The sequence below is a fragment of the Anomaloglossus baeobatrachus genome, chromosome 5 (genome assembly GCF_048569485.1).
Source record: "Anomaloglossus baeobatrachus isolate aAnoBae1 chromosome 5, aAnoBae1.hap1, whole genome shotgun sequence".
Lineage (NCBI taxonomy): Eukaryota > Metazoa > Chordata > Amphibia > Anura > Aromobatidae > Anomaloglossus > Anomaloglossus baeobatrachus.
Genome location: NC_134357.1, coordinates 546,526,424 through 546,588,568, shown reverse-complemented (window position 1 = coordinate 546,588,568; position 62,145 = coordinate 546,526,424). Strand labels below are relative to the sequence as shown.

The 62,145-nt window shown below is 46.8% G+C and overlaps 2 protein-coding genes across 2 annotated transcripts; both read left to right on the top strand.

Moving 5' to 3' along the window:
• Positions 1-23,457: 23,457 nt before the first annotated feature.
• LOC142312956 (oocyte zinc finger protein XlCOF29-like) lies at positions 23,458-45,726 on the top strand. The gene is made up of 3 exons (XM_075351944.1): positions 23,458-23,542; positions 45,226-45,372; positions 45,502-45,726. The coding sequence occupies exons 2-3, from the start codon at positions 45,295-45,297 to the stop codon at positions 45,724-45,726; spliced, it is 303 nt and encodes a 100-aa protein (XP_075208059.1). The 5' UTR covers positions 23,458-23,542; positions 45,226-45,294.
• A 42-nt stretch (positions 45,727-45,768) lies between these two features.
• LOC142312280 (uncharacterized) lies at positions 45,769-58,790 on the top strand. Its single transcript, XM_075351214.1, has 5 exons — positions 45,769-45,887; positions 45,971-46,068; positions 46,918-47,008; positions 56,022-56,934; positions 57,272-58,790. Exons 1-5 carry the CDS (start codon positions 45,803-45,805, stop codon positions 57,735-57,737), a joined length of 1,653 nt encoding a protein of 550 aa, XP_075207329.1. The 5' UTR covers positions 45,769-45,802; the 3' UTR covers positions 57,738-58,790.
• Positions 58,791-62,145: the final 3,355 nt, after the last annotated feature.

Here is a 62,145-nt window from a genome sequence, read left to right as displayed (position 1 = left end):
AATAGCCACGTATAGGATGCCACTAGGTACACTGAGTGTTTGCTAGTATAATGGCTTGGTTAGAATGAGTTGTAGTGTGCAATGCAGGCAGACGCGCTCTGCAAATGTCTTTGCACTAGTGGGACTATAGCAAAGTCCAATAGCCACGTATAGGATGCCACTAGGTACACTGAGTGTTTGCTAGTATAATGGCTTGTTTAGAATGAGTTGTAGTGTGCAATGCAGGCAGACGCGCTCTGCAAATGTCTTTGCACTAGTGGGACTATAGCAAAGTCCAATAGCCACGTATAGGATGCCACTAGGTACACTGAGTGTTTGCTAGTATAATGGCTTAGTTATCAGTTGGAGTGTGCAGAGGACAAGAGGGTACAGTGGCAGGATTGTGGTGCTCTGGGTAGAGGAATGGAAGCCTGCCTTTCTATTCCCTCCTAATGGTGAAATGCAGGTAGGAAATCCCTGACCTGGGCTACACAGACGCTGTTGCTGTTTGCAGGACCTGTCACCTATGGCTCTCTGACCCTGCCGGTTGGAGCCCTTAAAAGGACTGCTATAAAGTGCTCTCCCTAAGCTGTCTAACGCTGTGTATGCAGCGCATACAGCTGTATCGGCTATAGGACTCAGGAAGACGGAGCTGCGACAGTGATGTCTGACACCAAAGACGCAGAAGGCAGATAATGCTGCGACAGTGATGTCTGACACCAAAGACGCAGAAGGCAGATAATGGCGTCCGTGAAGAAAATGTCCGGTTTTATAATGCAGGGACATGTGACATGCAGATCCTATCACACATGCCGTTGCTTCTCTGGCTCAAAGTCCACTTAGCTGTGTGTGTGTCTGGGATTGGCTGACATGCTGGCCCGCCCCACAAGACGCGCGCACTTAGGGAAGGAAGACAAGAAAAAAAAAAAAAAAAAATGGCGATCGCCATTATAGAAACAGCAGTGATCTGAAGGCGCTGTTCACGCACACTATACACTGAAATGTGATAATAGTTTGATTCACAGAGTGACTTACACTATTACAGCAGAAACCAAGCTATGATTTAGCTGTTTTTTGGCTGCTAGAACCGTTCTCGAACGTTTCTAGAACTACCGAGCTTTTGCAAAAAGCTCGAGTTCTAGTTCGATCTAGAACATGCCCCAAAATCACTCGAGCCGCGAACTGGAGAACCACGAACCACGAACCGCGCTCAACTCTAGTTGTGAACAAGAAATGCCACATAAGGCAGAATTAGTCCACATGTCCTGCAATCATCTGCTGGGAAAAAGGATTTCTGTAGGATCCGTTTTCTTTAACATGGGAGTCTATGGAGGAAAGATCCGTTAACAGATTTCTATTTATCTTCCATCTGTAACGGATGGGCATCCTGACCTGCAGGGCCGCAAGTCTCCTCCGCAGGAGAACGCAGCTGCTCGTGCCCACGATCAGGGTTCGGTGCGCTGCAAGCTCCTGCTTGTGTTCTCCCTATGCGACTCCACAGCAAATAATTGACATTCTGTGGCCTCGGAAAGCCGCACTGCAGGTCAGTTATTGCTGCGGGCTGTACACGCACAGTGGGCACAGGATTTCTACAAATCCCATCCACTGTGCTTGTACTGTACATTGCAGCATTTTGGACGCAGCTGAAGCAGGCTGCATCCAAAACGCTGCTAACACTGATGGTGGGCTCGCAGCCTTAGGAGATTGTTTATTACAGCCTAGCTATTAGGACAGGGGGCAGCAAACAGTCTCTGATACAAAGGCCTTACAGGTGCTGTATTTTCCTAAAGAGATTCTTTATCACAGCCTGGCTAATAGCAAAGAATCTCCTTAGGAAAATACAGCACCAGTGAGGCCTTTGTATCAGAGGATGTTGGGTGCCCCCTGCCCTAACACACACCTGCTCTAAAGACCGAGGAGCCGCCCGCTGTAAAATACTGAGTTATTATGAATATTTGTTCGATAAAATTCTACATGCATTCTTATAATGTATGTATAGATCACAGGTAGATGAGGCCCCTCATCCCTCAGAGTTTGTAAATGTGAGGTTGAAGAAGCTTCTGGCAAAACATCTGACAAGGTAAATCAAAGCTGGCTGACAACTCAGTGCTATTTTTCTATACACTAGGGGCAAACATCAACAAGCCGAGGTCTGAAATAGCATTGAAGGCCTTCTAAGTATTACATTAGGTCTAAGGTCAACAAGCCTCAAAGAGTTTCTATTCTTTTTTAGGGTCAAGTAGCTGGTTTTAGAAATCTGTACTGCGCATGACACTAAAGGCCGCTTTACACGCTGCGATATCGGTACCGATATCGCTAGCGTGGGTACCCGCCCCCATCTGTTGTGCGACACGGGCAAATCGCTGCCCGTGCCGCACAACATCGCCCAGACCCGTCACACTACTTACCTGCCCGGCGACATCGCTGTGACCGGCGAACCGCCTCCTTTCTTACTGCTGCAGTAACGATTTTTTTTTTAAACACAAATTTTATTGCAGTTTTCAGAATCATTACAATATGTCTAACATTTGAACAAGAATAAATTCACCTTACCAATTTACCCACCCTTGTCTTAACCCACCCTCTTTTATTCCCACTTTATCCCCCCCAACATTTTTAATACACAAAACACCAGGTATAAGTCGCGAAAGAACACACAGCTCCTCTATATTCTGATTCCCGTTTGAAGCCCTCTTTCTCTGAAACCCTCATCTCGCCCTACTGTCGTGTCTCTACTGCGTGTGTATTTTCAGCTTTCCCAATGTGCCTTGCAAGTCTCCCAGTAGATACCATTCCGTAATAGTGAAAGGAGATACCACTTTCCGTATTTCTGCAACTCCATACTGTTGTACTATAAATCTCTTCCATTTTTTAAAAAAGTTTCCCGTTAGTTCGTCCTTATTTCTTTCGGCTTCTAACTGTTCAATATTGAGCAGCTTTTTAATCTGATTGACCACCTCTTCCTCTGATGGAACAGATTCCTCGAGCCATCTGCGTAGTAGGGCCTTTTTCCCTATCATAGCAATATTATGAAAGAGTCTTGGAATCGTGGTCCCCCGGGTATCTCCTCCTCCTTCCTTTTCTTTAGTCCTGTGGTGGAAAATCCATAACAATGGGTCTAGCTCCATTTCCACTTCCCATACTTTTTCTATAAGTGTCCTCATTTTTCCCCAAAATTTCTGACTTTCTAGGCACTGCCAAATCCCGTTTTCGGCTGTTTACATTTGGGGCAATGTTCTATTTTATTCATCGTCTGCTTGGTAGGGATGTTAAAACCATAAATTGCTCTGTGCATTAATCTAAACTGTGTGTCCCTCCAGCCCTCATTAATCACCTCCTTCCTCATCCTCATCCATCCCTGCCGTATCTTTTCCCCTGCCTCTGTATCCTTTAGTTGTCGTGCCCACGCTCACCAGACCTGGTCAGAGTGCAGTGGTACCAGTGCTGTTCTCAGATCTTTGTACAGGGAGGAGATAGTAATCTCCTGTTTATCCTTCATTATAAATTGGTCCATTTCATTCATTACCTGTTCTTTTCTAACATCCCTCAATAGTCCCATTATTCCCTTTTCCACCTGTTTGCATTGTATGATTTGGAATGGAGAAAGCCCGTACCTGTTCACCATCTCCTCAAGGGTCAACCACCTATGTTCCGTTTCATGGAGCAGATCTTTCACCCCACCGATCCCCTTATTTCTCCATTCTAGAAATAGTTTGTTTTCCCTCCCTGCTGGGAATTCTGGAACATTCCAGATATTTAGGTATTTGGAGATTCGCCAGGACAGGTTAAACTTTTTCCTCACTGCTTTCCACGCCATTATCGTATCTCTACATACCAGGGAGTGCTTAATTTTCCTCGGAATATTGGCCAATGACGTGTGTAATATTGCCCCCAAGTCCCATGGTCTACAGTACTCACTTTCCAATTTTATGTTAGAATAGCTATTGGTCTTCCTCAGCCAGTCTATTACGTGCCTCATCAAGCATGCAAGGTTGTAGCCTCTCACATTTGGCATCTTGATTCCTCCCTTTTCCAATGGTAGCATTAGTTTTTCCGCCTTAATTCTTGGTCTTTTTCTCTTCCATAGGAAGCTTGTAAATGCTTTATTCAGTCTATTCACATCCGCATGCTTTAATAATATAGGGATAGTCTGCATTGGGTATAGCAGCTTCGAGAAACTCATCATTTTTAAGAGGTGGTTTCTACCTAGCAGGGATAGCGGCAGCCCCTCCCACATCTTTAGCTCTCGTTCTATTTTCTGTATCAACGGTTTGAAGTTTAATTCATAAATCGAGGCCGGCTGGCGTCCCATCTAGATCCCCAGGTATTTAAGGTGAGTTTTTGCTATCGGTATCCCACATATGTTATCCCCTATTCCATAGGTTTTCAGGGATGACATGGTTCGCTCATTCAGAAACAGTATTTCACATTTTGTCTTGTTCAATTTAAAACCTGCCAAAGACCCAAATCTCTCTATCTGTTGTATTGGTTTTAAAAGGTCATTCTGTGGTATATTCATGAATAATATGATATCGTCCGCGAATAGAGCTGAATGTACTTTTTCCGTTCCAATGTTAATGCCCTCAAAGCAGTCTCCTCCATTGATCAGTTTTGATAATGGCTCAATGGCTAGATTGAACAAGAGAGGAGACAGCGGGCACCCCTGTCTCGTCCCTTTGGTCAAAGAGAAGGGTCGTGACAAAAATTCGCCACTGTTGCCTGAGGGTTTGCATATAGTATACCTATAAATGTTCTGAATGCTCCCCTGAAGCCCATATTATCTAGGACTGTTTCCAGCCATGGCCACTGCACATTATCAAACGCTTTTTCAGCATCCAATGTGATCATGGCTGGAAATTCCCCTCCTTGTAAATCCCTGTGTCTGATGGCGTCCATTACTATCATGGCCTTTCTTACGTTTGTCACGGCTGCTCTCCCCTTTACAAACCCCGATTGTGCGGGAGAAATTAGCCTTGGTAATACCTCTGCCAATCGATTGGCCATCAATTTGGCCACTTGTTTAAGGTCTTGGTTGATTAGTGAGATTGGTCTATAATTCGTTGGATTGTCCAAATTTTTGTCTCCCTTGGGTAAAAGTTTTATATATGCAGTGTTAAGGTGGCTAGACATTCCCGTACCCCCTAACATTTTATTAAACATACGTGTCAGCGTCGGTGATATTTCCTCCTTTAGTACTTTATAGAATTATGTATACTCAGTTCTCCTATTGTTGTTTGCACTTCCTCTATTGTGATGTCCGCGTTCAGTCTAGTCAGTTCGTTCTCGGTTATTTGTGTAACTCCTAATGTCTTTAGCCACTCCCTCCCTCCTCCATTTTCATCCCCCTTACTATATAGTTTGGCATAGTATTCCCCCAATATCTGGTTGATCTCCTGCGGATTCGTCGATTTGGTCCCATCCTGTCTTGTCATATTAGCTATTAACGTCAACGGTCGTCTTCCCTTTGCCAGGTTAGCCAGCAGTTTACCTGCCTTATTGCCAAATCGGTGCAAGTCAACCTCCTGCTGAGACCTTACTAGTTCTTCTCGTTTTCCTACCCACATGTCAAACTCTTGTTTTGCTTCCTTCCACTCTTCTTTTGCTTTTTGGGATTTGTTTTCTAGGTACCTTGTGTATTTCTCTCTCAAACTAGTGCTTGCCTCCTGGTAATGTTTTTGCGTCTGTTTCCTGATTTTGGCTACATGCCCCATCAGTCTCCCCCTTAATACTACTTTCGCTGTTTCCCAGAATAGCATTGCCTCTTCCTTGTGCCTGCTGTTAGTGCCGCAATATTCCTCCCACCCCTCCTTTAATGTTTTAATAAAATCTTTATCTTTGAGTAAGAATGATGGAAATCTCCATATATAATCCGAGCCCCTCTGTATTCTGTCATTTAAGTCTAAGGTCACCGGGCTGTGGTCGGATATAACCATGTTCTCTATTCTATGTCTACATCCTTGACCCTGTGAAACCAAGGAAAAAAATTGTGAAAACATACCCTGCTGTAACTAAATAAAAGCATAGTGCATATAAACATAGGGTACTTAGTAAACACTGTTTTTGATCAAAAAAAGCATAAAGCTATCCCACCAAACGTCAAGGTGTACCCAGTTGGGATAGTACCTACACTCTCTAATATTAAAACCTTACCATGGGTCTAAAATAGGCCTCAATGTGGCTAAGGGCTGAGAGCGACCGGGTCCCAACAAGACACACAGTCAGGGTGATTCACAGAACCATGGTAAGGTTTTAATATTAGAGAGTGTAGGTACTATCCCAACTGGGACACCTTGACGTTTGGTGGGATAGCTTTATGCTTTTTTTGATCAAAAACAGTGTTTTCTAAGTACCCTATGTTTATATGCACTATGCTTTTATTTAGTTACAGCAGGGTATGTTTTCACAATTTTTTTCCTTGGTTTCTCTTTGTCTCATGGCCAGTGTGAACATGGTCTCACAAGTTCCATGTATACCATCTCATACTCCGGTTCACTTTTTTGTTTTTATCCTTGACCCTGTGCCAGAGTCTTTGGTCTACTAACATAAAGTCAATCCTTGACCATGCTTCGTGTGGGTGTGAGTAGTGTGTAAATTCACGTTCATATGGGTGTTGCGTTCTCCAACTGTCCTTCAGATTTGTGTCTTCCAGTAATTTGGCCATCAAACCCTTTGTATTCTTACTCTGCTTACCTTGTTCCTTGCCATACCTCCTATCCTCCTCTTTCGAAACTACTGCATTAAAATCTCCCCCCACTATCTTATTTGGTTCTACATCCACTCCCAATTTGTTGGTGATAAAGTCAAAGAAGGCTTTTTGTTCGGTATTAGGGGCGTATATATTGTGTATACTAAACTCTCCCTGCGGGCTAGTTAATTTGATATGTATGTACCTCCCATCGTCATCACTGTCTTGGGACACTATTTCGTGAGTAAAGTGTTTGTTTATCAAGATCATTACCCCTGCCTTCCTTCCCTGGGATCCCAACCCGACTACCGCCCCCACCCATAATTTTTGCATACGAAAAAAATCCCCTTTTTGCAGGTGGATCTCCTGCAGTAGTGCGATATCTACCTTCAGTCTTTTAAGGTGTCGTAATATCATCATGCGCTTATGTGGAGACTTCAAACCTTTTACGTTCCAAGTGACTAATTTAACCATTATCCCAACATCTCGGGACATTTATGTCGCTGTATGTTCTCACTTGTGTGTGTCTTGGCGCCTTTCCCTGGTCTTTTCCCTGCCTTAACTCCGCTGTGTACTGACAACTATGTATTACCTGGGCGCAACCTTGTGTCCCCTTCTTGGCATTAACTATAAACCTGTTGGCTACCCCCCCAACTGCCCTCAGTTGTCTTTCGGTGTGCTTATAGCGTTGCTTTCCCTGAACCCAATTATTCAACCTAAATCTATTGTCAACTAACAACCCCTCAACTGTTCCCCCCTTTACAATCAATCGTCTCATCACTTCCATTTTTTCTGTGATGCTCCTGGCTCCGCAATCCCCTCTCAGCCTACCGATTCATATTTACATATGGCCTGTCCCCTATTGTTCTATCTAACACACCAGAGCAAGGCCTTCCTGGTCAATAGCCGTGCCAGCATACAATACTCCCTCCCTCATTGCCCATACCTATTATTTGTTGCCTCTGATCTCAATTTCACTTCACCTCCCATCAGTATAAGTGACCTGGCTACCAGAAGAGCGATTTATCAGTAGATATTAAAGAGAGAGAAACCCGGTCCCTCATAGATGTTAGGATCCCCCTACACCCCCGAGGGGGCAGGGCACCTTGGTCCATATAGATTGAAGAGGCGAGGGGAACTGAAGAGAAAAGAAAGGAAAAGCCTACAAGAAGAGAAAAAAAGGAGGAAAAGAAAAAGAAAGCACAAGGGAGATGGGAAATGAAAGTGGAAAAGGAAGTGGGAAATATAAAGGGAAGTGGGAGAGGAAGTAGGAAGTGGAAAAGGAAGTGGTTGAGGAAGTGGAAGAGGAAGTGGAAAAGGAAGTGGAAGAGGAAGTGGGACAGGAAGTGGAAGTAGGAAGTGGAAGTTGGAGGAGGAAGTAGAAGAGGAAGCAGGAAGTGGAAGTAGGAAGAGGAAGTTGGAAGAGGAAGTTGGAAGAGGAATCAGGAAGTGGAAAAGGAAGTGGAAGAGGAAATAGGAAGTGGAAATAGGAAGTTGAAGTGGAAGGTGGAAGTAGAAGTGGGACAGGAAGTGGAAGTAGGAAGTGGAAGTAGGAAGTGGAAGAGGAAGTGGAAGTTGGAGGAGGAAGTAGAAAAGGAAGCAGGAAGTGGAAGTAGGAAGAGGAAGTTGGAAGAGGAAGCAGGAAGTGGAAAAGGAAGTGGAAGAGGAAATAGGAAGTGGAAGAGGAAATAGGAAGAGGAAATAGGAAGTTGAAGTGGAAGGTGGAAGTAGAAGTGGGACAGGAAGTGGAAGTAGGAAGTGGAAGTGGAAGAGGAAATAGGAAGAGGAAATAGGAAGTTGAAGTGGAAGGTGGAAGTAGAAGTGGGACAGGAAGTGGAAGTAGGAAGTGGAAGTAGGAAGTGGAAGTTGGAGGAGGAAGTAGAAGAGGAAGCAGGAAGTGGAAGTAGGAAGAGGAAGTGGGAAGAAGAAGTTGGAAGAGGAAGCAGGAAGTGGAAAAGGAAGTGGAAGAGGAAATAGGAAGTGGAAGAGGAAATAGGAAGAGGAAATAGGAAGTTGAAGTGGAAGGTGGAAGTAGAAGTGGGACAGGAAGTGGAAGTAGGAAGTGGAAGTAGGAGGTGGAAGAGGAAGTAGGAAGTGGAAGAGGAAGTCGGAAGTAGGAATTAGAAGAGGAAGTGGAAAAAGAAGTAGGAAGAGGTAGATGGGGTGGAAGAGGTGTAAGAGAAGTGGAAAAGGCAGTATGAAGTGGCAGAGGAAGTAGGAAGTGAAAGAGGTGGAAGAGAAAGTAAGAAGTGGAAGAAGTAGGAAGTGGCAGAGAAAGTGGAGTAGGAAGTGGAAGAGGAAGTATGAAGTGAAAGAGGTAACGAAAGGGGAAGCAGGAAGCAGAAGGGGAGGCGGAAGAGGAAGTAGGAAGTGGAGGCAGAAAGTAAAAATGCAATAATAAACAGTAGATGTTACTCATCCCCTGCATTCCGTCAGTCCCCTTTCTCTTGGGCCCCTCAGTTCAGTTCAAAATATCGATTCTTCTCCTTGCAGCCTCTCTCATGGCATTCCCTTCTTCTGGTTTCCAGGCCAACGCGACAGCGACCTCCTTGCTTTTGGACTTCCTGCATGTATCTCCTTCCCCTCCATCCAGTCGTTCCGGCCCAATGCCCGGCTCTCCTCCTCTCTTCCTTGCCGAGTAAATTGCCTCTCCGGGAAGTCCTCCGTCTGCTTTCTGTTCTCCATCTCCTCCATCCATCTCTCCGCCTCACTCAAGTCTTTCGTCGCAAAAAGGGATCCATCACGTCTTGTTACTCTCAGTATTGGAGGATAGAGCAGTTGGAATTTTATGCCTTTACGATACAGCGCGGTGCAAATCTTACTAAAGGCTTTCCTCTTGCGTGTAAGCTCCGCCGAGTAGTCCCCGAAGATCAGCACTTTATGCCCTTGTAAAGACAGTGGGGTCCTCCTTCCTATAAACGCTCGCAGTATCTCTTCTTTGTCTTTGTATTCCAAATATTTTATTATCACTTGGCGTGGCCTGGCTGGTCCCGTCACTCCCGTGCTGTCTTCCTTCCCATTTGTTCCTCCTGTGCCTGGACGCTCTCTTACAGGGCCCACTCTGTGCGCTCTTTCCACCCTTGCCTTGGGGAGCTCTGCTTCACATATGTTGTCCAATTGCCGCATGCTTATAGATTCCGGCAGTCCCACCAGCCTTAAATTGCTTCTTCTGGAGCGGTTTTCCAGATCCTCTAGTTTGTCTCTCATGGCCTGGGATCCCTCCACCATCTCCTGCAGCTGCCCCTTTAATGCTGTCACCTCGTCCTCTGTGTCAGAGATTCTTTGCTCCATCTCTGACATCCTGGCTCCCTGCTGTGTGATCTGTTCCTTTAAGGGTGCTAGCACTGCCCCCACCATGGCCTCTAGTGAGTCTTTGATCTTGTCTGCCAGATGCACTGCCACTGCTCCAGCCAGAAGGTCATAATCAATTTGCAGGCCTGGGAACTGGTTGTGCTGCTTGGCTGTCTGTTGCTCGTGCTGCTGGGCTGTCTGTTGCTCGTGCTGCTGGGCTGTCTGTTGCTCGTGCTGCTGGGCTGTCTGTTGCTCGTGCTGCTGGGCTGTCTGTTGCTCGTGCTGCTGGGCTGTCTGCTGCTCGTGCTGCTGGGCTGTCTGCTGCTCGTGCTGCTGGGCTGTCTGCTGCTCGTGCTGCTGGGCTGTCTGCTGCTCGTGCTGCTGGGCTGTCTGCTGCTCGTGCTGCTGGGCTGTCTGCTGCTCGTGCTGCTGGGCTGTCTGCTGCTCATGGTGCTGGGCTGTCTGCTGCTCATGGTGCTGGGCTGTCTGCTGCTCATGGTGCTGGGCTGTCTGCTGCTCGTGCTGCTGGGCTGTCTGCTGCTCGTACTGCTGGGCTGTCTGCTGCTCGTACTGCTGGGCTGTCTGCTGTGCGTGTTGCTGAGCTCTCCGTTGCTCTCTCAGCTGCTCTTCCTCCTCCTCCTCCATCCGTCCCCGCTCACCTCCCTGCATACCGCCGCGGCCCGCGGCCGCCATTATGCGCTCCATGTGCACTGCTCTCTCTGCAGCACCCTGCTCCAGCTGTCTGCCGCTGCTCCAGAGGAGGTACCTCTCCATGCACGGTCACCTCCTGCTCCTCGCCTCCCGTTCTCCGCCTCCTCCCGCGGCCGTGGGGCTCTTGTAGTCGGTGTGTGGGGCTGAGGAATGTGCGGAGCTCTGTCTCCCGCGTCCTCACATCACAGCGCCAGAACCGGAAGTCCTGCAGTAACGATTTTTGAGAATGGACCCCCATGTCACCGATGAGTGATTTTGAACGTTTTTGCAACGATGCAAAATCGCTCATAGGTGTCACACGCAATGGCATCGCTAATGCGGCCGGATGTGCGTCACCAATTCCGTAACCCCAATAAGTTCGCATTAGCGATGTCGTAGCGTGTAAAGCCCCCTTTATTCTGCAGATTTCGGACCACGTGACAATGGCTTAATGCAAGGTTAAAATTGGGAACGAGTTATATTGGGTTCTTGAAAACATGTTTTAAGACCATTTAAAGAGACAAGTGAGTAAAAGAGGGTGTGGTGAATTGTATTGAAGCTTAAATACACTTCATAGGGTAGAATGGGACCATTCTCAGGCCAGATGAACCAGATGGAAGACTGCTTGCCATAATATCACTGCTATGTAAGATAATGGACTCTTTCTCTCTATCTTTTTCTCTCTTAACTCAATTCTAACTAAAGCCAAACATTATTTTTCTGTAATGATTTTTAACCTTTATTGAATAAACCCACATATGGTTTGCGCCTCTATTTTCTCTTCAATCATATATACTGGCTAAGTGGATACGTCAATCCTATTTTTAACACCCGACAAACACACCCCACGGTCTCCGGGCTTTGACTTACTGCGTAGCCGCCAGGCCAGGTCACTTGCCGCCTGCCGCCTTGAATCCTCCGCCACGCTGTGACGCTGCCTGCCTTCTGTGCCTGCGCATGGAAGATTATATTCCTGACTAGCTGTAGTATGCGCACAGCCGCACAGGGCCTAAAAGAGACTCCCGACTCAGTGTATATTGTGACCCGAGATACTGGAGAGAGGTAACTGCACTCAGAAGAGGAGAAGAGCGGCGGTAGGTGAGTATATAATATATTCACACTACATCAATAAAAAAGTGAGTAGGAGGCTTCTGTATATGAATGTATTCGCCTATATGTTCAAATGCAACCACAACACACATCCGGCCATTCTCACACTTGTAATGGAGCTGAAATAACATGAACATATAGGTGAATACAAGGATGTATACAGATAAATATACAGGCATCACACACGTGCATACAAATACATAATATGACACATATACAAACATATGGATGTATGTATGGATAGATAGATAGAGAGATAGAGGGATAGATAGAGGGATAGAGGAATAGAGGGATAGATAATAGATAGAAAATAGAGAGATAGAGGAATAGATAGAGGAATAGATAGATAATAGCTAGATGATAGATAGAGGGATAGATAAATTTAGATAATAGATAATAGAGAGAGATAGAGGAATAGATAGATAATAGATAGAGGGAGAGATAATAGATAGATAGAATCATAGATAGATGGATAGATAGATAGAGGGATAGATAGATAGATAGAATCATAAGCCCGCTTTACACGCTACAATATATCTTACGATGTGTCGGCGGGGTTACGTCGTAAGTGACGCACATTCGGCATCGTTAGGTACATTGCAGTGTGTGACAGGTACATGCGATTGAACATTAAAACGTTCATCGCATGCACGTCGTCCAATTCCTAAAAATTGTACGTCAGATTGTTCATCGTACCCGAGGTAGCACACATTGCAGTGTCTGACACTCCGGGAACGATGAACAAATCTTACCTGCGTCCTGCGGCTCCCGGCCAGCAATGCGGAAGGAAGGAGGTGGGCGGGATGTTTACGCCCCGCTCATCTCCGCCCCTCCGCTTCTATTGGCCGGCTGCCGCGAGACATCGATGTGACGCCGAACGTCCCTCCCACTCCAGGAAGTGGACGTTCGCCGCCCACATCGAGGTCGTATGGACGGGTAAGTGTTACGAGGGGGACCCGGGGAAGCGTGCCAAGATGGTATATGGACAGCTTCCACCGGTCAAGGTCCACTGTGCGGTGTAAGGGACCGCTGCTATGGTGGGAGAAGAGTGAGCGGGTTGCTGCTAGCGATCGTCTGGAATGTCACAGACGATCTGCGTACACCTGTTCGCCCTAACCCGTGAGGGTTGTATGGCACGGGGCTCACAACTCGGTGTACCTGTTGCACGGGGACGCACAGAGGTGCCTACGCACGTGTGCCAGCGGGAGTCACAGGAATATGGCACAAGGGTAGCACAGAGGTGCCCACGCACGTGTGCTTCAGAAACCAGGTGAGTCCGACAGAGATTCAAGGAGCTCACCTGGGACAGGAACACAGCCTGTTAAACGGAATACTGCCAGAGCAGCAAGGCAGGGGCGAGACCTGCAAAATACAATGACGTCTGTACAGTGGCGTGGCAGCACGCTGCCAGACATCCAAACATAGAAGGACGGTCGCGCGCCGCCATGATGGCAGGAGGGGTTTTTAAGGAGATGTAGCTCCAGCCAAGGGCGGGCGCGAGACGGATGTGACCCAATCATGATCTGTGACGTCCTGGCCCGGCCAGTCAGGATTCAGCACATCACCAGCCTCGTTATCTGGCCGTGTGATACCAGTGAGCGAATCAGAAGACGTCACGTGGGGCACATGCTCAACCTCCTGCCTCTGGGTCATAAAGGCGGGATCTTCGGTTTCACAATGTGCAGAGCTAAGGGAAGTCTTGCTGCTTCCCTGAGCATCTATCCTTTGCACACTGTGCAACCACTCTGACCCTCTGCGATGCCGAGCAGGAGGGCACGTGGCAGGCAAGGGATGGGAGACCACTCCATTCCTTACAAGGAGTAAACCACTAGGTGTCACCCTTCTGCTGCATCTAGGAGGAGGAAACTCCTGCAGTCTCCCAGGCCTTTGGCGCTGCTGAGCAGGAGGGCTCGCGGCAGACAAGGAATGGGGGACCACCTCATTCCTTGCAAGAGGAGAGCCACAAGATGTAACAGGTAAGTACGAGTGACGGGGGTTAATCGTTTGTGCGGCACATTCAACAAATTGAATGTGCCGCACATACGATGGGGACGGATACGATATCGTATGCGAAATCATAACAGGTAAAGCAGGCTATAGATAGAGGGATAGATAGAGGGATACAGAGATAGATGGATAGATAGATAGAGGGAGGGATAGATAGATAAACAAATAGAATCATAGATAGATGTCCACACATTACAGTTGGACTCGCCCTCTCTGCAGATAATTGCACATGGTGCCCAGGATGCCGTTTGGAGCCTGCACTTCTATCTTCTCTGAGGTGCAGCCCCCTTTTCTCCTGGGGTCCGTCTCCTGTGTCCTCCTGCAGTAATTTAAATGCAGGAGGGTGAGAGCAGCTCAGCCATGATGAGGACAGCATGGGCGGCAGGAGCCATGTCTGTATCCAGTAGAGGCCTCTCTGCTGCAGACGGAGCTGTGGGTGGAGCCTTCTTTTTTTGCCACAGACACAGTCTCTTTCCTCAGCGCGGTCGGCATCTTCTACAGATGGCCCTAACAGGTGAGGAAGGGGCCCCTGTCAGCTCAGCACAATCATATGCGTTCAGCTGATCGGGCCTCTGCTTCTCCCAGGGCCGGATTAAGGTTGGTGGGGGCCCCTGGGCAGTAAATCTGGTGGGGGCCCCATAACGTTAACATTTTTAGCTATAACAGTAGAGCGCGAACCGTAGCATTTAGATATAAATCCAATGAACATTTATCTTATCCTGTTCTGCCACATTCAGATTTACAGTACACACACAGCTCTGACACACACACACAGCTCTGACACACACACACACAGCTCTGAGACACACACACAGCTCTGACACACACACACACACACACACACACAGCTCTGACACACACACACAGCTCTGACACACACACACAGCTCTGACACACACACACAGCTCTGACACACACACATACAGCTCTTAGACACACACATAGCTCTGACACACACACACATACAGCTCTGACACACACACACAGCTCTGACACACACACACACAGCTCTGACATACACACACACACACACACACACAGCTCTGACACACATACACACACACACAGCTCTGACACACACAGCTCTGACACACACACACACAGCTCTGACACACACACACACAGCTCTGACACACACACACACACACACAGCTCTGACACACACACACAGCTCTGACACACATACACACACACAGCTCTGACACACACACACACAGCTCTGACACACACACACAGCTCTGACACACACACACAGCTCTGACACACACACACACACACACACACAGCTCTGACACACACACACACACACACAGCTCTGACACACATACACACACAGCTCTGACACACACACACACACAGCTCTGACACACACACACACAGCTCTGACACACATACACACAGCTCTGACACATACACACACACAGCTCTGACACACACACACACAGCTCTGACACACACACACACACACAGCTCTGACACACACACACAGCTCTGACATACACACACACAGCTCTGACACATACACACACAGCTCTGACACACACACAGCTCTGACACACACACACAGCTCTGAGACACACACACAGCTCCGACACACACACACACACACACACACACACACACACAGCTCTGACACACACACACAGCTCTGACATACACACACAGCTCTGACACACATACACACACACAGCTCTGACACACACACACAGCTCTGACACACACACACAGCTCTGAGACACACACACAGCTCTGACACACACACACACACACAGCTCTGACACACACACACACAGCTCTGACATACACACACACACACAGCTCTGACACACATACACACACACACAGCTCTGACACACATACACACAGCTCTGACACACATACACACACACACAGCTCTGACACACACACACACAGCTCTGACACACACACACACAGCTCTGACACACACACACAGCTCTGACACACACACACACACACACACAGCTCTGACACACATACACACACAGCTCTGACACACATACACACACAGCTCTGACACACACACACACAGCTCTGACACACACACACACACAGCTCTGACACACATACACACACACAGCTCTGACACACACACACACACAGCTCTGACACACACACACACACACACAGCTCTGACACACACACACAGCTCTGACACACACACACACAGCTCTGACATACACACACACACACAGCTCTGACACACATACACAGCTCTGACACACATACACACACACAGCTCTGACACACACAGCTCTGACACACACACACAGCTCTGACACACACACACACACAGCTCTGACACACACACACAGCTCTGACACACACACACACAGCTCTGACACACACACACACAGCTCTGACACACACACACACACACACACACAGCTCTGACACACACACACACACACAGCTCTGACATACACACATACACAGCTCTGACATACACACATACACAGCTCTGACACACATACACACACAGCTCTGACACACATACACACAGCTCTGACACACACACACACACAGCTCTGACACATACACAGCTCTGACACACATACACACAGCTCTGACACACATACACACAGCTCTGACACACACACACACAGCTGACACACACACACAGCTCTGACACACACACACACAGCTCTGACACACATACACACACACAGCTCTGACACACACACACACACACAGCTCTGACACACACACACACAGCTCTGACACACACACACACACACACAGCTCTGACATACACACACACACACACACAGCTCTGACATACACACACACACAGCTCTGACACACATACACACACACACAGCTCTGACACACACAGCTCTGAGACACACACACAGCTCTGACACACACACACACAGCTCTGACACACACACACACACAGCTCTGACATACACACACACACAGCTCTGACACACATACACACACACACAGCTCTGACACACACACAGCTCTGACACACACACACACAGCTCTGAGACACACACACAGCTCTGACACACACACACACACACAGCTCTGACATACACACACACACAGCTCTGACACACATACACACACACACAGCTCTGACACACATACACACAGCTCTGACACACATACACACACACAGCTCTGACACACACACACACAGCTCTGACACACACACACACAGCTCTGACACACACACACACAGCTCTGACACACACACACACACACACAGCTCTGACACACACACACACACAGCTCTGACACACATACACACACACACAGCTCTGACACACATACACACACACAGCTCTGACACACACACACACAGCTCTGACACACATACACACACACAGCTCTTACACACACACACACAGCTCTTACACACACACACACACAGCTCTGACACACACACACACACACAGCTCTGACATACACACACACACAGCTCTGACACACATACACAGCTCTGACACACATACACACACACAGCTCTGACACACACACACACAGCTCTGACACACACACACACAGCTCTGACACACACACACAGCTCTGACACACACACACACACACAGCTCTGACACACACACACACACACACACAGCTCTGACACACATACACACACACAGCTCTGACACACATACACACACACACAGCTCTGACACACACACACACACAGCTCTGACACACACACACACAGCTCTGACACACATACACACACACAGCTCTGACATACACACACACACAGCTCTGACACACATACACAGCTCTGACACACATACACACACACAGCTCTGACACACACACACAGCTCTGACACACACACACAGCTCTGACACACACACACAGCTCTGACACACACACACACAGCTCTGACACACACACACACACAGCTCTGACACACACACACACAGCTCTGACACACACACACACACAGCTCTGACACACACACACACAGCTCTGACACACACACACACACACAGCTCTGACACATACACAGCTCTGACACACACACACAGCTCTGACACACACACACACACAGCTCTGACACACACATAGCTCTGACACATACACAGCTCTGACACACACACACACAGCTCTGACACACACACACACAGCTCTGACACACACACACACACAGCTCTGACACACACATATCTCTGACACACACACAATGCACCCACCCATCACCCCCTACACACACACACACACACAATGCACCCCCCTTTACCGCCTACACACACACACACACACACAATGCACCCCCCTTTACCGCCTACACACACACACACACACACACACAATGCACCCCCCATCACCCCCTACACACACACAATGCACCCCCTTTACCCCTACACACACACACACACACACACACAATGCACCCCCCATCATCCCCTACACACACACACACACACACACAATGCATCTCCCCATCACCCCACACACACACACACAAATACAATGCACCCACCATTCCTCCCTACACACACAAATACAATGCACCCCCCATTACTCCCCACACACAAAACACACACACAATGCACCCACCCATCACCCCCTACACACACACACACACACACAATGCATCTCCCTTTACCGCCTACACACACACACAATGCACCCCCCATCACCCCCTACACACACACACACACACACACACAAAATGCACCCCCCCCCATTACCCCTCCCCCCACACACAATACAATGCAACCCTCATCACCCCCTACATACACAAATCACACTGCCCCATCCCTACACACTCCTGCCTCCCCCCTCCCTCGGAATACAGTGCTCCTCCTCTGCCTGTCACAAAGCTGTGTTCCACTTCCTTCACAGATGTTCCCCGTTATGTCTCCTCAGCCCCTCCCCACTCATCATCACTAATTAAACCTGTCTCTTCGGCTCCTTCATGGAGCGCTTACCATCTGATGTCCCGTGTGTCGGCGCCCGCAGCACTGTGATGACGTCAGCAAGCTGCTGATCTCATCACGTTGCTGCACGTCGGGGGCGGGGCCCAGTCCCGGCGCGCGCTGTTCAAATGTATTTACGTCTGAAAGACGCAAATACATTTGAATAGGAAGAAGGAGGAAGCTGCGAGCACCGGCTCCGCTGGGCTGCTCTGCATTGTGTGCATGCCGGACACACAGCACACAGCAGAGCCGGCACAGCACAGCACAGCGCTGCCTCCTGCTGCAGCTAGTGTGTCGGGCCTGCATGCACACACTGCGGAGGAGCGTGGCTGCACATACAGCGGCCCATTACACCGTGCCCCTGCTTCTAGGGGGGGGGGGGGGCAGGTGTCCCCCCGCCCCTCGCTGAGTACGCCCATGACGGCCGCAGCACATAGGGAGCTCATTGGCACACATCTGACCCCGGAAGTACAATCGCTGGTATTTCCGGGGTCATTCAGCATCCTGTGCCCGCAGTTTGTTTTTGCGTCTTAAAGACGCAGATACAAATAAATGCCGGTGCACCTCCCCCCCTCCGAAAACACAGCTGATTTATTAGACTGTCTTTACGGAGGGGGAGAGGGTGTGAAGAAAAAAAAAATGCTGACAAGTATGGCCCTGGTGGTGGGGGCCCCCTTAGAAGCTCTTTTGGTGGGGGCCCCTGGGCTGGAGCCCCGCTTGCCCCGCCTATAATCCGGCCCTGGCGTCTCCTGTTAGTGTTTGAAGCTGCCGCCAGCAATGGAAATGAGCACATGTTTTCAGTCTCTAGGGCCCCCCCCGGCTTGGGGCCCCTGTGCGACTGCAGGTGCTGCATGGTGATATATCAGCCAGTGCAATGTTCCGATCCCTGCCCCCCTGCCCCTGGGGCCCGGTGAGCAGAGGAATTAAAGGGGAGGGGCCCGGGCTGTCAGCCGGGCACCCCTCCTGCCTGCTGCTCACCGAGCTCAGTACAGGAGTCCCAGTAGTAATGCCCTGATGGCGGCCCTGGACCACTGACAACACTTGGTTCCACGCACTGAGCCACAGTGGTTAGCACCGCAGTCTTGCAGCGCTGGGGTCCTGGGTTCAAATCCCACCAAGGACACCATCTGCAAGGAGTTTGTATGTTCTCCCCGTGTTTGCGTGGGTTTCCTCCGGGTCCTCCGGTTTCCTCCCACACTCCAAAGACATACAGATAGGGACTCTAGATTGTGAGCCCCAATGGGGACAGTGTTGCCAATGTATGTAAAGCGCTGTGGAATTAATAACGCTATATAAATGAATAAAATTATTATTATTATTAATTATTACAATGTGAGCGAGTGGAGATCCTTTATTGATTCATCCACAAAAGTCTGAAAGCTGCTACTGCACAATGGCAGCAAGTATGGCTCAGTGCATGTACAGCATTCTGTGCACTTGAAGGAAAGCTATGAGAATTTACACTTTACTCTCAAGAAACTTATCTACGAGGATCAAGGATGGTCAATAAGATCTGAAAGTTCTCATTTTGTGCTTTGGGCAGGAAGGATTATACATGAAGTCCCCATGCTTTTTGTGTGAATGGGACAACCGGGATAGGACTCATCACTGGAGCCAAAATAGTTGGCTAATGAGAACGTCTTTGCAATCTGGACTCGGGAACATGGTTGTGGAACGTTTAGTTGGCCCCACTAAGGCCGAGGCCACACGGGGATACTGCGTGTCCTCACATGACACTCTGCTCGTGCTCGCAGTACATCGTGAGCTGCGTGTCATTGCGACTGTTGTCCGATTGTGCGATCAGACCACAGCTGCCAGGGGAGGGATTTATCTCCCTCTCTCCTCCGTTGCTGGCTATTGCAATTCTCGCACTGCACTCGCATTACACTGCTGTAACGGGAGTGCAGTGCGATGTTTCTCTCGCCCCATAGACTTGAATGGGTGCGAGTGACACAGGATCGTATTCCACTTACAGCATGCTGCAACTGTTTTTTCGGTCCTGTTAGGGCTCATGGGTGCTGACACATAGGCTAATATTGGTCCGAGTGGAATATGATTTTTGTATCGCATTCCACTCGCTCCGTTATTCTCGCCGTGTGGCTTAGGCCTAAAGTTTCTTCTCCACAAGAAGCAGTTTATGAAAGATCTACGGAAAGAAGGAGAAACGTTTCAATAGGTGGGTCACCCGTTGTCATTACTAGCCACATCGATATGTTGAGAAACAAGGTTTCTCTCAAATATCTTGCGTTGCCAGTAGTACCTGTGAGTGGCGCTATTTCAGTCCGCTCACCCCCTTCGCATGATTCCCAGGCTCCGTGGCCTCTGATGTCCGGTGATGTCACAAACTGAGGCGGACCAGTCTTCCTGAGTAACTGAGCTGTGGACATGATGCATACATGCGGCTCCACACAAGCTGCACACATGTGGCGTCATACACAGAGCTCTGCAACATGCGGCTTCACACAAGCTGCACACATGTGGCGTCATACACAGAGCTCTGCAACATGCGGCTCCACACAAGCTGCACACATGTGGCGTCATACACAGAGCTCTGCAACATGCGGCTCCACACAAGCTGCACACATGTGGCGTCATACACAGAGCTCTGCAACATGCGGCTCCACACAATCTGCACACATGTGGCGTCATACACAGAGCTCTGCAACATGCGGCTCCGCACAAGCTGCACACATGTGGCGTCATACACAGAGCTCTGCAACATGCGGCTCCACACAAGCTGCACACATGTGGCGTCATACACAGAGCTCTGCAACATGCGGCTCCACACAAGCTGCACACATGTGGCGTCATACACAGAGCTCTGCAACATGCGGCTCCACACAAGCTGCACACATGTGGCGTCATACACAGAGCTCTGCAACATGCGGCTCCACACAAGCTGCACACATGTGGCGTCATACACAGAGCTCTGCAACATGCGGCTCCACACAAGCTGCACACATGTGGCGTCATACACAGAGCTCTGCAACATGCGGCTCCACACAAGCTGCACACATGTGGCGTCATACACAGAGCTCTGCAACATGCGGCTCCACATAAGCTGCACACATGTGGCGTCATACACAGAGCTCTGCAACATGCGGCTCCACATAAGCTGCACACATGTGGCGTCATACACAGAGCTCTGCAACATGCGGCTCCACATAAGCTGCACACATGTGGCATCATACACAGAGCTCTGCAACATGCGGCTCCACACAAGCTGCACACATGTGGCGTCATACACATTATACACAGAGCTCTGCAACATGCGGCTCCGCACAAGCTGCACACATGTGGCGTCATACACATTATACACAGAGCTCTGCAACATGCGGCTCCACACAAGCTGCACACATGTGGCGTCATACACAGAGCTCTGCAACATGCGGCTCCACACAAGCTGCACACATGTGGCGTCATACACGTTACACACAGAGCTCTGCAACATGCGGCTCCACACAAGCTGCACACATGTGGCGTCATACACGTTATACACAGAGCTCTGCAACATGCGGCTCCACACAAGCTGCACACATGTGGCGTCATACACGTTACACACAGAGCTCTGCAACATGCGGCTCCACACAAGCTGCACACATGTGGCGTCATACACAGAGCTCTGCAACATGCGGCTCCACACAAGCTGCACACATGTGGCGTCATACACGTTATACACAGAGCTCTGCAACATGCGGCTCCACACAAGCTGCACACATGTGGCGTCATACACAGAGCTCTGCAACATGCGGCTCCACACAAGCTGCACACATGCCTTCTGCGCCACACACACGGCTCCGCTCCGTACACCTCGTACACACACGGCTCTGCTCCGTACACCTCGTACACACACGGCTCCACTCTGTACACCTCGTACACACACGGCTCCGCTCCGTACACACACGGCTCTGCTCCGTACACCTCGTACACACACTGCTCTGCTCCGTACACCTCGTACACACATGGCTCCGCTCCGTACACCTCGTACACACACGGCTCTGCTCCGTACACCTCGTACACACGCGGCTCCGCTCCGTACACCTCGTACACACTCGGCTCTGCTCCATCCACACTGTAAACCCCTCCTGACCCCACACATAACCATCCCCTCATCCAGCACCATGACACCCAGCACAGCAGAGTCCTGCATACACTGAGGAGATGATCATGTGACCCCTGACTCCTCCCCTCCATGTGACATCATCACAGGTCCTGTGAGCACAGAGCAGCCATATATCTAGGGTTGAGTCTAGAATGTACGGGCTCCTGCCCGGTTAGTGGGCGTGACCAGCTTGGTAGGTGGGCGTGGTGATGTTTTCTCCCATCCACTATAATCATGCAGGCTCCGCCCCCTGCACCCCCCATCTGCAGCTCTTACCCCCAGACCCTGCTTCTATTATAATCACCTCTATGCCCACCTGGACTTAGAGAAAGAAAGTTTATTCCATCTGGAAACATCAGGCTGCATTTTGAACACGCCCCATCACATGACAAGGGACGTCATACCTGTCAGGAGCCCGTACATTTTAGCATCTACCATATATCTAGTGTGCGGCTCTGCAGGAGGAGGTATGTGGAGATTCCCCATTACTGGGGCAGGGGGAATTCTCGGCCTTTGGCTCAGGCTGAGGTTCTGCCTCGGTCTGGGCCGGAGGTGCGTGTCTCTGCAGACTCCGGAGTGGAGCGGAGAGCTTGTGCCTTGGGCATTTAATCATGGCGGCTATAAAGAACACGGTCCGTTTGGAGGTGATTGAGGACAGCGGGGTGCAGATCGGGTTGGACTATGTGGTGCGTAATGTGGTCATGGAATTGGCCGGTTTCACATTGGACAAGATTTTTTGCATTCAGGAGTTCAATAGAGCCGGTAATTTTGACATCTCTTTTTACCAAGAGGAGGATGCGGTCAATTTCTATGAATTTTTGAAGGGGAAACGTGACCACGAGTACATGCAATTCCTCTCACCGAAGCCGCTGTTCTCCAATGTAGAGAAACCTCTCACAGTCCATATGTACAATCCCTTTGTGGAGATTCCTATCATCAGGGCCTTTTTGTACCGCTATTGTACCTCAGTGAGGGGTGGAATACCTCAGAAAAACATTTTTGCCATTTTTAATGGGAATGTTAAGTTCTGGGTTCGGTTTAAAGCCGACCCAGAGGGTATTGGTGGGATCATGCACCCACCTGCTAACTTCTCCATTGGAGGTAATAGAGGATTCCTGCATTACCCTGGCCAGCCCTCCTTCTGCAGGAGGTGCTATCGCTATGGTCACATTTCTGAGGACTGTGGTGTGGGCATTTCCTGTAGGAATTGTAAGAACCCTGGGCATGAGGCCTCCACGTGTCCTTTTCCACCCAACTGTGATTTTTGTGGTGCAAGTGACCATACCTGTAGGGCCTGCCCTAATGTCAGCGGGCCGATGTTTTCGAGCTCTGGTGGTGAGAGGCGCGTGGCACATAAGAGGAGACCTGTGCAAGCCCAACCAAGTGAGCGTCCTAGTGCTACTATGCCTGCAGACCCTGTTCCTGTGGTGTCTGAGATGGAAGTGGTGGAACCTACCCTGTCTGTGGTGGAGGACCCTGTTGCTCAGGAGCTAGTTGCTGTGGCTGCAGATCCTCCACCAGTGGAGCCCCCAGTAGTGGAACTCCCCTCTATGTCTGAAGGGGCATTGTCCCTGGGTGATTTTCCTGGAGGGGTGGAGAGCCCAGGGGCAGTGTTCTCATCCAGTTCTCTTGATATCCAGTGGACTTTATCTCCTGAGGAAAGAGCGGAGAGCAGGGTGCCTAAGCCTGAGAGTGTTGCTATTTTCTTCATCGTTCCTTATGGGAGACCCAGACCATGGGTGTATAGCTACTGCCTCCGGAGGACACACAAAGTACTACACTAAAAGTGTAGCTCCTCCCTCCTAGCATATACACTCCCCGGATGACAAATCCAACCAGTTCAATGCTTTGTGTTCAGGAGGTCACACACACACATGCATCCTCTGATTTTTGATTTTTTATTTTTGATTTCAAAGATTTGGAAGAAAAGCGGGTCCAATCTGGACTCCCGGCATGTCCCTTCTCACCCCACTGTGTCGGCGGTGCTGTTAAGGTTGATTTCAGGGCTGGAGACCTTTGCATGCCGCGCTCCTTCACCATCCCTTGAGGCTCTGGCTTGAAGTGGGAGCCGTCTCGGTTCTCACTGCTTTGCAGGAGACCGGTCTCCATCCGCAGCCCTGTTCAGGATCCTGACGGACAGAGCGATCACCCCCCCAGGGACCTGGCACCTGCGTCTCACAAGCTAAGTACTGAGACGTTATTACCACAGACGGTGGTCTTTCCAGGGGTCCCTTGTACTTTATATATTGGGGAGAGTGTGTTATTTAACTGTGTTAACATTCTGGCCGGTTCTCCAGTTTTCACTGGAGAACCGCGCCGATGGTGCCTGCACGCTGGCCGTATGTTTAAATCTAGGCCCCGGCTTCGCCTGAGGCCTAGTTTCGATTCTCTTCCCCTGCTTGTCAGTCAGTGCAGTGGGACAGTGTGGCTCCGCCCAGCGGCTGTTCAGCACACGGAAGGGACACTCCTCACTGAGGAAAGATTCCCTCCCCTGTATGCCTCATTTGTCCTCCGTCCTGCTCTCAGTAGGCCCCGCCCCCTCTCCTCGCTGCGGACGCCATGTTCTCAGCGTTCTCAATGTTTGCAAAGGCAGATGCTTTAACACATTGTGACAAATGGGGGCCTGGGCTGGGGGATCTGGAGGGCACAGAGATGTCCCTATGTTAAACGGTCTGGCAAGCCACAACCTCCGGTTGTGCAGCTGCTTATATACTCTGTTTGTATACTCTGCTGGGGGTCATTCTGGACAGAGCCCCCACTTCTGCAGCATGTCTCACATCAGAGCAAGGCTGTTCTTATTATGCACTGCTGTAGGCTCGTACTGCCTGTACCGAGCACATATCAGACTCCGTCCTCATAGGGGTACCTCAGCCTGGAGGCTCATCCCCAGTGGTCCCTCCTGCTGCTCCGGCTCCGGTGGCTGAACCCCCGGCTTGGATGGAATCCCTCTCTCCAGGGGACAGCTGTCCCGAACACTGCTGAGCATGCATCAGCCCCCTCCTCAGGGCGCTTCTGCTGCTACGGCTCGCTCAGCAAAGCTCACAGAGGATTCTTCATCTGGTCTCAGACCCCGTCCTCCTAAAATGGAGACGCAGGGTCCCCTGTCCTTCCTCGTCCTGCAGCTCTGGTTCTGACTCGCAGGACAAGGAGGATGCCTTACTGTGGGCTCGGACGCTCTCCATGTACCCCATTGATCTGTCCGAAAGTGACGCAGATGCTAATGATTTGATTACGTCCATTATATTTGTACTGGACCTCAATCCGCCTGTATCAGGGGAGCACCCCTCTCTGGCAGAAAAGCATCAGTATACCTTGACTAAGAGAACTAGGAGTGTGTTCCTTATCCACTCCAGCTTTCAGGTCACTGTGACCAAGCCCAGAGCCTGTCCTGACAGACGCTTCCAAAGCGTAGTTCTGATGACCGTTTTCCCTTTCCACCAGCGGTGGTCAAGGAGTGGGCTCATTCACCAAGGGTGGACCCTCCGGTGTCTAGTTCAGCCCGGACAGTTGTATCAGTGGCTGACTGCACCTCTCTAAGGATCCCACTGTCCGCCAGGTTGTCCTTCTGGCCAAATCTATATATGAGGCGGCAGGTGCCTCGTTCTCCCCATCTTTTGCAGCAGTGCGGGCTCGTAAAGCCATCTCGGGAGGAGATGCATTCCCTCACCAGGGACTTTATGCCCGAAATGGTTGCCTTAACTTCCAGGCTTCAATCTTTTCATCCTATGCCATGTCTGCCATGCTGGAGACTGTCACTGCACTGCGGTGGCCTCGGCTACTTCCCTCGCTATCCGCAGGCTCCTGTGGCTTCGAGAATGGAAGGCAGATGCTTCTTACGAAGTTCCTTGCTGGGCTCCCTTTTGCTGGGACCAGTCTATTCGGTGAACAACTGGATGAAATTATTCAGGATGCTTTTGGCAGGAAGAGTACTTCCATGCCGCAACCCAGGAAACCTGTTCAGGGCAGGAACCAGTCGAGGTTTCGTTCCTTTCGTTCCTCTAACTGGTCGTCCTCTAAGCCCTCGGCCTCGTCTACTAACTTAGCCAAGGTTCGTAAACCAACTGGCGCATGAAGCCGCGTCCTAAGTCGGCAGGAGCTGCTGCCACCAAGGCAGCCTCCTCTTGATTTTCTGGCCGCGCCAGTAACGTCCTTGGTCGGTGGCAGGCTCTCCCTCTTGGGCGACGTGTGATTTCAACACGTCTTCGATCAGTGGGTGTGGGTCACCATCTCCCACGGCTACAGAATGGAATTCTATCCAGCCCGTCAAACAGATTTTTTCTGTCAATTCCCCCCTGCTCCAAAGCCGCCGCCTTCTCTCAGGCCGTGGCATTCTTGCAGGCCATAGGAGTAATTGTACCAGTTCCCGACTGGGAACGGTTCTGAGATTTCTACTCAAATCTCTTCCTAGTCCCCGAAAAGGACGGTGCTTTCCGACCTGGACCTCAAGCTTCTCAACAAGCATGTTCAGGTGCGGCAATTTTGCATGGAATCTCTGCGATCAGTCAATGACCCAAGGAGATTTCTTAGCATTCATCGACATCTGAGATGTCTATCTGCATGTGCCAATCGCAGTTTCACACCAGCGTTGGCTACGTTTTGTAATCAGAGAGGAACATTTCCAATTCATGGCTCTCCCCTTGGGGTTAGCCACGACCCCCTCGTGTATTCACCAAGGTCATGGCAGCAGTGGTTGCGGTTCTGTTCCTCCAGGGGTTGGCAGTGATTCCTTACCTGGACAATCTTCTAGTCAGGGCTTCATCCAGTGCAGACTGTCAGCGGAGTGTCTCGCTCACTCTCAGCGGAGTGTCTCGCTCACTCTCGCCACGCTTGCAAGTCCACTCTGACCCCGACCCAGGCACTTACGTACCTAGGGATGCAATTCGAGACTCTGCTGGCACTTGTGAAGCTGCCCTTAGACAAACAGCAGTCCCCTCATCTGGCGGTTCGCTCTCTGCTGAGGCTCCGCCGTCATTCCATCAGGCACCTCATGCAGGTGCTGGGTCAGATGGTGGCGTCAATGGAGGCGGTTCCCTTTGCCAGTTCCATCTGCGCCCCCTGCAGCTGGACATTCTCCGCTGTTGGGACAAGGAACCTCTTCCTTGCACAGGCTGGTGGCTCTGTCGCCACGGACCAGGAGCTCTCTTTAAGTGATGGCTTCGGCCCCTCTCTCTGTCCCAGGGACGCTCCTTTCTGGCCCCGTCCTGGGTGATTCTCACCACGGGTGCCAGTCTATCCGGCTGGGGAGCAGTGTTTTCTCCACCACCGAGCACAGGGCACTTGGACTCCGTCCGAATCAGCCCTCTCGATCAATGTGCTGGAAATCAGGGCTGTACTCCTAGCTCTCGTAGTTTTTCACCACCTGTCGGCGGGCAAGCACATTCGAGTCCAGTCAGACAACGCGACAGCAGTTGCCTACATCAATCCTTAAGGCGGGACTCGCAGCCGCCTAGCAATGTTGGAAGTTCAACGTATCCTTCAGTGGACGGAGGACTCCAAGTCCACCATATCCGCAGTCCACATCCCAGGCGTAGAAAACTGGGAGGCAGATTATCTCAGCCGTCAAACCGTGGACAGCGGCGAGTGGGCCCTGCATCCGGCAGTGTTCTGGTCAATAGCAGGCGGGGCACTCCGGAAGTGGATCTAATGGCATCCCGGCAAACAACGAGGTCCCGGTTTACGTGGCTCGCTCCCACGATCCTCAGGCCTTGGCAGCGGACGCGCTGGTTCCAGATTGATCCCAGTTCCGTCTGGCCTACGTGTTTCCCCCTCTAGCTCTCTTGCCCAGAGTCCTGCGCAAGATCAGAATGGAGGGCCATCGGGTCGTACTCATCGCCCCAGACTGGCCCAGGCGAGCTTGGTTCCCTGACCTGCTCCGTCTGTCCGTAGAGGTGCTGTGGCATCTCCCGGACCGGCCAGACCTTCTCTCACAAGGTCCGTTTTCCGCCAGAATTCTGCGGCTCTCAGATTGACGGCGTGGCTTTTGAGCCCTGAATCCTTACGGCTTCAGGCATTCCTTCCGAAGTCATCTTCACTATGACTCAGGCTCGGAAGTCTTCCTCGGCCAGGATTTACCACAGGACTTGGCGAATTTTCCTGTCCTGGTGTTCTTCCGGCCATGCTCCTTGGCCGTTTTTTCCTTGCCGACCATCCTGTCCTTTCTACAGTCCGGACTGCAGCTAGGACTGTCCCTCAATTCCCTCAAGGGACAGGTCTCGGCTCTGTCAGCGTTGTTCCAGCGGCGTATCGCCCGACTGGCCCAAGTGCGCACCTTCATGCAGGGCGCATCTCACATCATTCCGCCTTACCGGCGGCCTTTGGATCCCTGGGACCTTAACCTGGTCCTCACGGCCTTACAGAAACCTTGAGCCTCTTAGGGAGGCTTCGTTGTTTCGTCTTTCACAGAAATTGGTCTTTCTGGTGGCCATAATTTCTCTCAGGAGAGTCTCTGATTTGACTGTGCTCTCTTCGGAGTCACCCTTTTTGTTTTTTTTCACCAAGACAAGGTGGTTCTCCGTCCGACTCCGGGCCTTCTCCCTAAGGTGGTGTCTCCTTTCCACCTTAACCAGGACATTTCATTGTCGTCCCTTTGTTCGGCCCCTGTGCAGCGCTTTGAGAAGGCGTTGCATGCTTTAGATTTGGTGCGGACGCTCCGGATCTGTGTCACGCACCGCTGTTTTTTTGGTTTTTTTTTTAGGCGGTGCACCTCTCTTTTTGTGCTGACCACAGGTCAGCGCAGGGGTCTCTCGGCTTCTAAACCGAGGTCGGCCATATCCGATGCCTACCAATGTTCTCAGGTGCCTCCCCCGCCGGGGATTAAGGCGCACTCGACCAGAGCTGTCGGTGCCGCTTGAGCTACGGCTCAGCATGTCTGTCAGGCTGCCACTTGGTCTAGTCTGCACACCCTTTCGAAGCACTACCAAGTGCATGCTCATGCTTCGGCAGATGCGAGCTTGGGCAGACGCATCCTTCGGACGGCTGTCGCCCATTTGTGAAGTTAGGTTTCGCCTACTTCTCAGTTTTCTGTTTATTTCCCACCCATGGACTGCTTTGAGACGTCCCATGGTCTGGGTCTCCCATAAGGAACGATTAAGAAAAAGAGAATTTTGTTTACTTACCGTAAATTCTTTTTCTTATAGTTCCGACATGGGAGACCCAGCACCCTCCCTGTTGCCTGTTGGCAGCTTTCTTGTTCCGTGTGTTTTCACCGGCTGTTGTTGTAGACAGAGGTTCCGGTTATTCCGGGTTTTACTCTATCTCTACTTATGGGTGGATGTCCTCCTTCAGCTTTGGCACTAAACTGGTTGGATTTGTCATCCGGGGAGTGTATATGCTAGGAGGGAGGAGCTACACTTTTAGTGTAGTACTTTGTGTGTCCTCCGGAGGCAGTAGCTATACACCCATGGTCTGGGTCTCCCATGTCGGAACTATAAGAAAAAGAATTTACGGTAAGTAAACAAAATTCTCTTTTTTACTAAGGTGCTTGCAGCTAGGCAAAAGGGCTCTAAAGGATTAAAAAGGTTGAAGGAACCTCTGCATGATCCTCTCACAACATCTAATCGTTTTGACACCCTAGTATTGGATTCTGAGAGTGAGTCGCCCCCTGCTGGGGCTCACGACCCTGTACCTGTATCTCTAAGTGACGTGTACCTGGGAGAGGAGGCTGTGGCTGAGTTGGTGGATCTGCTGCAGTTCCCTCCAGAAACCTGAGGAATGATCTTCTAAAATCTCATCTGTTTCAATAGCTGCCTGCCATGGTCCTACAACTAAAAATCACCTCTCAAAATGTGCGTGTGTTTGCTTCTGCCACTAGGCGGGCTGCGGTGCTAGACTATCTGGCCTCTAAAGGCAGCGATGTAATATGCGTACAGCAGGGGTGGGCAATTAATTTTCCCATGGGGCCGCATGAGAAATTGGGATTGGTTTAGAGGGCCGGACTAATATAATTACCTCAGTTCTACCCAATATACTACATCACTACACCCCCTCCATATACTACACCTGTAATAAACTACATCACTACACCCCCCATATACTACACCTGTATTATACTACATCACTACACCCCCTCCATATACTACACCTGTAATAAACTACACCACTACACCCCTATATACTATACCTGTATTATACTACACTCCCTCCATATACCTGTAATATACTACACCCCAATATACACCTGTATTATACTACACCACTATATAATACACCTCCGATATACTACATTACACCCCATATACTACACCTGTAATATACTACACCTCCATATAGCACACCTGTAATATACTACATCACTACATCCCATATAGCACACCTGTAATATACTACAACTCCATATAGTACACCTGTAATATACTACATCACTACACCCCTATATACACCTGTAATATACTACATCACTACACCCCTATATACACCTGTAATATACTACATCACTACACCCCTATATACACCTGTAATATACTACATCACTACACCCCTATATACACCTGTAATATACTACATCACTACACCCCTATATACACCTGTAATATACTACATCACTACACCCCTATATACACCTGTAATATACTACATCACTACACCCCATATACTACACCTGTAATATACTACATCTCAATATAGCACACCTGTAATATACTACACCTCCATATAGTACACCTGTAATATACTACACCTCAATATAGCACACCTGTAATATACTACACCTCCATATAGCACACCTGTAATATACTACATCACTACACCCCTATATAGCACACCTGTAATATACTACACCTCCATATAGCACACCTGTAATATACTACATCACTACACCCCTATATAGCACACCTGTAATATACTACACCTCCATATAGTACACCTGTAATATACTACATCACTACACCCCTATATACACCTGTAATATACTACATCACTACACCCCTATATACACCTGTAATATACTACATCACTACACCCCTATATACACCTGTAATATACTACACCTCAATATAGCACACCTGTAATATACTACACCTCCATATAGTACACCTGTAATATACTACACCTCAATATAGCACACCTGTAATATACTACACCTCCATATAGCACACCTGTAATATACTACACCTCCATATAGCACACCTGTAATATACTACACCTCCATATAGTACACCTGTAATATACTACATCACTACACCCCTATATACACCTGTAATATACTACATCACTACACCCCTATATAGCACACCTGTAATATACTACATCACTACACCCCTATATACACCTGTAATATACTACATCACTACACCCCTATATACACCTGTAATATACTACACCTCAATATAGCACACCTGTAATATACTACACCTCCATATAGTACACCTGTAATATACTACACCTCAATATAGCACACCTGTAATATACTACACCTCCATATAGCACACCTGTAATATACTACATCACTACACCCCTATATAGCACACCTGTAATATACTACACCTCCATATAGCACACCTGTAATATACTACACCTCCATATAGCACACATGTAATATACTACACCTCCATATAGCACACCTGTAATATACACCTCCATATAGCACACCTGTAATATACTACACCTCCATATAGTACACCTGTAATATACTACATCACTACACCCCTATATACACCTGTAATATACTACATCACTACACCCCTATATACACCTGTAATATACTACACCTCAATATAGCACACCTGTAATATACTACACCTCCATATAGTACACCTGTAATATACTACACCTCAATATAGCACACCTGTAATATACTACACCTCCATAGAGCACACCTGTAATATACTACACCTCCATATAGCACACCTGTAATATACACCTCCATATAGCACACCTGTAATATACTACACCTCCATATAGTACACCTGTAATATACTACATCACTACACCCCTATATACACCTGTAATATACTACATCACTACACCCCTATATACACCTGTAATATACTACACCTCAATATAGCACACCTGTAATATACTACACCTCCATATAGTACACCTGTAATATACTACACCTCAATATAGCACACCTGTAATATACTACACCTCCATAGAGCACACCTGTAATATACTACACCTCCATATAGCACACCTGTAATATACTACACCTCCATATAGCACACCTGTAATATACTACATCACTACACCCCTATATAGCACACCTGTAATATACTACACCTCCATATAGCACACCTGTAATATACACCTCCATATAGCACACCTGTAATATACTACACCTCCATATATTACACCTGTAATATACTACACCTCCATATAGCACACCTGTAATATACTACACCTCCATAGAGCACACCTGTAATATACACCTCCATATAGCACACCTGTAATATACTACACCTCCATATAGCACACCTGTAATATACTACACCTCCATAGAGCACACCTGTAATATACACCTCCATATAGCACACCTGTAATATACTACACCTCCATATAGCACACCTGTAATATACTACACCTCCATATAGTACACCTGTAATATACTACACCTCCATATAGCACACCTGTAATATACTACACCTCCATATAGCACACCTGTAATATACTACACCTCCATATAGCACACCTGTAATATACTACACCTCCATATAGCACACCTGTAATATACTACATCACTATACCCCCATATACTACACCACTATATACACCTCCATATAGCACACCTGTAATATACTACACCTCCATATAGTACACCTGTAATATACTACACCTCCATATAGCACACCTGTAATATACTACACCTCCATATAGCACACCTGTAATATACTACACCTCCATATAGCACACCTGTAATATACTACACCTCCATATAGCACACCTGTAATATACTACACCTCCATATAGCACACCTGTAATATACTACATCACTATACCCCCATATACTACACCACTATATACACCTCCATATAGCACACCTGTAATATACTACACCTGCACCCCCATATCACACACACTACACCCCCATATGTCACACACCATGCCCACATATCTCACCCTGCCTGTACCCCCAACTTACCCCTCTCAAACACTCTGCACCCCTTCACATCCTTTTGTCAGTCTGCAGCCCTCATATGCCACTCACCCTGCAGCTCCATCTTCCCTCATATGCACTCACCCTGCAGCCCCCCTCCCCCTCATGTCCCCTCTTTTCTTATTACCAGTCATCATGTGTCCACATCTCCTTCAGCATTCAGCATGTCTTGCTTTCTCCCCGGCAATCCTGTCTCCTCCCACACAGTCACATGGGCGTGACATCATCGCAGGTCCTGGAAGATGAATTATTCCGTCTGCTCTGCTGTGCTGCTCCTTCTCCTGCACTGACTGTGCGGACCTGCACAGGATCTCTCCCTACTCGGCATGCTGCAGCCCGGCTCCACTGCACCGGCTGAAGACGGGCGGGCCGGTCACAGAGAGCAGGCGGGCCGGATGTGGCCCGCGGGCCGCCCGTTGCCCAGGTCTGGCGTACAGGAATGTGGTTTGTCCAGATTTCCGAAAAAGACCGAATGGAGCCATGGTGAAGCAGTGTGGTCTTTTTCCAGCAGCAATAGAAATGATGGGATTGGTATTCTTATACAAAATAAGGACATTTGTGTAAAGCAGAAGACGATTATACAAGAGGGTAGATGTATGTGTCTGATTCTGTCCTATATGGGATGTGAGTTCCAGTTATTTTGCATTTATGCGAATGCTGTCCAGAATGAACGTTTGGCACTTTTTGAACAATTGAGATTTTTTCTTCCTGGTAAATTACCTTTGATTATTGTGGGTGATCTTAATTGCATTCTTTCCAAAGAAGCCAGAGCAGGAACATGGGAGTCCAGGGTGGATGGTACTGGCCATCTTTGGAATAGGATTGTTGGCGATTTTTTTCCCTACAGGACGTAGTGTCAGTAAAGCCAGCCCCGTTTACTTACCATGCGGATGATGGCTTGGCAAACTCGAGGTTGGACTATTTTTTTTCTTCATCTTCAATTCAATGTGTCTCCTATGTTCAGGAAAAAGTCTGGTTTTCGGATCATGAATGTTTGGGTGGGGTGTTTGAGGTGCAGGGTTTTGTGTATGGTAGAGGTAGATGGCGGATGAACGTGAGTGCGTTGGGAGATGTGAGTGTGAACAGAGCTTTCCGCTTGAAATATGCGTCTTGGGCGAGAATGAAACAAAGGTTTACTAATATTGTGCAGTGGTGGGTGTGGGTCAAGGGAAGGGTGAGGCTTTTCTTTAGGAGGCTTGGGTACAGCACAGCTAAAAAGAAGCGGGTGTTGTATGCGCGTGTGAACAGGAGACTTTCCTTCTTGCATAGTTGTAAGTCTATGGGAGTGGATGTCAAGGAGGAACTGGCGAGGATGAAGAGAGAAGTGGATGACTGGATGCGAGAGCGTGGGAGAGAAATCATGTTCAGGTCCAGAGTGAGGGTTCGGGAGCAGGATGAGAAGTGCACGCGGTTCTTCTTTAGGAAAATGTGTGGTGGCAAAAGGGAAATGAATGTGCTGATTACCGAGGAGGGGAATGAGGTGCGAGGTGACGGTGTGCTGGAGGAAGTGGGGAGGTTTTATGGAGAGTTGTATGGGAGGAAGGTGTGTGACTTGGAGAATGATGAGGAGTAGTGATGAGCGAGTACTAAAAAGCTCGGGTGCTCGAAGCTCGGGCCGAGCCTCCCAAGATACTCGTGTACTCGGCCCGAGCACCGAGCCCAATGTTATCCTATGGGAGACCCGAGTATTTTTGTGAAATGACCCCCCGGCAGCATGTAGAAACCCTAAAAATGTCACAAAAGTCTCAGAAGAGTGCTCAAATGACATGGCATCAGCATGGGGAAGACCCCTTGAAGCATTTATCACTCAAAAGTCACAGCTGTGAACAATTTTGTCCAAGTTTTACGCCATTTTTACGGACTCACCAGAAAACCTTCCAAAATGACACCAAAATGAATTTTCATGGCGGAAATGTTAAGGGCACATACCCAATAGTGAGATAGAGCTGGTGTATGTTACTTTTTGAGATTAATACATGAAAGATTTTACATGAAAACCTTGTGTGGCACTCCGATGTCCAAAACGCACGTTTTGTGCTTTTTACTAGCGATGTCGGTCATTTTTTTTTTTTTATTCTATCTCCCTCAGTCCGTCGGTCTGTCTCTCTCTGTCTTGTCTGTCCCCCTCTCACAGTCTGTCGGTCAGTTCCCCCCCCTCTCTCTCTTACTTACCGTTCCCCGATCACTGCCGCGGCGCTGCACGGCTGTTCAAACTCCGGTGGCTTTTCCTCTTTTGAAAAAGCCGGCCGCTCATTAATCAATCTCCTATTCCCTGCTTTACTGCTTTTCGGCGCCTATGATTGGTTGCAGTGTGACATGCTCCCACACTGAGTGACAGCTGTCTCACTGCACCCAATCACCGCAGCCGGTGTGTGTATACTGTGCAGTGAAATAAATAATTAAATAATTAAAAAAAACGGCGTGCGGTCCCCCCAATTTTAATACCAGCCAGATAAAGCCATACGGCTGAAGGCTGGTTCTCAGGATGGGGAGCTCCACGTTATGGGGAGCCCCCCACCCTAACAATATCAGTCAGCAGCCGCCCAGAATTGCCGCATACATTAGATGCGACAGTTCTGGGGCTGTACCCGGCTCTTCCCGATTTACCCTAGTGCGTTGGCAAATCGGGGTAATAAGGAGTTAATGGCAGCCCATAGCTGCCACTAAATCCTAGATTAATCATGTCAGGCGTCTCCCCGAGATTCCTTCCATGATTAATCTGTAAATTACAGTTAAAAAACACACACACCCGAAAAATCCTTTATTAGAAATAAAAAACACTAACAAAGTCCCTCATCACCAATTTATTAACCCCGACAAACCCTCCATGTCCGGCGTACTCCACAGTCCTCCAGCGTCGCGTCCAGCTCTGCTGCATGGAAGTGACAGGAGCTGCAGAATACACCGCCGCTCCGGTCACCTCCACGCAGCTAATGAGATGAGTATAGCGATCAGCTGAGCTGTCACTGAGGTTACCTGGATCCAACGGTGGATGCAGCGGTGGCCGCGGGTAACCTCAGTGACAGCTCAGCTGATCGCGCTACTCACCGCCGCTCCAGTCAGCTCCATGCACCAACTGAGGTGAGTATAGCGATCAGCTGCTGTCACTGAGGTTAATCGCGGCACCGCTGGATCCAGCGGTGGCCGGGAGTTACCTGACTGACAGCAGCTGATCGCGCTATTCCCTTCATTAGCTGCGTGGAGGTGACCGGAGCGGCGGTGTCTTCTGCAGCTCCTGTCACTTCCATGCAGCAGAGCTGGACGCGACGCCGGAGTCCGTGGAGTACGCCGGACATGGAGGGTTTGTCGGGGTTAATAAATTGGTAATGAGGGACTTTGTTAGTGTTTTTTATTTCTAATAAAGGATTTTTCGGGTGTGTGTGTTTAACTGTAATTTACATATTAATCATGGAAGGAATCTCGGGGAGACGCCTGACATGATTAATCTAGGATTTAGTGGCAGCTATGGGCTGCCATTAACTCCTTATTACCCCGATTTGCCAACGCACTAGGGTAAATCGGGAAGAGCCGGGTACAGCCCCAGAACTGTCGCATATAATGTATGCGGCAATTCTGGGCAGCTGCTGACTGATATTGTTAGGGTGGGGGGCTCCCCATAACGTGGAGCTCCCCATCCTGAGAATACCAGCCTTCAGCTGTATGGCTTTATCTGGCTGGTATTAAAATTGGGGGGAACCGCACGCCGTTTTTTTTAATTATTTATTTATTTATTTTACTGCACAGTATAGACCCGCCCACCGGCTGCTGTGATTGGGTGCAGTGTGACACCTGTCACTCAGCGTGGGGGCGTGTCTCACTGCAACCAATCATAGGCGCCTGTGGGCGTGGAAAGCAGGGAATATGAGATGGCTGTGTACAGAGCACAGCGCGCCGGCCGGTATAAAGGCTCGGTCACGCTGTGCAGGCCGGCCAATCACTGCAATTCCACAACTAACAGGGCTGTGGCATTGCAGTGGTCTGCCAGCCAATCCCTGCATGAGGGCTGGCTCTCAAAAGAGCGCCAACATGCAGGGATGAAGACCACGAGTAAAGCACGAGTATTGCAAAATTACTCGGTACCCGCCGAGTAGCCCGAGTACAGTGATACTCGTGCGAGTACCGAGTAGTAACAAGCATGCTCGCTCATCACTAATGAGGAGTTTCTACATGTGATTACAAATGTTGTGGCTGAGAGTGCGCATGAAGGGTTGTTATGTGATGTATCAGAGCAGGAGTTGTATGAGGCAGTATGTAAATCACCAAAAAACAAAGCCCCAGGGCATGATGGGATACCTTGTGATTTCTATGGAAGTTACTGGAGCATAATCTCCCAAGATCTCCTAGAAGTTGTGCGTGCATTGTTCTCTGGTGTCAGTATGCCTGAAAGCATGAAAGAAGGGTTGGTTGTGTTGTTATTTAAGAAAGGTGAGAGGAAGAGGTTATCCAATTGGAGACCGATTACGTTGCTTAATGCAGATTATAAAATATTTGCTAAGATCTTAGCCGGACGTATGAGAGGAGTGATCGATACTGTGATTGAGGAAGAGCAAGTGTGCGCGGTGCCGAAACGTAAACTGCATGAGAATGTTTGCCTGGTGCGGGATATGATTGAGGATTGTGGGAGCCGGAAGAAGAGTGTGATTGTGTGTGCGCTGGACTTTGAGAAAGCCTTTGACCGTGTGGCACATTTCTTTTTATTTAGTGTGTTGGAGCGGATGGGGTTTCCTGAGAGGTTAGTAAGACTGATTATGGGGATGTATGGGGGTGCTAGGAGCAGGGAGCAAGTGAACGGGGTCCTGACTGCATCCTTTGAAATTTTGTCTGGGGTGAGACAAGGCTGTCCTCTGTCGCCCATATTATTTATTTGTGTGATGGAGCCTCTGCTTCAGCTAATTAGGAGGGATAAAGTCTTTAAGGGTCTATTGGTCCCTGGCAGCGGTGGTAACACGATTAAGGTGGTGGGCTATATGGATGATGTATGTGTGCTGTGTGAGTCTGAGAGTGATCTTGTAAGAGTGAAGCTGTTAGTCAACCTATTTTGTATTGCCTCGGCATTCAGAATCAATTGGGGGAAAAGCAAGGTGAAAGTGTTTTTCAGCAACACTGTATTGAGGGATGCGGACATGGAAGTGGTGAGTGGTGGGATCAGAGTGCTGGGTGTGTGTCTGAACGAGGACCTGAGAGGTGAAGAAAGCTGGAAGGAGTTAGGGGGGAAGATTGCGAGGAAGTTGGACATGTGGCGGTTGCGGGAGCTTTCTTTTGCTGGGAAAATTTTGATAATTAAAAGTGTTATCCTGCCCATGCTGATTTATTTGGCATTGGTTTTCCCCCCTTCTGTGGAGATGTTAAAAAAGATCAATAGGCTTTTATTCATTTTTTTCTGGGGCAGCGCTATAGAAAAGGCCAAAAGGGAAATACTGCTTAAAAGCAGGAGAAATGGTGGTGCTGGTTTCCCCAATCTGGAATCCTTTATTGGCATTAATTGCATCTGTTTTTTTGTTGAGCTGCTTTCAAAGCACACAAAAGCGGCTTGTATGGCCAGATATCTCTCCGGTACCATGGTGTATCGGCTGAAATGGCTGCCGCCTGATAATGCTAAGCCTATTGCTTTTTTATGTCCCCAGTGGTATTTGCGTATGGAATGTTTTATAAAAAAATACCGATTGGAAAAACTGCAAATGGTGAGTTTCTTACGGAACAAGGCTGTGGTGAAGAGGATGTGTGTGGATGACATGTTGTGTAATATCAATGGCCTCAGGTCTGCGGAGGCTGAGGAGGTATGGAGGAAGCTTGATCGGTGTGATATGTGTAATAAGCAGAAAGATCTGGTGTGGATGTCATTACATGGGGTTCTGCCTGTTAAGAGTGTGCAAAAGAGGAAAGGTTTGGCTGTATCTGAACGGTGTCCAAGAGAGCGGTGTGGAAGTAACGAGGAGGTGCATCATGTGCTGTGGTCGTGTAGGTATGCTAGGGACGTCTGGGACAAGCTGAGTGGTTTATGTGGTGAGTTGACTGGGGTACGGAAGCTGAGTTAGGCTACTTTCACACATCCGGCTTGAGCTGTGCGGCTCAATCCGGCTGTGCAAGCTATGCAACGGATGCGGTGAAAACACCGCATCCTTTGCATAAGTTTTTCCTTTGCGGCCAGTCCGGTTTTTGCCGCTTGCGGCATGCTACTGAGCATGCGCAGTGGCAAAAACCGCATGCGGCGGCCGGATGCGGTTATTGCCGCATCGCGCCGCATCCGGCCGCCATAGGCATGCATTGAAAAATGCGCCGCATCGGACGAATGCGGCGTGATGCGGTTTTTTTTGCCGCACGAAAAACGTGCCAGGCAACGTTCCATCCGGCCGCCGCATCGGCTAAATCTGCCGCATGCGGCAAAAACCGGACGGAACGCAAGGCCATGCGGCACAATGCGGCACTAATTAAAGTCTATGCAGGAAAATCGCAACCGGCAGCAAAAAAACCCGGTTGCGATTTTCCTGCAAAGTGCCGGATTGTGCCGCATAGCAAAAACCGGAGGTGTGAAAGCAGCCTTATGGCATTGTGATGTTTGCGCTATGCAATTTAGGGCGTGAGAAAGACAGGGTGTTGTGGTTGTTTCTGGCGTGTGTGAAGGAAGTGTTATGGAATAGTAGAAATTTGTATGTTTACAAGAAGGAAAGCTTTGATGTAGATGAATGTGTAAGTATGGTTCTGGACAAACTGTACTTTTATTATAAATGTGATGTGAGAGGCGGGCTGGATGCGGAGGGAGTGTGGAAATTCCGAAAGTGGCAACAGATAATTATGAGGTAATAATTGTCTGGATTATTTTTTGTTACTTCTGATTTTTATTAAACGTCCTTCAAAACCTGCATGATGATTTAAGTGGTGTCCATCTCTTGTCTCCCTTTTATGGGTGAATCGGATGATGGTGGACCGTCAACTTAAACCTGAAATGGTTTTTTTAAAAAAAAAAAAAAAAAATGTGGAGATTCCCCATTACTGGGGCAGGGGGCATTAACCCCTCCCTCGCTCCTCTTCGGCCCCTTTCCTGCCCTCGCTCCTCTTCGGCCCCTTTCCTGCCCTCGCTCCTCTTCGGCCCCTTTCCTGCCCTCGCTCCTCTTCGGCCCCTTTCCTGCCCTCGCTCCTCTTCGGCCCCTTTCCTGCCCTCGCTCCTCTTCGGCCCCTTTCCTGCCCTCGCTCCTCTTCGGCCCCTTTCCTGCCCTCGCTCCTCTTCGGCCCCTTTCCTGCCCTCGCTCCTCTTCGGCCCCTTTCCTGCCCTCGCTCCTCTTCGGCCCCTTTCCTGCCCTCGCTCCTCTTCGGCCCTTTGATCCTTGGCCCCACAGTACCATCCCACCCCCCACATGTAAAGTGAGGAAAATAAGTATTTGTTTCTCTGCCAATTTTGCTCATTTTCCCACCTACAGAGAATGGAGAGGTCTGTAATTTTATTGTAGGTAACTTCAACTGTGACAGACAGAATAAAAAAAATCCAGAAAGTCACAGAAACCCTTGCAATTTCAGAGGTCAGACATTTTCTGTAGCGCTTGACCAGGGTTGCACACACCGCAGCAGGGATTTTGGGAACTCCTCCATACAGATCTTCTCCAGATCTTTCAGCTTTCGGGGCTGTCACTGGGCAACATTGAGTTTCAGCTCCTCCAAAAATGTTCTATTGCATTCAGGTCTGGAGACTGGCTAGGCCACTCCAGGCCCTTGAAATGCTTCTTTCGGAGCCGCTCCTTAGATTCCTGTCCCCTTTGCATAACCACCCTTAAAGTATGTTGTTTCCACCTCCATGCTTCATGGATGGGATGCTGTTCTTGGGGTTGTACTAATCCTTATTCCTCCAAACACAGCAAGTGGAATTGATACCAAAAGGTTTTATTTTGATCTCATATGACCTCCCATGTCTCCTCTAGATCATCCAGATTGTCACTGGAGAACTTCAAATGTGCCTGGATATGTGCTGGCATGAGCGGGGGACCTTGCATGCCCTTCAGGATTTTAATCCATGATGGCATAGTATGTTACTAACTGTAATTTTTGAGACTGTGGTCCCAGCTGTCGACAGGTCATTGACCAGGTTCTGGCATGTAGTTCTGGGTTGATTCCTGACCTTTCTCAAAATCTTCCTCACGTCACGAGACAATATCTTGCGTGGAGCTCCAGACCACGTAAGATTGAAAGTCATCTTGTGTTTCTTCCATTTTCTATTAATTGCGTCAACAGCTGTTGTCTTCCCACCAAGCTGCTTGCCTATTGTTCTGTAGCCCATCCCATCCTTTTGCAGGTCTACAATTTTGTCCCTGGTGTCCTTAGACAGCTCTTTGGTCTTGGCCAATGTGGAGAGGTTGTGGTGTGATCGAGTGTCTGGACAGGTGTCTTTTATACAGATAATGAGTTCAAACAGGTGCAATTAATGTAAGAAAAGAGTGCACAGTAGGAGCTTCTTAAAGACAAAATAACAGGTCTGTGAGAGCCAGGATTCTTACTGGTTGGTCAGTGGTCAATTTCTTATTTTATGCAATAAAATGAAACTAAATTATTTGAAATCATACAATGTGATCTTCTGGATTTTTTGGGATTCTGTCTGTCACAGCTGATAACACCAATAATTAGAGGACGAAATCCATACCACATAAGATTCATGAATATAAGAATATGTATAAAGTCAATACTATAACATTATCAAATTGTGGGGATATAGGATCAATAAGACCATTCGGATTAGAATATATTAAACCAAAAAAGAAAAACCGAACAAGAGGGTCACTTAAATATTAAATTAAATCTTTATTATCATAATTAAAATTTATACATAAAACACACACACGGCTGTTGACTGGAAAAAGGCGTCAAAAACCTGCATAGTATATGAAGATCATAACAATTATAAAATACAATAGTAAGGCAGTGGGGATAGTGTGAGGGAATTCAAGGACGATAAATAGATAATAATTAATTATAATTTATTCAGACACAACCAAAGATGTCAGGTACTAGGGAAATGTGGCTAAAAATCGTGCCACACTAATAAGGTATAATCAGCAGAGGGTTCAGCTGATGACAAGCAAGGTGAGTATCGTTCCTGAATACCACAAGCACTAAACCGGCAGCCTCAAGAAAGCAGGTAGAATATAAAGAGAGAGAGAGACACGGCTCAATGAGTTTTAGACCAGTAGGGGAAAGAAAAACATAGTTTTGAATGATATTAGGAAGGTGTCAGAATCGGCACACTCCTGTCACTAAATAGTGATATATTCACCTAGGGTCATAGAGCACAGCCTCCTCAAGGTATGCGGCGCCTGCCCCAACGCGCGCACGTTTCATAGCGACTTCTTCGGGGGGTGGAGTCATTAAGGATTGCCTGAGATTAAATGTATACTAACGACCAATCAGCACAGGGTCTGAACGCATGCGTTGTTGATCGTATACGTAAGAGATCACATGGGAAGAGTGTCAAAAAGCGTCATAGGTAAATCGCTAAATCACTGCACAGAAGCAGGAAGATGGACGTGAGAATGAGACATAACAACCAATCAGCACAGAGTCTGTGCGTATGCGTTGTTGATCGTATACGTAAGAGATTACATGGGGAGAGTGTCAAAAAACGTCATAGCCAAATCGCTAGATCAATGCACAGAAGCAGGAAGATAAGCGTAAAAATGAGGCATAGAATGACAGTTTGAACAAACTAAACAAATTTCACATACTGCTGCATGAAATCTAAGTTTATGAGAACGGATACTGAGTTAGGTATAAATAGTAATAAATCGGAAAGGAATCAAATTATAATATGTAATAGAGGGGCGCAACCGCCGATCGTGTCATAAAGGGGGCAGGTAAACTAAACAAGTGACGGGAGGCCGAATGACCAACCACATAAAGGAAGGATATAAACGTATCATTTACAGGACAATGGCCAGACATATCAGAGGAAAGGGCGTATAAAGAGAAATGGCAAAATAAGTGAAAGTGTAACGTGTCATAGAAGGGGCGGGAGGTACAACCCATGTCAAGAAAAAAGCGGGTAGTACAAACAGATCATAGAAAAACCGCATCATATATGGATGTAATATAAAGGACAGATGGCCAGCTTAACGGGGTATGAAGAAAGAGAAAAATCGCCAAAGAAATATAACGAGGCAATTAGCCAAGCATACAATGAATATAAGAAAATTGCATATAAGAAAATTGCATAAAAAGTGTGTGAATCTTCATGATAAATGTCACTAAAATAGAGAACATTATATCTACATATATAGGGAAATTGTGCAGATATAATATAAAGTGCATATCAAAGCCCTAGGGGGTTTAAGAGGTGAGTAACCCAATCATATAGAATCAAAGCCAATAAGGCCAGTGAGTAATCAAAACGTATCTTAAAAGTGAAAAGGGGGGAAGGAAATTGTAATATTATTAATTAGATCATAAATTGAAAATACATAATAAATATAAGGTATTTTTACAGTTATAGATAAATTCAGTACAATCAAGATCACTACAAAAAACATGATACATATATACATGCATATAAAATCATACACATAAATCACTATAAGATTGATTTCTATCAGTGTATCATTATCTTAGATTAACAACACTTTAAACGCCAGTTCATATATAGTGCCATCCCCCCAAGACCATGAGGCAATTACGCCCGTCCATATACAGGAAGGTAATGTGAGACAGTGGGGAAAGGGAAGTGACAATCTGAGGAAGTGAGCTGAATCAGAGCATATAGTGAACCATGGTCAAAGACTGAATCGCACCAGACATGAGGGCACTAGATATAATTAATGTGAGTAAGATTATATACAGATATATGCATGTACATAATTGTACACAGAATAAGTTCATTCAAGTTCATTTTTCTCTTTCTTCATACCCCGTTAAGCTGGCCATCTGTCCTTTATATTACATCCATATATGATGCGGTTTTTCTATGATCTGTTTGTACTACCCGCTTTTTTCTTGACATGGGTTGTACCTCCCGCCCCTTCTATGACACGTTACACGTTACACTTTCACTTTCACTGACCAACTGTCAGCTGGATAATATAGAAATTGAAGGTAAAAAAAAAGTTAGGTTGAAATCCTCGTTTTCATTAAAAAGTTTTTGTTGAATCATTTTTAAAATGACATACAGGAGAGCAGGATAATACGTAATATAGCCAAAGATTGGGAGCATGGAGGAGACGTCTTTAGTCAGCAATTCAACTTATGCTCCAGTCTGTACGAGGAAAGAGGGAATACATCATCTACACTTTATATCTCCTGATATGTTTCCCCTTATTATCTCCAGTAATTGTATTATTACATCGGATTCTTTATGATGTTACATCATCATCTTCTCCCCATTCAGGTCCCTACAATATTAGATCCTCTCAGTGGAGATCTATATAAGAGAATTCTCCTGATTGCCCCGTGAAGGATGGATATGGACAGGGACAAGATGGTGGAGAGGATATTACACCTCACCCTAGAGATCCTCTTCCGGCTTACTGGAGAGGTGAGAGATTCTGATGACGTCACATTACACCATTCTTATCTATGGGAATAACAGATGGACAGAACTGGAGAGGTGAGGACTCTGGAAATGTCTGGAGTGAGATTTATTACTGTGTCTCTCCATAACCAGGATTACACAGTAGTGAAGAAGACCTCTAGTGAGCGCTGTCAGGACCCTGTGTCTGAGGGATTGGGAAGACCCCTGAGCCCAATCACAGGGCTTCCACCTCACCCCCCGATACATGAGGACATCAATGACCAGAAGATCCTAGAACTCACCTACAAGATGATTGAGCTGCTGACTGGAGAGGTGACACTGCTGGGAATGCTGGGACATTATACAGTAACGCTATGAAGGGATCAGGGGATGACGGTATCATTGTATGTGTCAGGTTCCTATAAGGTGTCAGGATGTCACAGTCTATTTCTCCATGGAGGAGTGGAAGTATTTAGAAGGACACAAAGATCTGTACAAGGACGTCATGATGGAGGTTCCCCAGCCCCTCACATCACCAGGTAATAGACAGGACTAAATACACACTACCTATAATTATCTGTACGTAAGGAATTAATTAAGTCCCTGTATGTGTTTCCTCCAGGTCTATCCAGTAAGAGGACAACACCAGAGAGATGTCCCCGTCCTCTTCTCCCACAGGACTGTAAACAAGAAGATCCCGATGTTCCTCAGGATCATCAGGTAGATGGAGAGAAGGTGCCATGAAATCTCCCTATGATGTGTAGATGGCTGTGAAGGTCTTGTGTTCAGTCTTGTTTTATCCACCAGTATTATATGTTTTATACTTGTGTAATGAGAGCGGTGGAGATGGCAGGATTAGAGCTAAAATAATTTAAAAAAGCCGAATGCAGTTCCTCTTATTTTCATACACAGCCAAGAGAAGTGCACGGCTGAGGGCTGCAGCCTGTAGCTGTATGCTTTATCTGTGCTGTGGGTATTATATTACAGGGGACCCTATGTCAATTTTTATTTATTTTTCACCATGATAGAACTGCAGACAGGGTCTTTGATTGTAAGCAGTCAAAAGCTGTCACACATGCTGGGGGCGTGTCTGACTGCAACCAATCAGATGGCGGGACTTCTGGTGGGCGGGAACAGCTGTGCATATGGATGAGCGATAATGAGCGGCCCCGGAAGTAATTACAGCTGCGCCGGAGACTCAGCTAGTATAGCGTGCTTGCTCCAATCCCCCTATCCCTTCTACCGCTATTTTTATGTGTCGAATTCTGGTCCCCACAGACTTATATGAAGACCGGCGTCCAGCCAGATATCTGGTATCCATTCCGGACTGGAACCATCTTTTTTTGTTTGTTTTTTTTAAATCCGATAAAAAACCCGTTGATCCCGCATATCTGCAAGTCTGCCCATCACTAGTAGACGGCTGTGAAGGTCTTGTGCTCAGTCTTGTTTTATCCACCAGTATTATATGTTTTATAGTTGTATAATGAGAGCGGTGGAGATGGCAGGAATAGAGCTAATCATAGATGTGACTTCTCCATCTGTCTGTGACTTTTACAATATTTGTTTCAGGGTGAAGATCTGACCCATATTAATACTACAGAGATATATGTGAGGGGTGATGAGTGGTGTAAAGAGGAGATTCCTACATATGGCTACCCAGGTGAGTAGTGACCAGTAAATGCAGAGAAGTCACAGATTCTTCTCAGTCACCGGCTGTGGCTGCTTTATAGGTGGTGTTGTGTAGACATCATAATTGTGTGATCACCATTTTGCCGCTAGACTATAACACTTTCTTCTATCCAGATTTGTTCAAATTACTTTGGGCACTGAAAGCCCTTTTTCTATAGAGCTTACAACATGGAGGATCCACTTCCCTTAGATTAATAAAATTCTGAACATTTCCTGCTGCAAAAGCAACTAACAGTGTATATAGAATGTGCTGACAAGTTAGTTAATCACTTGAAGAAAAATATTATGATGGGCCTCTATGACAAAATGGAGGTTCATGATGCTGTTACTTTCCTAGAATCCTCATATCTTTATATGAATGAATCTACCTTTTCCTTTTCTTTTTCTTTTTTTCTGTGGTGCTGAATGTGCTCATATTGTCTCTACACGACCGATCCAGTCTTTGTGGCCAAAACTTTGCATTAAAGGGTTATTTCCATCTACAATAACCTATTTCAATATGTAGCAGGCGTAATAATAATGATATTATCATATACCTGCAATTAGAAATAGAACAAATGTGGAGACAGAACAGGACACCATAGTATTCGTATATGACTACAACCCAAATTAGAAATTGTTTAGAACAAGAGGACTAGGGGTTATAGTAGTCAGTCATAAACATGGCTCAAAGTACAAAAATCACATATAACCTATTAGAAAAAGTTTTATTAAGGACACATATTACAACAAGAGGTAAAATTTCAATATATAAAAGACGACTTGGTGAAATTCAGGTATACATAGGGAGTCTCTGAAGAAAAACAAAGGGCAAAATACAAACTGCGAGAAAGAGATAACCCAAATTTAAATGGGTATTAATAGGTCAATCAAACGGTAATCCACAAACCTCATACACACCAAATAGGCAGTAAGGATCCCTTATAGAGAGCAAAAAAGTGCCTGGTACATTACATCAATAAACATATTAACATAAGGGTATCTCTAAATGGATCATGATGCTAGATGTCAATCCCAAACCACCATGATCCTAAGTAGAGTTGAATGATGTTCGAGGTTCACCAATTTCATGTTCGAGTGATTTTCGGGGGTGCTCGAGATCGAACTCGAGCTTTTTGCTAAAAGCTCGACAGTTCGAGTTACGTTCGAAAACTGTTCGATCACCAAAAGGTGGCTTTTTACAGCAACAGTGTGCAGGGAGCCATCGCTGGCAGCCTGCAGTAAACTGGTAACCAAGGTAAATATTGGGTATCCAAGCAAAACGCTTTGCTTAGTAACCCGATATTTACCCTGGCTATGTGTGCAGGGAGCCAACACTTCCCCCGCTCTACTCCGCCCTCTCCTGCACTCAGCATGTACACAAACACACTGACACTCACCTGTCCCCAGCCATGCAGTCCCCAACACTGACGTCCTCAGCGCCACATGCCCCACTCGGCTCCACCCACCTCGCACTCCGCTGCCTGCACACATGGCACCACTCGGCTCCACCCACCTCGCACTTTGCCGCCGCACACATGGCCCCACTCGGCTCCACCCACCTCGCACTCCACTGCCCGCATACATGGCCCCGCTCGGCTCCACCCACCTCGCACTCCGCTGCCCACACACATGGCCCAACTCGGCTGGCTCCACCCACCTCGCACTCCGCTGCCCGCACACAAGACCCCACTCGGCTCCACCCACCTTGCACTCCGCTGCCCGCACACATGGTCTCACTCAGCTACACCCACCTCGCACTCCGCTGCCTGTATACAATACCACGCTCGGCTCCACCCACCTCACACTCCGCTGCCCGCACACATGGCCTCACTCGGCTCCACCCACCTCGCACTCCGCTGCCCGCACACATGGCCCCGCTTGGCTCCACCCACCTCGCACTCCGCTGCCTGCACATATGGCGTCACTCGGCTCCACCCACCTCGCACTACGCTGCCCGCACACAACCCGCGATACTTGGTTGTGAAGGCGGCGGTCATTGAACTCAGTGACAGCTCTGCTATCAGGAGTGCAGCGATCACCGCAGGTAATGTACCTCGCTATCCTCCTGACAGCAGCACTTGTCATCCCCTGCAGTGTCCTGGGCTGACCTATTGATGTTAGCTCAGGTCACTGCATTGCTCTCCCAGCCAATATGGAACATTCTGTTCTTCATTGACTGGGACATTGACTATGCTATGGATCGTCATGGGAACCCCTTGGATTACACCAGACCTGGATTTGTTTTTATTTCTAATAAATTGGTGACAGATGGAATGTTTTGGGGAGTGTTTTTTCAAATAAAAATGTGTTTGTCGTCTATTTTTTTTTTTTTTTTTATTACTGACTGGGTTTATGATGTCGGGTATCTGATAGACGCGTGACATCACTAACCCCAGGGCTTGATGCCAGGTGACATTACACAACTGGTATTAACCCCATATATTACCCCATTTGCCACCGCACCAGGGCAACGGGATGAGTTGGGGCAAAGCACCAGGATTGGCACATCTAATGGATGCACCACTTCTGGAGCGGCTGCGGTTTGCTATTTTTAGGCTGGGGAAAGTCCAATAACCATGGACCTCCCTCGTCTGAGAATATCAGACCCCAGCTGTCTGGTTTACCTTGGCTGGTGATCCAATTTTGGGGGAACCCCACGTGTTTGTTTTTTTTTGTAATTATCTATTTAATTTTTTAATTTAAAATAACAGCGTGGGGGGCCCTCAGTTTTGGATTGCCAGCCAAGGTGAAGCTGCCAGCTGTGGTCTGCAGGCTGCAGCCGTCTGCTATACCGTAGCTGGCTATCAGAAATAGGGGGAACCCCTCGTCATTGTTTTTTTTTTTTAAATGTATTTATTTTTTTGGCTAAATACAAGGCTAACCACCCCTTAGTGCCACATGAAAGGCACCAAAGGGTGCAAAATTACAAAATGCAGGAGAGTGGGACATTATGTGTCTTTCTGCCATTATAATGACAGAAAAGACTGATATGAAGTGCACAAGCACAGGAAAATCACCAAAGCGCTCTACGCTGTGAAAAGCAGTAGAAAATGGCACTGGAGTGAACATGTTTCCGCCTCATGTAGGTTGAAGCTATGGATCCTAGGTAAATTTATGTTTTTTCCCTCCTTCAGTTTTTTTGCAGTACGCAACAGAAAGGGAAGGCACACGGATGACAAACGGATGACATATGGACCGTATACGGAACGGAAACGGATGCCACACGGATGCACTCGTGAAAAAAACGGACCGTTTTTTGCGGACTGCAAAAACGGATTGGTCGTGTGAATGTAGCCTTATTCTGATCTGCCGTTTATAAACAGCAGTCAGAAATAAGTGAATAGCTCCCCCCAGCGTCAGAAAATCTACGGGATTTCAGGGGGTAGCTGAGACCCTGGAGATCATGATTCAGGCCGTTTTTTCCGGTCCCCGCTCACGTGATCACCAGTATACACTGTATACCGATGATCACGTTACAGTAAATGACAGTGCCAGTAAAAAATTATTTATCTCCCATCTGGCATGAACAAACATGTCAGATGGGAGATAAATCTCCTCCCCGGTCCCCTTCGGTTCCCCGATGTCACCAAAGTGCCACCCCTCCCCCCTCCCGAAAATCCAAGTTGGCCGCGCGCACAGCAGCGCCCCGGCCGCATTCACCCTACTCCTCTGATTTCTGTCGCATGTGCCATGACACATGCGACAGAAAACTCCTCCCCAGGCCCTGCCAGGTCACCTCTATAAACCCACCGGTGTTCCCTGGTGTCCCACGATATCTGTGCAGCATTGATCCCCCACGGCCCCCTCCTTCACAATAGACGCTGCCACATGCGCGGTCCGGCTGTCAGCTCAGCTTCCTGTTGTTCAGACACAGTGAGTGGCGGTAACCATGCATCTGGCAGCTACTGCAATGCCCTGCTAATGAGGTAAGGAACATAGTTGATCAGAAGAGCTATACTACATTTCCAAATGGAGGTATTTGATTTTATAGTTGCCCTGCTGAACGACTACCAAACATGAGAGTCCGTTATACGCCACAAGAAAACATGTCTAAATAGCGAGCTCTGTTGTTTAGTATTCATTCAGCTGGATAACTGGACTTAAAGGGGTGTTCCATCTCCAAGATCCTATCCCCAATATATAGTAGGTGGAATAGTAATAATATTAGGACATACCTTTATTAGCAAATTTAGTATAGTTCTCCTGATTAGGCATACCCTTACCTCTTGAGCAGGGCATTGCAGCTTTGATAGCAACAGTTACGACATGGACTTTGCTGCTGTGGACCCGGGGAGAGTGTGTGCAGATTCATTGCACACACACTCCTCACATGGAGGGTCTGCACTCCTAGGTAATGGGGGATACATTCCCTGAGCATGTCACCCCATATTCTGGACGGTCCAGAGTCATCGTGGGATCCCCTTATTTTTTTTTCCTTACAATAAATTGGTGAAAGAGGGAATGTTTTGGGGAGTGTTTTTTCAAATAAAAGTTTTTTTGTCTATTTTTTTTGTTACCCGACATCACAAACTGTGAGTACTATGTGATAGACGCCATGACATCACAAACTGCTGGGCTTGATGTCAGGTGACCTTACAGCTAGTATCAACCCCATTTATTACCCCGTTTGCCACTGCACCAGAGAACGGGATGAGCTGGGGTGAAGCGCCAGGATTGGCGCGTCTAGTGGATTCGCCACTTTTGGGGCACCTGCGGCCTGCTATTTTTAGGCTGTGCAGGGCCAATAACTATAGACCTTCCCACCCTGAGAATACCAGACCACAGCTGTCCGCTTTACCTTGGCTGGTGATCCAATTTGGGGGGGACCCTACTTTTTTTTTTTGTAACTATTATTATTTATAAAATAATTATAAAAAAGAGCCTGGGGTGACCTCCACATTGGATCACCAACCACGGTAAAGCTGCCAGCTGTGGTTTTTAGGCTACAGCCGTCTGCTTTACCCTAGCTGGCTATCAAAAATGGGGGGACCCCACATCATTTTTTTTCTAACTATTTTTTTAAATAAAAAAAATTAATGGGCTTCCCTGTATTTTGATTGCCAGCCAAGGTAACGCCAGGCAGATGGGGGTGGCAACCTGTAGCTGTCTGATTTATCTGCGCTGAGAATCAAAAATACCGCGGAGCGCTACGTCATTTTTTTAATGATTTATTTTTACAGTACTGTCATGTCAGGCAATCAAAATACAGGGAAGCCCATTTTTTTTTAAATAAATAATTAAAAAAAATATATATATGGCCTCCTGCTGCATTTTTTGTATTGCTAGCTAAGGGTAATCCAAGCAGCTACTGGCTGCTAACCCCCACTGCTTGGTGTTACCTTCACTGGCAATGGAAAATCCAGGGAAGCATTTTTTATTTTTTTGCCAAAAAACTAAAAAAAAAAATGACGAGCTTTTCCATATTTTTGTATGCTAGCCAGGTACAGCAGGCAGGTACGGCTGCCCCCAACCCCCAGCTGCCTATTTGTACCCGACTGGGAACTAAAAATATAGGCAAGCCCTTTTTTAATTATTTCATGAAGTTCATGAAATAATTAAACAAAAAACCAACGTGAGCTTCGCCCCATTTTTGTGTCCATCCAGGTACAACTAGGCAGCTGGGGATTGGAATCCGCAGCACAGGTTGGGCCGAGGTTTCTGGGCGCCTCTGCTGCGAATTGCAGTCCGCAGCTGCCCCAGAAAATGGTGCTTTCATAGAAGCGCCATCATCTGGCACTGTATCCAACTCTTTCAGCTGCCCTGGTGACGGTGGCTCACTGGGTAATTGAGTTAATACTAGCTTTGTTTTACTAGCTAGTATTAAGCCAGAGATTCTTTAATGTCAGGCAAGTTTGACCCGGCCATTAAGAATCTCCAATAAAGGGTTAAAAAAAGACACTACACAGAGAAAAAATACTTTAATAGAAATAAATACACAGACACAGTTAGAGACTCCATATTTATTACTCCCTGTCAGCCCTCCACGATCCTGCTCTTCTGTCTACTTGCTCGTTCAACCCATGCAGCTCTGCTACATCAGCAGCCCTGCATGGGAGAAAGACGCTGCTGCCCGTGCAGTCTTTTCTCTCCGTAAGTGATCAGAGAGAGGCTGCAGGCTGTAAGCAGTGCTCCGATCACGTGATTCCCGCTGCCGCTGCGTGCTGTAAGCGGTGACGTCACCGCTGACAGTTGGGTAAATAGCGGCATCGGGAATCACGTGATCGGAGCACCGTTGCTATAGTAATGGCAACGGTGCTCCGATCTTGTGATTCCCGATGACCCTATTTACCGGCTGTGACAGCTAGTCCCTGCATGTGGCTGACTCTGTAAAGAGCGTCCACATGCAGGAACGGGGAGTCGACCATGTATCAGAGCATTTCGCCGGTACACGGACATGCTCAATGGAGCACCGCGTACCGGAGATGCACTGACAGGTCCTAGCATGACGTCATAGCCATGTGACAGTCTGTAGCCAATGAGATATAATATACACGTGACTGGTCACATGCTATTTTGACGTCACGATAGGTCCTATCATCAGTGCTGGTTACCGGGAGGACGCAGCGATTATCAGAAGGAATAGCGGCGGGAGACAGAGTGTAGGACGCGTTACGGGGACAGGTAAGTGTTATGGCAATGTTTATTAACTGTATGTGTACATTTAGAATGCGTTTTTATGTGTTTGTGATTGCCTCTCATGGTTTTCAATGGGGTTCGAGAGTTTCGTCGAGCGGCTCGCCGAACCGAACTCGAATGCGGCCTCCGTTCGACGAACCAAACTCGAGCCTCTAGAGGCTCGCTCATCTATAATACTAAGCCTATCAGTCCATAGAGTTCCAGGGGTCCCTGAGGAATTTCACGAAACGTGCGCATCGGGGCACGTTGCTCTGGGCATTTTACTGACATGGGTGAGTTTATTTGTCATATTTTTGGCACGTTTGTTTAGGGGTAATTTTCTCTGGAACATACATTACCATGTATTATGGTCAACCAAAGGACACCACCTTTTTCTTTTTATTTGAGGCAAAAAATGTTGGGCATACAAATTTGTTTCGGCCACCATGAGATTTAAGAAATTCTCAGAGAAAAAGACTTTGAAAAAGTCAATATATGTGAGGCCGGCAGTGTCAAACTGGCTATTTGATTGGGCCACAAAATCAGGAATCTGTGGCTCATAATCTTCAGGGTGGTGGAGTGGGGTCCATGGGGGGTCACTAGTGGTGGGTTGGGGTCAGTAACTGTGGGCGGTGGCTTATTTGGTGTCTCTGGGCATCTGAGAGGAAAAAATAAAGCAAGATTGGATGCCCTCCCTAACTATCAGTGTCTGAGTCAAGTGTGTGTGTGTGTGTGTGTGTGTTTTTTGTTGTAAACTTTTTTATTTATTAGAATAGAAGAAAAGAATATAGAAAGAAAAATATAAAAACCAAAATAGAAAACAAAATATAAAAATTTGGTGCAATAAAAAAATTTCCAAACGGACATCAGTAAAAAAAAAAAAAGTACTGAGCGCCCACAACTGACACTGGCTCTGACTATATTCAGTAAAAAATACTGTAGTAGACGACGATTACTACAGTGTATTTTTACGGTCCCTAATTTAGCCGATCAACTAATCTAAATTATTATTTTTATTTGATTCTTATTTTACGGTTTCTGGAAACCAACAACCGGATGCCGAGCAGTGATGTGTGTCACTGATCAGTGCTCGTCTGCTGCAGAAAGCACGCATGGATGTGGTGAAAAACGGGAGAAAAAATGGACTGGAACAAAATAACAAAGTCCTAAGTCAAAAGCAAGCATGGATGCCGATCAGTGATGTGTGTCACTGATCAGAGCTTAGCACACGAATGTGGTGCAAAAAAAACCTGCCAAAACTTGCATGATTAAGTACTGATCAGCAATCAAGTACTGATTAGGGCTTGGCGACAGAAGGAGGACGGGGAAGAGGTTAGAGAGAGGGGGAAAAGGTGGAAAAGAGGGATCAGAGTAGGTTAGAAAAAAGAAGGGCACAGGAACCGGTCAGGAAGAGGAAAACAATTTTCACAAGGCAGCAGCAGTGTTGGCACAGGCCTAAAAACGCTAGTGGTACCACAAATCCCAGCAGATCTGCAGCAGAGCAACACTGTGACTGATCTACTCAAATTTTCAAGCAGGAATGAGGTGGAGCAGAGCAGTCACTGGGGGTTCAGACCACATCTTTGCTTTCTGATTAGTGCGATCTCGTCATCGTCCGATTGCTCCAATCAGCTCTGAGGCTGGTGACGTCGCTGTTGCCAGAATAAAACATATGATCTGTGCTGTTATTGCACCAATCATAGCTGCACCTGAATGTTTCAGGCATGAAACATTGAAATAGCTGTGATTGGCTGTTCAGAATTGAACAGCCAATCACAGCGATCATAGCTACGGGGGAGCTGTGTAAACCCCTGTGACATGGAGTCCTGGTACCATGCTGTCAGAGACAGCAGGAACCTTTTTATACAATCAACATTGCCCCAGTCATGGTGGCCACATGATTGCCAGGACGTACACATAATATGTCCAAGATCGGGAACTCCTCGTATGGGTCCGTTTAATGTCGTCATAGGGTTTCGGTACACTCCAACGCTCAGAAGTGAGAGGGAGATTTGACTTTGGGAGAGCGGATTTTGCTGGATTGGTTTCTGGAAGCCATGTTGCTTTTCATGCATTTATGAGCTACTTATAATGTGGAGCCCTCTGATTTTCCATTCAGAAATGAGGGCTAGTTATAATTTTTGCCTACATATTTTTTCATAATTCTTATTCCAATATATTGGAGACAGAATGAACTAACCATTGAACACCATACTTTACTAGTTCATGTTATGAGGTTTTTTAGTAAATTGAACTGTAATTATCTTACTGAAAAAATTTTGCTACATAACTTGCCATTTCTAAGGACATTTAAAGTAGAAATGTACAAAAATATTAATTTCAAAGATGTTTCGTTAAAAAATAATAATTAATTTCATTATTGGCAGATGACTGTACCAGAAGATCAGAGGGACAACTAACATCTTCATCTTTTACATCAGATGACCTTAAGATCACACAGGATACAATTGAAGTAAATTTCACGACTTCAGATATCCCATCATCCCTTCACAGCAAAGATCTATCATCTGATCCTATGAGACAGGTCCGATGTTCCGAATTATTACAGACTACTAAGAAAAATAAAAGTCACAAAACAGGCTTTAAAAAACAAACTGCTTTTACAGCAAATAAGCTAATTTCACATTCAGAGTATGGAAATAGTTTTCCCCTCAAAACATTTTTTGTTAAACATCAAAAAATTCACACAAAGGAGAATAGATTTTCTTGTTCCAAGTGTGGGAAATATTTTAACAGGAAATCAGAACTTGTTATGCATGATAGAATTCATACTATGGAGAAAACATATTCATGTTCAGAATGTGGGAAATGTTTTCAACAGAAATCATGTCTTGTTAATCACAAGAGAATTCACACAGGGGAGAAACCATATTCATGTTCAGACTGTGGGAAATGTTTTGTACAGAAATCACACCTTCTTAGACACCAGAAAACTCACACAGGGGAGAAGTCTTTTTCATGTTCGGAATGTGGGAAATGTTTTGTACGGAAAGATATCCTAGTTAGACACCAGAGAACTCACACAGGGGAGAAGCCGTATTCATGTTCAGAATGTAGGAAATGTTTTTTACATAAGTCAAATTTTATTATACATAAGAGAAGACACACAGGGGAGAAGCCTTTTAGATGTAGAGAATGTGGGAAATGTTTTGTACAGAAATCAAATCTGGTTGAACACCAGAGAACTCACACAGGGAATAAGTCTTTTAGATGTACAGAATGTGGAAAAAGTTTTGTACAGAAATCAAATCTTGTTACACATCAGAGAATTCACACAGGGGAAAAGCTTTTTTCATGTTCAGAATGTGGAAAATGTTTTACACATAAATCATTTCTTCTTAAAACATCAGAGAACTCACACAGGGGAGAAGCCTTTTTCATGTCCAGAATGTGGAAAATGTTTTGTACATAAATCAAGTTTTCTTAGACACCTGAAAACTCACACAGGTGAGAAGCCATTTTCATGTTCAGAATGTGAAAAATATTTTGTAAAGAAATCAAATATGGTTGAACACCAGAGAAGTCACACAGGCGAGAAGCCTTTTTCATGTTCAGAATGTGGGAAACGTTTTGCACGTAAATCAATTTTTCTTACACATCAGAAAACTCACACAAAGGAGAAACCTTTTTCATGTTCAGAATGTGGAAAGTGTTTTGTACAGAAATCTCATCTTATTACACATCAGAAAATTCACACAGGGGAGAAGCCTTTTTCATGTATAGAATGTGGGAAATGTTTTGTAAAGAAATCAAATATGGTTGAACACCAGAGAAGTCACACAGGGGAGAAGCCTTTTTCATGTACAGAATGTGGAAAATATTTTGTAAAGAAATCAAATCTTATTTCACATCAGAAAATTCACACAGGGGAGAAGCCATATTCATGTTCAGAATGTGGGAAATGTTTTGTACGTAAATCATTTCTTCTGACTCATCAGAAAACCCACACAGAGGAGAAACCTTTTTCATGTTCAGAATGGGGGAAATGTTTTGTGAAGAAATCAAATATGGTTGAACACAAGAGAAGTCACACACAGGGGAGAAGCCTTTTTCATGTACAGAATGTGGAAAATATTTTGTGAAGAAATCTCATCTTGTTACACATCAGAAAATTCACACAGGGGAGAAGCCTTTTTCATGTTCAGAATGTAGAAAGAGTTTTGTAGAGCAATTTCACCTTATTAGACACCACAAACGTCATACAGGGAAGAGGTTTTTTTACTGTTGAGAATGTTGGAAATATTTTAACCAGAAGTCAGATCTTATGATACACCAGAGAATTCACACAACGAAGAAGCCATACTGATACCTAGATTTTGAAACCTGAATTACTGGAAAATCATATTTTGTTTACCATCAAAAATAAATCACACTGGTAAAATGATATATTTTCTAAACAGATTGTTCAAAAAACATGAGCCTGTTGTATAATTTAATGAGAAAGGGAAATTACTTTAGAACTAATTGTATTTTTTTGAACTATAAGAAACTTTGAACAAGAAAAAAAATCTTCCTAATAAGTGAGTGCCTCTTATAGTTCAGATGCAGCTTTATGTGATGGAAGAGAACGCTGAGAAAGTGTCCCTCCTGATCACTGAGAGAATTGCTCTTTCTCCTCCTGCCCCACACTGATCTATGTGATCGGTGCCGAGCAGGAGACAAAGCTACTGTTACCTACACAGAGGCTTCACGTCCTGAGTGAGCAGAGGAAGAACCTTCCACCTGACTAGCTCCAGGGTCTTTCAGGTCATGAAATCAATCACGTAACCCCGAAGGAACTGTAAAATGGGTGTCATGAGGCGTGACAAGGTAACTTGGAACAGGGGCACCTATACTGGCCCTAGGGCTAGGGTGTCTCTCTAATTGTCCCTGTTCCCAAAGATACGTCTAATGTTTGGGCCGCCTTCCTAACCCTAGGTCCTGAATAGCCCTGGTTTATACAACCGGCAAGAACTGGGACAGGTGTTGTTTTAGCCCACATAATAAGAGAGAAAAAGAAGGTGTGCGATGGGATCACCGACAGAATACTATCTAATAAAAATATATAATCTTATTGACAAATAGTAGCAAAACACCAAACAACACGTGTTAAAAACATTTAAAAACACTCAAAGTGAACAAAATAACTGGGGTTGCAAAAAATAATGCAAAAAATCCGTGTTATTTCCTCCTCCAATTATATGCAATATATATACAAAAATGCAATGTGGGCGATAAACAAGAATACAAGGCACTCCGTAAATAGCAAACATGTATAGGCAGAGTTATAAAAAACAAGTACAGAAAAACATGAGGACAACAATATTTAATCTAACAATATGCTGATAAATACCAACTCTGCAGATATAATAAGAAACGAAGGTAGCCAAAAATGGACCCACATAGGTGTAATTAGATCGCCATGTTGGAGGACACCCTATATTCCCTGAGGAAGCCACCATTTGGGGGGGGGGGTACTTTTCTTTCCTTCTGCCAACATGGCGATCTAATAACACTCTGTGGGTCCAATCTTGGCTACCTTCATTTCTTATATATGCAGGGTTGGTATTTATCAGCATATTGTTTGCTTAAATATTGTTGTCTTCATGTTTTTCTGTACTTGTTTTATATAACTCTGCCTATAGTTCTTTGCTATTTACGGAGTGCCTTGTATTCTTGTTTATGGCCCACATTGCTTTTTTGTACATATATTGCATATAATTGGAGGAGGAAATAATACTATTAATACTAATAATATTGTTTTGCAACCCCAGTTATTTTGTTCACTTTTTTTTGTGTTTTTAGTTTCAACGATTTTTATTGAAAGGTTCAGAGAGTAGATAGACAATTTACAACAATTTAAAGAATGCATTAGATGGAGCCCATATGTAACATAATATATGAAATAACATATAAATCATACATCGTGAGGCTAGATAAGCGAATATTATTTCGTATAGCCCTGCATAGAATATAATCCTCGAAACCGCTCAATTTTTAACATTAGAAGAGCTACTGGAGATATTTTATCTCCAAAGAATAGAGTAAAGAAAAAAGAACTAATAACAAGTCAGAATTATCTTAAGAGAAACTGGTGTCACTACTATCAAATCTATACACCTCGTCTTGTTGGGTAGCTTGTCATACATAGTGTGCCTAATGGATCTACTGTGGATCACTACATGTCACAGGGATATAGAAATGGTGTTGGTCATAGAAGATGGCATTTGTGACTGTACCCAAGGGTCCCAAACCGTATGAAACAATTCTACTGTGTCTGACCTGATTGCCTCTAATTTTTCGAATAACATGTTATCGACTTTTTGTATATCTGCGGAGACAGAGTGGAGGATTTCCTTTGGCTGGCAAAATAAATTTTGGTGGCTAAAGTGATGACGCTTATCAATCTGTGACAGTGGTTATTTGCCATGGTTGGTCTATTATTGAAAAGCAGGACCTCCGGGGAACTTATATTTTGACTATCACAGAAATTGTGATTAATGGATCCGACTTCCCTCCATAGATTGGAAACTATACGGCAAGTCCACCAATGTGAGCCATGTCCCCTTTCTAGCCACAACCTCGAAAGCAACAGTCAGATGTCTGAGGGTAAATTGCATTAAGGGTTGTTGGAACATAATAGGACCTATGGAAAAGTTTTATGCAAGTCTCAGAGAAGGAGACCTGGTTGCTACCCCGAGTGAGGTCTACATAACATTTGTTCCACTGTTCCAGTGTCATGGAGAACCCTAGATCCTCCTCCCATTGGTCCATTATCTTCAGTTTAAGATCAATTCTATCGATAGCCTATTCATAGTGTTATATATCAAGGAAATGGTGCCCTTTCCTCCCGGAGCAAAGATGCAACCTTTTTCCAAGGCTGTCGGGGCTAGGGACCTTCGCTCTCCCAGTAGGGAACAAACAAAATTAAAAACTTGTTCAATTCTAAAATTTTCATCCCGTGGAGGTTCAAACCGTTCTTTGAATTCCACCTTAGAGTAAAAAGAGTGTAAATAAGTTAGATGTCTTAGCTTGGATACCCCTCTTTGTTTCCACCAATTGAAGTCTCTAGAATCTACACCTGGGATAAACATGGGATTATTGAAGAGGTTAAATAGGGGGGAAGGGTTTGACTGTAGTTTAAATTGGAACCTGTTGGATCTCCAAAGTGCAATCATTGTATATGAAATTGGGGCTAATTCTGCCAACTTACGGGGTAGAGGGCCAGTCATCTATATTGGGCTATTTAGTGTGTAGGGTGCTAGTAATGTGTTTTCAAGTGTGACCCATCTAGGAGATTTGCAACCCATCTCAGTTGTTATTTTAGCTAGTATGGCTGCTTTGTAGTATAGAGACAAGTTAGGTAGGGAGATTCCGCCCCATTTCCTCTGCCGAAATAAGATTTGTTGGGCAATCCTTACCCTTTTGCTGTTCCAAATAAATTTAGAGATTTCCTGATTAACGTTTTTTAATCATGCTTTGAGGCAAGAATATAGGTAGAGCCCGGAACAGATCTAAAAATCTTGGAAGTGTGGTCATTTTGACAGCATGGGTTCTGCCTAAAATTGAAATGGTAGGGTGTAGAGATGAGCGAACTGGTCCCGGTTCGGCTCGAGGCCGGTTCGCCGAACGGGGGTTCCGTTCGAGTTCGGCTCGTCGAACGTTCGACGAACCGAACTCTAACGTATAGGCTATAATGGGAGGCAATCACAAACACATAAAAATGCATTATAAATGTACACAAACAGTTAATAAACATTGCCATAACACTTACCGGTTCTCGCGATCCCTTCTGCACTCTGTCTCCTGCCGCTATTCCATCCGATGATCGCTGAATCCTCCCGGTGACCTGCACTGCCAGCAGAGAAGCAGGACCTATCGTGACGTCAAAATAGCCATGTGACCAGTCACGTGGCTATTATCTCATTGGCTACAGACTGGTCACATGACTATGACACGTCATGTAGGACCTGCGAGTGCATCTCTCCGGTACACGGTGCACATATGTGTATCGCCGTGTACCGGCGACATGCTCTAGCACACGGTCGACTCCCCGTTCCGTTAGGGACCGGCTGACACAGCCGGTCATTAACGGAGATCACCGTTGCCATAGCAACGCAGTTAGCGGTGACGTCACCGCTAACCGCGGCTCCGAGAGCACCGTTGCTATGGTAACGCGTCTGTCAGCGTTACTGCTAGCAGCCAGCACTGATCACTCACGGAGTGAAGGCTGTACGCTGCTTCCCGATTGTAGTGAGCATTGTAGTGAGGATGGAGGTTCCCCAGCCCCAAGTGATGAGCTGGTGAATCTCATCCTCACTACAATCGTCACTACTACTACACTAGAAAGAAAGAAGACAGAAGAGCAGGATCGTGGAGGGCTGACAGGGGGTAATAAAGATGGAGTCTCTAATGTGTCTGTGTATTTATTTCTATTAAAGTATTTTTTCTCTGTGTGGTGTCTTTTTTTTTTAACCCTTTATTGGAGATTCTTAATGGCCGGGTCAAACG

Coding starts and splice junctions, on each gene's coding strand:
- LOC142312956 (XM_075351944.1), top strand. CDS start 45,295: ATGGATATGGACAGGGACAAGATGGTGGAGAGGATATTACACCTCACC. Junction 45,373..45,501: donor TCTTCCGGCTTACTGGAGAG/GTGAGAGATTCT, acceptor CTCCATAACCAG/GATTACACAGTAGTGAAGAA.
- LOC142312280 (XM_075351214.1), top strand. CDS start 45,803: ATGGAGGAGTGGAAGTATTTAGAAGGACACAAAGATCTGTACAAGGAC. Junction 45,888..45,970: donor CCAGCCCCTCACATCACCAG/GTAATAGACAGG, acceptor TGTTTCCTCCAG/GTCTATCCAGTAAGAGGACA. Junction 46,069..46,917: donor ATGTTCCTCAGGATCATCAG/GTAGATGGAGAG, acceptor TATTTGTTTCAG/GGTGAAGATCTGACCCATAT.